Below are 72089 nucleotides of genomic sequence, written 5' to 3' on the forward strand. Positions count from 1 at the left end.
GCAAATACCAAGAAGCACAAGACATTTCAGGAAACTGACCCTTCTGGGGTGATTTCTGGCATATTCAGTATAAAAGAATGTTTAGAAAAATCACTACTACCTAAATTGTTACTTTGGTGGCAGATGGGGAGAGGATGCTGCTTTGGATGGTGCTTACGCTACAGCAGAACTGCCACACTAACGCAAGAGGCTGGAGATGTCCGTCAGGTCCCAGCAGCCTGCACTCCGTTGTGGTGAGCGACACCATTTCCAGGCCGAGAAGCGAAAGGACGCGTGTGGCGAGTTGGCCTCTTATGACCCTCAGTGTTTCCTTTAACTCTTTTGCGGGTGATGGGGGTTTATGTCACAAGGTACCGCAGCGTGTGAAGGTGGGTTTCGCAGTCAACGCAAACCGACAGGAGCTGATAACATCTGGACTTGGCTCCTGACATTGCCTTGGTGATTCTGAGGCTGCTCTGACACCACCAGGAAAGCTACAGATGCATTCGGTGGGGCAAGGGTGGTGTGTCACCTCCTGCAAGTCACCCCCATCCTCTCCCAGGGAAGAAGCACACTTTACCTAAAAAGCTTTTCAGAAGCTGACGCCAAAGACCATCCACCAAGTTCACTGAGCATCTTCAGTCCAGCTAAAGAGGAAAAACCCGTCAAGTGCGAGTCTTTTCACAGCTCTGCCTTGAAAGGGGAGACAAAATCCTTCCTCCTGAGCTGCTCAGCTCGGCCAGCTCCAGCTGTGAGCTCACAGCCGCGCTCTTCCCCGGGCAGAGTGAGATAGCGGTGCAGAAATCACCGCCCGTGGCTGATTACACAAGGCAGGTGTGATGCCAAGAACATCGTCACCCGCTTCGCTTGCCAAGTACCTGGATGCAGCACGAAGAATTGCATCCTGCAGATAGCTCCGTCAGCCGATGAGCACATTCCCCTCGGAGATAGGATGACTGAACATGCAAACTAATGTGCTTGTGAGCCTTTCATGTGCAGAGCTGTAACAGATGTTTAAAGATCATCCTCTGGCACTGGGAAAGTGTCTAGGAGGCCCTGGATAGGAGTTTTCTTGGCACACTTTTTTTTCAGATGAGCTGAAGGGGGAAAGTTCCTGTTAGTGATTATTTTCTGTCTGTGAGCAAAGGGCTTACGATGAATGTCCCAGATCATGTATCAGGGAGTGCCAACCAGATAAATGCAGCTTTCCTCTTCCCTGTGGGTCCCTATCTCTCAGCAAGCTTTACAAAGATCTGTAAGACATCCTTTTTGGTGACACCAGCAATTAAAAACCTGCAGCTGGCTGCATCTTGCACTTTCCCTGACAGTGCTCCACGCAAACGTGAATCACAGGTGATACCCACAAGAATCTCAGCCAACAATAATAGGGTTTTATGCAGAACTTATGTTGAAGCTGAGAAAAAATGCTGGTGTGAGTGTGCTCTCCAGGGCTGACTCTAGGCCCTAGACACTTTGAATTGCAATATTACAGACCCCGTTGCACATGGCGATCAGTCTCTTCAGTAAGATTTGTGCAGCTCGGCTGCTTCCTTCTCCTCAATAACCAAGGCAGAGTTATAGCAGACTTGTCTTCTGATGTCTTGATGCAAATTAAGTCGGCCCTTGTGATAACTAGGCCTTTGCCAACACCACATGAGCGTGAAGCTTTGCATCTCCCTGCAGAGCCCTGGGTTTGTTTTGGGATGCAGTGATGGTGGGCATGGGCACAGGCAGCTCATGGATGGCCTTTGGGACATGATCAGAGGATGCAACTCTTGTCTCAGTGCTCCATTCAATTGGACCTGTCCTAGGAGCTCATCAGGAGACCATGGCCCTGCCCTGATGTGTAAGTGAGGGCAGAGAGTGTGAACACAGCCATTATGTGATGCTGGTGGCCAGAGATGGCAACAGGAGGTCACCCAAGCTTTAGAAAACATGGCCACTTATTTGAGCACCTAAAGGGTGAACCCCACTGATGCTGGGCAATGACCATCTGGCCTGATGTTCCTCTGACTCTGCTCTCCATGTGCAGAGGGGGGATGCCACAGGTCCTTTCTTTAATCTTGTGCATCTCCTTGCATGCTCCCCAGTGTACGAGCTCTCCCCAGCTGCAGGTGGCTGAGACTTTAAACTTCCTATTTGCCATTTCCACTGAATAGTCAAATGCCTGGCACAAGCAATCAGGATCACATCTAACCGAAGCATGTATTCCTGCTATGAAATCCTATGGCAACAATTTAAGCAGTTCTACTGAGGACTGTCCATCCCACCACGGAATACTTCCTGCAGGGCACCACCACACGCTGCAAAACCTTCTGGGGCAAGTCCTGTTTAATCAATGAGGGGTTTTTTGTAGAGCAACTAAAATGTCTTCGACTCAGTGGGTTTGGCTAGCTTACTGTGAAGCTACATACCTTTAAAAAAGAGGAACATTTGTCCTCAGGGTCTGATCTAGAGCCACTGCAAAGCACTAGGACCCTTTTACCTGATTACACAAAGCTGGGAATAGACCCCTCTTGACTGCTGCAAAAATGTAGACCATGTTCATGCTTTTTTTGAATAGAGACAGAGAAGATGCAGACATAGATAAATGGGGCATAAAAGACATTTTTCTAGTATAGATTGGAACACCATGAAAAAAACCTCACCCACTCCCTCTTCTTCAGTTATCAGTGGCGTGTTTTGAACATCGGCTTTTGGTAAAGGGATACTTCACTACTAAGTCATAAGGAGAAACCTAGCATTGAATCAAAGTTAAAGGGAGTTTTGCCCCAGGTGTCAAAAGAAGGACAGAACCCCAAAATAGTCTTGTTACAACTACTAATAAAAACTGGAGGCACTTGCTCTCATTTTGTGTCGGTAAAACAAGATTTCTCTTCCACTCTTCTGGATTTTGTCTTTAGCAATGAGGCTATAACATTGTAGCTTTGTTTGCAGCCTCGTTGAACACGGAGTTTAATTCATTAGTGTTTATAAAGTGCTTTAAGATCTGCAGCTGGATAAGTGCTAAGTAGTCTTACTGCTGTAATACAGATGAATTTGCTTATCTCTCATGTAAATCAGCTTAAAACATTACCCTGAAATTAACAGCTCTGGGGTTAACAATAGGCTCAACCACACACTAAACTGCAGCACTTATCATATCACAACATTACCCTTATTAATTACATGCCACGCTGTGGTTTTTGGACCAAAATCAGCTACACTTCAGATACGGGCAGCCGGACAGCGCCGGGAGGAAAGCGTTTGTAACTGCACGACACATATGTTAATCATGAAATTAAACAGATGGCCCAGTCACTCATCAGTGAAAGTCCACCAGGGGCTGTAAGAGAGAAGGAGATTTCCTATGTAACATAACAATTTGGACATCAGAAGGTTTTGAGTTACAAGATTTTTCTTTATCCTCCACCTGAAACTTTTAAGGGGTAACATCAGGGAATTTCATCCGGAGTTCAGATACTAATCTAGTTTTATGCTGTTTTGATCTGTCTGTTGAGAGCTGGCAGCCAGCTCCACCGACTCCATGTAAGTGTACACCGTGCAGCAGATGGACCGGCCCTTTGCAGCCACGGAAATGTGTCTGGAGCTTGCAAATCCCCCCTGTCTCCAGAAACCCTCGCACGTGATGAGCTCATAAAAGAGCTAGACCCAGCACTCATTGCATCACGCACAGGCAGGATGGGTTTAGGGGCTGAGATGCTGGGGAGCGGGAGCAAATATTCACTTGTTGCTCGTCTGCCCATCTCCACTGAAGCCATGAGTGTCAGATTTAAAGATAAACCTGTTTTCAGGCCGCGTAACCACTAAGCGCACATTAAACTCACTCTGCTAGTTTTGCTTACTCTAAGTAGCGTGCACAAGAAATACCTACTGCGGTGTTGCCTGGCATGAAACTGCAAAAAAAGGGATAATGGGCACAATTAAGATTAAAGCTAATTTATGCCTGAATTCTGCATCCTTCTTCACTTATGGACATGAAAGGGATGATTATCAATATTTTCAAATGTTTTTCTGGCAATGGTTAGCAGTTCTAAGCAAAGTCAGGGCTCTGATGCACACACGCACGGTAGAGACAGCTTGTACACAGAATGATTTACAATCTAAGGGGACACCAAAGAAAGACTAGATGAAGGGAAGAGAGGGTTATTATCCTCAGAGCACCTACAGCCCCACTTTCAGTGGTATTTAAATGCCTACTGCTGTTTCCAAAACTTGACATCTAATTCTCTTTGAAAACCTGTTCCAGATTTACAGAAGTGGTCAGCTCTCCCAATCGGAGATACATTTTCAAAAGAGCTCAGATCCTAATTAGACAACGGGTGGGTTTTCAGAAGTGCCCAGTGTGGGGTTTTGAGATATTTTGGAAAAATGGGAATATGAATCAAAACATGCACTGAGGGTATGAAAAACCAGGTTTACATGACCTCTATCAGTTGCAGCTTGAGATTTTATGTTTGGACTTGTTTGGACTTTATCAAAAGCCTTTCTATGAAGAAATTATTCATTTTAACTTCAATTAAGCAAGTTTCTGCTATCTTCCTCTTCTGCAACACAGCCTTTTCTTCCCATCACATTGAGTTTCCTACAGAGAACAGTTTGGGGAAATGAGAGAATTTTTCTCTGTGTTTAATATTTACAGAAAGGGGATTTTTATTTTGTTATATTTCATTCCCAGGTCATCTTATTTTTTTCAGTTTCCTTCTGAATCCTGAAGCTTTTCAATTATCTATGTTCCTTTTAGAAATGTCTGAGATTTAATGGAAGCCTTAGAGTTTCTATTTCAAAAAATAACAATGAGTATGAAAAAAATGCTCATTTTACTTATATTTTCCATGTGCTATAAAATGATTTTACAATGAGCCCCAATTAGAGAGCGGTTTAGGAGAACAGAGCTGGGAAATGCAGAAAACAACATCTGTGTGAACTTTTTTCACATGCTCACTAAAGGTACAATATTGATTGGAATTTTTGCCATTTTTCTTTCAAGCAGAACAAAAAATTCTGGGTCTGCTATTGAAACATAACCCAGCTATTCTTCTGCCAAGAAAAGACCATGTAGTGGATTTGCCCAGTACTAATATCAGCTCAAAACCCATCATTGCCAGATCAATGTCTTGTATTGGGCTGTCTGGTTCCTACGTAGGTGCCCCAGTAAGTGGCCCAAGGTTTCCGATTGGAGCCCCATGGACCATGAAATCCCAGGGGAGAATATTTCAGCTTTCTTAAAGGTTAATCTCCATGGAGCTTTGAGCTTCGCTGGGTGCTGTTATGAGCTCTGCTAGGTAGAGCTAGGCAGAGCTCACAACCTCAGCAGGGAAATCTGGGGGTGGTGTGTCCATCACTACTTGGCTCCTGGCGAGCACAAAGCATTGGGGCCATATCAATGCTCAGCATCTGGCACTGGGAGCGCTCAGGGTGGTGGTACCCCATGCAGAGCAATGAAAGATGAGCTGAAGCTTGGTGAACTGGTTATGCATGATGCACTTTGTACTTGGGCCCGGGTACCTAGGAAACACCCCAAAAGCCATGTAGAGGTCTCTGTATGACTGGGACAAAGCTGTGTCTACATTCAAACATCTGCGAGGGGGAGCTCTGAAACCCCACTGCCTGCTCCATTGGGCAGCTGGGTGTGTGAGGATGGACTGCACTTACCTTTCGCAATGTTTTTGGCGGGGGGGTGGTGGGTGGTGGGTTTGTGTGTCAGGGATTGTTCCTCATGTGCAGAGTTATATCAGTTTCTGGGTCCGGCTTAACCTGTCAGAGAAATGAGGTATCCCTCTGCTGTCTCACCAAGGCAGGGGGCACAGGGCAGGATCACAGTAGCATAATCATACAAAGCCCAACTGCAATTGCCCAGAAAAAAAGCCAACCAATCCATCAACCATCGTCACCTTGGACATGTGGGAATGCACAACCACGACCAGTGCAGGTACCTTGCAAACACACATCTGGCACTGCCTCATAGCCAGATAGTCCAGAGCTCATGGGTAGGCTTTGCTCTGAGGGCCCATCTCCTTTTGGTAGTAGTATACTACAGGTGAGGAACAGACCTTCCTAATGCACAAAGAGAAATCAGATGCTCAACCCAAATTATTTACCAGGAGGATATGTGCCATAAGAAATCTCCCCTCTTCAGTTACACCAACACCTAACTTCCAACAGAGAGGGAATAGCAATGGGGCATGCATTGAATGAATGACACTGCAGTTCTTGTTAAACACTTTCTTTTATTTTCTTCTTCTCATTTGCCTCTCCTTCATTTTTTAGCTTGTAACACCAAAAGATGTTGGAACAGGGGCTCCCTGATGTTGTCACATTTCAGATGGTCAAGTAAGATGATTTCACAAGGTTCCTTCAACTCCTTTATCCTCCAATTCTGTGATATGATTCAATTTCCTGGGGATTAGTGACCAGGTGGGGTTAATGGTGCTCAGCTGCAAAGTAAGCCATCAGCTCCTCCCAGATGGTCAGTGCTTATCCCTGCATGTCAGTCATGACTGCTGCCCCCTGGTTCTAAGAGTCCTAAAAAATCCATTGTGTTTTTCCATAGCCATCTAGGCAAACCTCCCCCCCCCCCAAAAAAAAAAAAAAAGGGCTAGAAACAAAGCCCAGAAGTAATCACCCAGCTTTGAGAGGCGAGGCAAGCAGTCCTGCATATGGTACCTTTAAGTTTTGCCCTCCTAAGCAAACTTTTAATCAAAAGCTGAAGTGCTTTAGTCATGGGCACCTTGCGAATAACTTCTTGCTGATTAGAGAGGTCTTCCAGCACTATTTATTCCTGGGACGTGCTGAGGCAGCAGGTATCAAGCGGTCCTTTGTCAGCACTGAGAACTCTACCCAGCTTCTCACAATCTGCTGAAGGCAGGGCTTGGCTTTCTCTGCCTGCATGACAGCTGCTGTGACCTTCCCGTCAGCAGAGCCTGGTGCCAGGATGCTGGCAAAGTTTTGAAATATCTATGCCTGCAGATCGGTAGCTGGATGGGGACACAGGGGGTTGTTCTGGCAGAACTGGGATGCTGGGATGGGACACGTGGACAAAATGTCCAGGAAGCAGTGAGGATCCCATGACACAGGGGAAGACAGCACACCCCAGCTGTCATTAGTCCAATCTGGAGGAAAACTTCACTAGATCTAGCACCAGCCTGACCTGGAGCAAAACAGAAGGGCCTGACAGGACAAGGGGTAATGGTTTTAAATTAATAGATTCAGACTAAATGTAAGGAAGAAATTTTTTATGATGAGGGTGGTGAAATACTGGCACAGGTTGCCCAGAGAGGTGGTAGATGCCCCATCCCTGGAAACATTCAAGGTCAGGTTGGACGGGGCTCTGAGCAACCTGATCCAGTTGAACATGTCCCTGCTCATTGCAGGGGTGGTTGGACTAGATGACCCTTCCAACCCAAACTATTCTATGATTCTAAAATTTACTGTGCCCCATTATTTATTGGGGTCCAGGGTGCTGCCCATACCCATGGCAGCTGTATGCCTACATTGTTCATGCCCAACTCCAGATCTCCAAAGTGCACCCACCAGTGCTGAAAGATTTTCCAGCATCCCACCCACCTCCTGCTCTGGGAGCTGCTCCCAGCAGAAGAGAGGAGCTGAGCTGGGAAGGGGTTTTCTTGCAGTAATAGCAGGGCAGGGAAACCAAAGCAAAGCCTGTGCCAGCCCCCAGCTAGCCACAGGCACAATTTCTGACCTTCATGAAATCATCAACCCTCTGTCCTGGGAATACAGACTCCGAAAAACTGCCCAGAGGACCTGTTGTGCAAACAGCGGGGAGGGGGGAACTTCTTTCCCTTAATGGGCAAATTATGTACTTAATAAGAAAGATTATTTGCTTAAAGGGCTTTAGCCAGTTCAGATCCTGAGATCTGGAGCATCTGGGCCACAGAGCCCCATCACCCTGCATCCAGGCAGGGGGCATGGGCAGAGGCAACCCCCACCAGCTACCATGGCTCCTGCAAGGCAGGACAGCTGCGAATAAATGTGCAACTCATAAAGCTGAAGGAGCTCTGCAAGCTATTAGGTAATTAAGCAAAGTGAGGGCTCGGAGCGCCCGGCTGATGCTTCCAGCCCATGGCTGTGCTCTCTTTAGAGTCTGATTGGATAAAGGATTTTTATTAACTTCATATTTTTCCTTCTAATTTTCCTCTCTTTGCCTTTCATATTACAGGCCCTGAGCTCCTCTGGTCTTGTGGTGATGTTTATTGGCACTGGCAGGTTGCAACACCCCTGCAGGCTTCCCACAGACAAACCCCAGAGTGCAGACCACGAACCGAAGCAACTTCATACGCTGCCTTTGCTGTGAAATTGCTCAGGCACTTCCCTCCCGGTTTTCCTCTCGCCCTCCCCACCTTCCCAGCTGGAGCCTCCTCCCCCCCGCTGCGCCTCTCCTTTTCCAGCAGAAGAGGCAGCAGGCCCAGAAAAGCAGCTGGTTTGCAGGGCATCGCCAAATTCATCTTTTCGCTGCTCCTTGAGGCTGTGGTTCGAGGTAGGAAACAAGCCTCAGCGGGCTGCAGCAGCCGCCACTTCTGCACAGTGCAGGATGGACTCCAGACAAGGGGAGGGATGGAGGGAGGGTGGCTTTGAAGCAGCAGCAAAAGGCATGGGCATCTGCTTTTGGCTCCATCATAGACCTGCTTCATCTTCAAGGTCAGGTAAATCAAATCCATCCGACCTGGACACCTGGGAACTTGCACTTTGTCCCCTTAAATACACTCCTACTATCTTCAAAGTGGGTCCATAAAAGCTTAAAAATGCAAGGGTCTATTTTTGGTGCCATAGTGCCAGTGTTTGGGTATCTACTTTCTGCTCCAGAGAGCTCCCCAACATTTCGTTGTGGCAACGAGCACAGGGGAGTCCCAAACACCTTCCTGGAAGCTCTCCACAGCTTGCAGAAGTTGTGCCATGGGATTTATTTAACCTCCTGCAGCTGCTTGTTGTGGCTCATCGAACAGTGGACTCCAGTTTGCGAGCAGGCTGGATCAGCTAAATTGGCATATTCTTCGTGATGCTCACAGGCACATCTGTTAGCGACAGCTGGCTGCGAGCCCAGCCTCCCTTTTTTAATATCACTTTGGGGTTTTACTGGTAGTGTCTCTGGACAGTAGGAGGCAAAGAAAGAAGCGGCAAACCCCCAGAGTGCCACCAGTGAATCCAAATAAAAGGCGAACGGGAAAGCGCCTGTTTGACTAGCAGCGGTGCCTGGTTTTGGTGGCCCTCCAGCTGCTTGTTAGAATAGCAGGGGAGTGGCTGGGTCACTTGATTTATTTCAGCCCCTTGTCCTGGAAGAAAGCATAAAAGATGCTTTGTTTCCATGAACAGGAGATGGGGAGCACTCCAGCCTCCAAATCCTCCATTTGCCAATGGAGCCTGATGCACTCCCCATGTGGGATCCATTTGAGTCTGAAAACTTGACAAGGGATGTCATAGCAACACCAGGATGTTCCCCCATCCAGCACAGCAGCAGCAGCTTATTTGTTCAGCGCTCAGCTGCTGTGCGCAATCAATGCAACATGTAGCATGCAACGGGCTTTAAAGTTATACGGGTAACCTCTGGCTGTGTCGAAAAGATGCTCTGTCCACAGGGAGTGCTTTTTGAGCCGCACTCAGCATTGTTTAAGCTTCTAGGCATCTCGCCTGGCCCTTACAAGCCCTCATCCCTCCCAAGCACTTGTAAAACTTTCGAGCCGTGCCATTTCCACCCTTTTGGGACTGCTGCCATATTCAGCGTGAATGCCCCAACCCAGACTCAGCAGCCTGTTTAGGTTCCTACCTTCTTCACAAACTGGATTTAGGACCCAAAAAGCGATGTTGGATCTGGACCGACACATCTATGATTGTCTGCTGATTAATCTGATTTTGGGGTTGAGTCCCTACTCTTTATGGCTGCGAATAAAAGCTGAAGAGCTCACAGAGACGTAGCCGATGCCTTTGTGAGTATGTGAGCAGCCTGGAGTAGTAGTTCAGAGAAGCAGCATGTTAGAGGACCTGCACTGGCAGCAGTCTCTTTTGTTTTAAATAAATAAGTCTAAATCATTTAAATAATTTTAAAGGCATCAGCTTTAATGGAAGCAGCAGAGATATGTGTACCAAGATCTGACTGGTGTCCTGCTTCCAGTGTCACTGCTACGGTCCGAAGAGACATGGGGTATGGTGTGAGATGACTCTGAAATCTGAGATTACCCCAAGTAAGTAGTATATCATTATTTAAAAACATTTCTACACAGCCCTTTGCAATCTCTGAACAATGATAGCATTTTCTCTGATCTGCAAATTACTTAATGGAGGCATTTTCTGCAATTACTAAGGCTACCTGAAAAAGACCAGACAGGTCAAAAGACCTGCCCAGGTCATGTAGATGAAGAGTTCAGAGTTGAATTTCAGCTTCTGGACTTAGGTGGAAAATGGAAAATAAATAAATAAATACATACATACGTATTGAAAAACTCAGTGCTGTGATTAGCTGCATTTTTTTCCCCTGGCTATTCATCCACTTGTCTCTGCTATACTGAGAGTCACTGCAGTGAGTTGTTTCTCTTATCTGCTGGAAGAAGCTTTTCTCCTGGCAAAAGAGAAAAGACCTTTTCATGTCATATGGCGGCCCCTAAGGTAACAGTCCAGAGAATAGTTTGGCTAGCAAAAAGCTCTGCTCAGAAATTACTCAGGCCATGCTAATTAAGCAAACACTGAGCTTGAGTGACTTAACTTGGCCGTGTAATGCTCATTTGTCTTGGGATGTCATTTATCAGCCTGGCATGAGCCCAGAGACGTCCGAATCCTTTCTCCATCCTCAGCTGCAGGACAGTGACAGACACTGGTGAGAAGGACCATCCAAAAGGACTTCAACCTTTCAGGATTTTTCTTTCTAGTGGGAAAGAAGCAGCTGTATTTCCATAGTTTCAGGATCATCAGCCATTACAGGTGGTCCCAGCACCGCTGGTATCTCAAACACTTATAGAATCATAGACTGGTTTGGGTTGGAAAGGACCTCAAAGCCCATCTAGTTCCAACCCCCCTGCCATGGGCAGGGACACCCCCCACTAGACCAGGGTGCCCAAAGCCCCATCCAACCTGGCCTTGAACACTGCCAGGGATCCAGGGGCATCCACAGCTTCTCTGGGCAACCTGGTCCAGTGCCTCACCACCCTCACAGGGAAGAATTTCTTCCTAATATCTAATCTAAATCCACGCTCCTTCAGCTTAAGGCCATTACCCCTTGTCCTATCACTCCATGCCCTGATAAACAGTCCCTCTCCAGCTTTCCTGTAGGCCCCTTCAGGTACTGGAAGGTGCTATAAGGTCTCCCTGGAGCCTTCTCTTCTCTAGGCTGAACAATCCCAACTCTCTCAGCCTGTCTTCATAACAGAGGTGCTCCAGCCCTCTGACCAGCTTTGTGGCCTCCTCTGGACTCTCTCCAACAGCTCCATGTCCCTCTTGTACTGGGGCCCTCAGAGCTGGAGGCAGTACTGCAGGTGGGGTCTCACCAGAGCGGAGTAGAGGGGCAGAATCCTCTCCCTCGACCTGCTGGTCACACTTCTTTTGATGCAGCTCAGGACACGGTTGGCCTCAACACCTTCAACGTGACTTCCTCAGTTGCCATTCATTTCTTTTCTGATGACGTCCTTCTAGGTTTATAACCAAATCCTTGTTCATTTTGGCACTCACTACACCTGGAGAGGGTCAAGCCCAAGCTCCAACTGACCTCACCATGCCCACCTAGGTCACTCTGCAGCTCCCTTCGCAATGGATATTTCCAACTCTGAGAAACTGCCCATCACCATCTGACTAGTATTGACTCAAGTGAGCTTTAATGACAAAGAAAAAACCCCCAACTTTTAAAACCTCTTTTTATTTTTGCTGTTTCCTTTAGTGTTTGTGTGTTCTTAAACTACCAGCTCTTGCAGGCCAAGGATGCTGTGTGGCTGCCTGGAAAGTGCTTAGCTCTCTGGAAGCACTGCCATTAACAACTAATAAACGTCAAGATAAACTCCATAATCACTGATTGTTGCATCCAGACCTGAAAGCTCCCTGGATTGCTTTACCTTTAAGCAGAACCACCACCTTACTGGATTGACACATTTTTTATGGCCAGAAGGTGCTATTACATTTTGTAACTCAACCTCAAGGGACAGATTTCAGGCAGAGAGCATCTAATATCCACAAAAGGCTTGCTGAAAAGCAGCTGAGTGCAGGGCTCAAGCACGGGTACAGCAGTCCCAATGTGTTACTGTGAGCTGCCCATGTTCAGCCATGAGCTGATCACTGTCATAAGGTGACCTTGTAATCCTGGTCACCTGCTGGTCCAATTAAATTATGGACATCTGCAAAATATAAGCCAAGAGACTCCCCGTGTCCTTGCGGCGCACGAATTGTATTTTATAATGATTCCAAAACAGTTCCAAGTGAAAATAAACCACCCTGCACAAGAGCTAACACAGGCAGGGTGCAGACCTGAAAAAGAACTGGAAAAAATTAACTTCTGGTATATATTTCCTATGGTTCCTTTCAGTTAACTCACTGCAATGCTTAAAATACTTCCTTGCCATATGAATCTGCTGCGGTATATTTAACACATTACCGGTATGAAATGATTCAAGCACGAGCTTCTTTTATCAGCGAAGTCCAAACTACTTTTCCTCCCTCTGAACCAGTGATGGAGCTAAACCAAAGCCACAGATCTGATCACTCCCTGAACATTTGGGTAAGTTTGGATCTTCAACCTAGCATCATGTACAGTCCTAATTTGTTAATAGGCCCACACCTAAGTCCCAAATCCAAATGTTGTTGGATTTGGAGGTTGTTCCTTATAACAAAAGTGATCCAAAACTCCATTACGAGGAGACTTAGGCTTTGAGGAAGTTTGGTTCTGACAAAAAGCAACCACTCGTTAACTTTCTCTAAACAAAACAGAAAGGAGAAACTGAAATTTTACCCCTCTTGTATTTGGATAGAAGATTTCATTTTGTTCCAAAATTCTACTGGCAAACTCTATGGTGTGGGGCAAAACAGTGAAGTTTTACAGGGTGAGGAAATTATGGTTTTCAGGATTTGTCCTAAATGGATTTGGGATTTTTTTTTTTTTTTTTTGGGGGGGGGTGGGGGTTAAGGTAATTGTACCAGATCTTTTTTTCTGGCATGTACAACCATTTATTTACTAGTGTTTATATCAGGATAGTAAGAACCAATCGGTAGAGATGAGCAGTCACAGGACAGTTTGCTCTTTGACTTGGTCTCCTTGGGCAACTTGGACTAGTTCCTTGGGCAGACCTGGCTGATGGCATCTGCTGTCACATTGGCAGAGTGGACCTCTCCGGCTTGCCAGGTCTCTCCCAGGCTGCTCCCAGGGATGGTGCAGGAACAGGCACACTCCTGAGACCACTTCCAATAGATGGCTGGATGCGGTCACCCTGTTTTAGAGGCTAACAGAGTTTAATAGAGTGAATGTAACCAGACTTTTAGTCTCCAAGTCAAAGAATAATTCCTGGCAATGTTTGATTAATACAGATGTAGCCATTGAGGTCACTGCGACAAACTGGAGAGACAGACACATTTAAGTACTCTGAGGGATGAAGGCTGAAAGAAGATAAGAGTCTAGTCTATAAATCCTCTGCTTTTTCACTAGATAGGAATAACACAGGCAGCAGCACTTAATGCTATACCACTAACCCAAAATCACAGTTCTAAGCAAGATGTTGAGCTCTCCCTTTGAGACCATCTTCAGCCTTCCAGACCCAGTGGTTAGTTCTTTTTACCAATGCTGTCAATAAGACACATACGATGCTCTGGAAACCCCTAAACTCTGAAGTGAAGTCAAACAGATGCCATAGACTCTGCCAAAAAAGACACAGGTCCTTTCTGTGTCTACTGTGCCCTGTCATGGTAATCATCAGCAATAATTTTAAGATCCCATCCTCTGTCTTGTTGTGCGGTGTCATGAATGCTTTTCCAGCAGAAAGATCAAAGAGGAAACCCTAAAACCGCCCTGTCCTTTAAGTGCTCTTCAGAGAATGACATGGTCTGAATGACCCCATGCTCCAAATGCCCTTGGTCTTCCAGCATGCCTCTCACAGGACAGTACCTCCAAGGCGGCATCATCACACATCGAAATCACATTTCTGAGCCTCTTCACAGCTTCCTGGTCTGACCTTCTATACCACAGATGAATGCCATGCCAGACCTACTCAGTCTGGAGTATTATCTTAAATTGCTAATGAAAGTCAGTTTGCACTAACTCACCAATCTCTGAGCTGCCTGAGGAGGAGGACAGGCAGCTAAGAGAGCAATATTTTAAACCTCCTTGTACAGGTCCCCAGAACAGCCTTGTAAGAATCCCAAGTCTTTAAGTTTAAGATCAGAGAAACTACTTCACATCAGAAGACCTTCTGCATGTGATTGCTGTGCTCTGAACCACTGTGGGTTTCCAACAGGTTCCACAGAAGATCTAAAGAACAGCTTTTTTCCATGGCTGTTTAGTTTTGTGCATCTATTTAGCAGGAAGGACACAATCCTACCAGGAACCTAACTTGTGCTTGGAAATCATGATTTTGTAGACATTCTGGTTTCAAGTCTATGGGAGATACGTGCACCTACGGCCCATTGGGAAAGGCTGCTCAGCTGCTTGGTGGTGGATCAGGCTCTCTTTGGATGCTCTGGGCTAAAGCCAGACCTCAGATGGGTACCCTGACTCAGTTCCAGAGCTCCTTCTCATCTGTTCCATCTCAGATCTGCATGACTCAGGAAGAAGAGACACAAACAGGGAGGAGACTTTAAAAACAATCCTGAGTAGGACAGCACCTCTGTGTTTTAGGTTCCTCAGTGTGCTCCTTGGTTGCAAATTCCTCTGCGTGTAGAAGATGCCATCAGCCTCCGCAGGTCCCGTACAGAGTCATCTCAATACATGAAGGTCACCAAGGCATTGCTGCCAATATTTTTTGTTGGGTTTTTTTTGTTGTTCTTTTTTGATTCACTCCAAGTTTCCCTCTTGTTTTAGACTGCTTTCATCTCCCTCTGTCTCTTGCGCACTGTCTCATTGTGCATCTGTTTTCCCTTTGCATGTTCTCCCTTCCCCCCATGTTTATTTTTGTAAGCAGACTGTTGTTTTTATTCAATTCCCCTTGGCTTTCTTTGGGTTTTTCAGTTCTCTAATCTTCCCTGCAGCTCTCCCATTCTCTCCACTTACCTTCCATCCCCGAGTGCCACTGGGGCCCTGTTTCCAATTAGGTCTGTTTTGTCTTGTTTACTGGACTTTTCCTCTCCCCTATGTTGCACAGCAGCCACCTTTTATTCTTTTTCTTTTTTTTCCCCTTGCTGGTCAGAAGCCGGAAAGCTACTTCTTCACTGCTGTTGGTTTTATTCATTTACATACTTTCTTTCCTCAAGAAATAGAGTAGATGGCTGTTTAAACACTCTAATTGTAGCAACTGCTATGGAAATTAGTTTCATGCATATTAAATTGTAGTAAAAAAGTCAATCTTAACATCCTCTCTTTTTCTTTTTTACCTCAAAGCATCTCATCAAATGTAGACCCAATCCTGCTTGCTACCAAATTTCCTTATGGAAAGTCCTGCAGACCCTGGTCACTGAGCACCCAGGTCCTCATCAAGCCTTCTTAAAGACTGCTGCTGAGAAGAAGTCAGAAACACCCTTCTGAGCCTACAGAAAACAATACAAATTTCCAGTGCAACCTCTTGCTTAGGTCTCCTGAAAGGTTTGCCAAAACCACACCACCTCCAAGAAGCATTCAGATAGAAGCAAACCTGCCTTTCCTGGCAGAAAAATGATCTGAGGGGAGAATTTCTCACTGGATCTGGTTCATATTCAGTGTTACCTTGTCCTGTCATATCTGGGTAGTACAGCAGGGAAAAGTTAGCATCATAAGGGAAGGAAAATTTTATTAACCAGAAAAAAAGCTGAGAGCGCAACGTGGGTTTCATCTGCTCATTTCCTTTTTTTTTTTTTTTTTTTTTTTTTTTAAGAAAGAGGAAACAAAATAAAAGTTAGCTTCTTGGCAATCTTCTATCCCCTCAAAACTTACTCTTTTCAACCTCTGGAGGAAAAAGTGGGGCTGACCAAGATGTGTATGGGTAGCAAAATCAGATTCTACAGTAATAAAATTTGTGGGGAAAATTATCCACCAACTTTGAGAATTCCAGCAGTGCTCAAAGACCTAAATGTTTGGCAACACAAGGCATTCAAGAAATCTGAACGGGTGATGTTGGGTTTGGTTCTTTGAAAGCTTTCCTTCTCACTCCCCTTTGTTGATTGTTTGGGTTTTGGTTTTGGGTTTTTTTTTAATACTTGATTCTTATGAGCAGAAGTGGTTAACTCGGGAGTTTATGAAACAAGAACCTTGGCTTTCATTCCTGGCTCTTGCACTCACTTTCTGCCTGCTCTTGGAAAAGTCACTTAAAACTAGATCTATAAGCAGACTCAGGTTGTTCCAGGCATCAGGCACCCAGGATCTCTATAAGCAGATTAGATGAGTGAATAGGATCACCCAAAGACAGAAAGCAGATCTTAAAAATACCTGGGGCAACCTGTAGAAAATGGGAAGATGGGCAAGACCCAGGGCTTCTACATACCTGGTCCTGGATGAAGGAATACATGGCTGTCTGGGAGTCTCTAGCTGGGATTTTCAGCTCTGAATCTTTTTCTAGATTAGGTACCTAAGTCACATTAGCCCAATTTTAGGAAACCTGCAGGAAAATGCATTCTTTGACAATGAAAGAGGAAAGTGGGGAGTTATCTTCTCAAATATTCCCTACATTTGTCTGAGGCAGGAGCTTTAACCTTCGTCTTGAATTTTGGGGTAGGTTTTTGGGCATCTCCTTGGTGGGGTAGGCAAACTACCACGAGACCAGTCAAGTTCAGTCACTGGGCTGTGGAATACGATGGGACACACATGGCATCAGAAAGTTTCATTGCCACCTCTGGTTGGTGCAAAGCCAAATATAACAACTGTACTCAAAGAACAACATGCTGTGGAGCAGATCCTAGAGGAAGGACCATGGATCAAACAGGCAGTCTGAGAGCTCTGCTTTGCCTCTGATGTGACACAGGGGTCTGAGCAGGGTGACATTTTCAAAGCTGGTGTAATTTCTCTGCCAGAGACTCAATGCCCATGGGGCTTTGCCAGCAGTAATGTGAATGTGCATAGCCCTCAGCCACAGGAATTCGAAGGATCCCTGTAAAATCCCGTGTTGGAAGTAGCACTTAGGTCCATTTGTAGCTTTAGCTCAGAAGCCTGATTCTGTGATCTGTCTGCACCCATGAATTCTGGTTTCTTTGTGAAAGATGTGAATATTCATACAATCCAGTTGTGTTGAAGAGGTGAGCTGGAGTCAGCCAATTGTGTAGTGTGTGTGCGTTTAAATATTTCATTAGAAGTGTGTTTTGGAAAGACAAAAAAGAGCAGCACAATTTTAATAAATAATCCTATCAAATGTTTACGATGCCAAAGCCATAATATAAATCAATAGGTTTAGATTTCAGTATGATAAATCTACCTTAAAACAGATGATTTGAAAATAATTTCCTTATTCGCTTACCTGCCAATTTTTCTGTACAAAGGCCTTTGTTTCTCCAGCTACTCCTGATAACATCACCGCCACCTGAAACAGCTTTTGGACTGAACCTCAAAAGCAATCCAAAACTCATGAATCATGTAGACACGCATGCACAATGAGAAGAGGACCTTCTAAAAACACTGACTAGTAAAAATCATTGCTGTTTATAACAAGTTAGAGAACAGGAACATGTGTGTGCAGTCCACGGGTCGAGTGATGAGCACAAAATCTTGGCAACAAGCAGATTTTATTCTGCTTGATCCCCCTACAATGTGATGAGGATAAAAAGAATTGAAGAAGCATTTTCAAGTAATCAGTAAAAAAATTAAAGGCTTCAATCACAATAAAACGGTACTTTACCTCAACAGGAAGGACTAGGCATGACGCTTGGTGTTTGCTTTACCACTTTCTTAGATGCTTAGCTTTTGTTCCTGAGTACAGAATCATGACTATTTGGCATCCACAGCCAAAATTGCCCCCAAGGTCAACCCTGGATATGCTTGCATCTTCCTGGAGCCGTCTGGGCAGCAATGAGGATCCAGGAGAAGATACCAACTGCAGATCTCCATTTTGTGAGGAAACCTTCTATAATTGCATTTTTGGAGTCCACACCCAAATCCTGTCACATAATGCCAATGATAAGGTTTCTTCCAGTCATTCTTGTCATATGGTCTTTGATAGCTTGGACCAGAGAGCTGTTACTTCTTGTCTGAAAGCAGCCATCCCATTGCTAGACTGGAATGACTCTTACTTTTCCAGGATGAGAATCAGATGAGGTCTATGTCCTAAAGATATTATTACTTTTTTTTTGGTTTGTTTTAAAAATATCTGAAAAGCAGATATTTTGCTCACAGTATATTTTAGCTACTGGCAAATGTTTCTAGCCATGCTAGAGAGCTGATTATATCCCTCCCAAGCTTCCACTTGGAAAGAAAAAGGTCTTAGTAATAGTTGCTAGCAAAAACATTCTGGAATGGATTTGTTGATAGAAGAAGACTGCTGTGCTTTCAGAAGGAAAATTAAACTGAAGAACAAGTATATTTAAGCATAATTGCTTTAAAAACAGAACACATGCTATATTATAATCTGTAGTTCACTGGAAAATGGCATAATCATGACAGCTGAATTCAGTACAGTGCTCTAGAAAAGTCATGTTAATTTGCAATGAGTCCTGCTTGTAGCTTTCTATCTGACTACGTGTAGAATGCCTCAGTGCCACTGGAGAACAACTCAGCTTGGGTTCTGGTAGGACAGTGAAGTAAGCTTCAGAAGCAATTTTCAGGAATGTCATTGTGCAGATCAAGATGATCTTACTGAAAACTGTTTTTCAAACAGGATCCAGTTCCCTCTGGTGGCTGGGTAACCCCAATGCGACTGAGCCATAGGGTCCACACTGGCTGCGTAATGACCTTGTCCCTGGTATTACGTAGCATCTTCTCATTGGGCTCTGTTAACCATGACCCACTATTAGTGTGTTGAAATAAATGATTCTTCCCTGGTGAAGTTTTTAGTTTCCATCTGATAACAGATGAACTTTGAGTTTCTACCAATTATCTTAAATTCTGATACTCAAACAGAGATAATATTATCACCCGATTTTCATTTTGGAAAACTGGAGCTTCCCCAGTACATGAAATAGGGGCAGATTCAGACAAGTCCCTTTGTCCAGTGGGCCTGAACCCTGGAGGTCTGAATAGTGGCTCAGACATCCATTAGCCAGGATTTTATTTCAAACCTCCAAATGATCATTTATTGCATAGGTCAGAAATTAATTCTGGCAAGAAATAAATAAACCTTGTCAAACCACTCAACAGGTTTTTTTGCTTGCCTTTTCTACTTTATTTTACCCTTTCCTCTTTGTGTTCTACATCACATGCTTCTTGTGGAGAATGAGGCCACCTCACAGGAATGGACACTATAAGAGCTCTTCTAGTCAATGCTGTTGTAGGTCAAAATGAGCACTTCCTAAACAGCAAAAACAGATGTAAGGCATGACAGCAATAGCAAATCCCATTATACACCAGAGCGCTGGAGAAACCAGCAGGTAAATGGGCCTGTGTTGGTCAGACTTTGCTACACTGCAGTCTTACTATGTTAGGAGTAAGCTTTTTCAATGAAATGTCAAAAGATACCAAATCATGAGCAACACCAGCCTTCTTGTAGCTCTGAAGGAAGGAAATAATCCATCTCAAGATGCGTTGAGCCTATGTTAAGTTTCTTTGGAGCTTGTAAAGCAAGCAAGAATAATAAACAAGTGAAAGCTGAAAGGGGTTGGAAGGAGCCTGGTGTATATAACAGGAATTCAGCTTTGCTGCCACCAGGATTCCAGCAGGCCTTCCCATGACAGACTTACACTAGTCTCTTCTCAGTTCAGCAAAGTTTAATTAATCTTCCAAAATTCTTAAAGACCCGATTTTTGAAAGAAGTTTCAACACAACTTAGCACACACCCCTCTGATCCCACAAAGAACTGCTTTTTTTTTTTTTTTTTCCCCATCCATGAAAGTATCCTGAGCAAATGAAGGTGCTCCATCAAATCAGTGCACCAGTTCTCTCAGGCACGTCTCTCACTGAAGTTGAGACTGCTCGCTGGAGAAAGAGGAGGGGGCCAAGCTCTGCTTAGGGACAGAGTTGCTGAGTTGGCATTAGATGAGCTATGCTCCTTTGGGACCACAATGGCTGGGGGACAGCGCTGAGCCATACCCTGTGGACATGTTTGGTTCACAGCTTTCCCCAGTGTTAGATGTAGATGAGAGCCATGTATTCACATTGGCCAAAACTCCACCAGCATTTCATAAACACTTGGAAATTATTCTTCCAAGAGCGTAAGATGTTCATTATGGTTAGTAGCTGTGTTCTGATTGTCTGCTAAATGGTGTTCAAGACAAAGAAGAAATACAGGAGATGAAATGCTTAGACATGCATGAACACATTAATTAAACCCTTTCAATACAAACCTGGGAAGCTGTACTTGCTGTATATATTAGCATCACGTAAGAGTGATGGGTAAACTGAGGCACAGCACAATGACTTGGCTTGCTGGTGCCACTCAGAAGGTTGGACCTGCACGACAATCTGTTTTGCAGTTGATCATTTCTGTCTGGCTCCAGAAGCTATAGCAAGGAAGACACATTTTGCCAGCAGTAAATATCCCAAGAGTGATGAGATTATTAGTGTCAGAAGTCTCTTGCGCTCCCTGTGTATAGACCCACTGTCCGGTAACACCAAGGATTATTTTGATAAGCAGTTGGTCTCAGGCAATATTAGTTTGTGGGAAAGTTTCTTGGATGGAGCAAGTCTTCTCTGCAAGGCTCATTAAATTGCATTTTGCTACATTTACTGCACGTGGCCAGTTTCCCTTGTATGGATTGACTGTTTATGCTCATTTCTCAGCTGTGTTTATTGGTAAAGTTTCATAGCCTTAATCACAAATGTATAACAGCCCTAACCAATATAGAGCATCCACCATTTCTAATAACATATGGTCTGACCACTCAATAGTTTAGATGCCATGGTTCATTAATTCTCCACAGGAGTAATAAGCATTTGGTATTGTCTTATATTGTAAGCCAATTTATTATTCCAAAGGGATAAAAAAAAAAAGGACCTGCTATAATCTGAGTTTAAACAGTCCCTTGCGTAATTTTTCCAGAGCTATGCTGCTGTGTGACAACAAAATCAAAGCCACAGGACTTTTGTCTTGGTTAAATAAATGTCACTCCCAATTGATTGAGAGCCTTCAGATGCAAAGCTCTAGTTCATCTCTAAGGTCATTCTGGTGTGTTTCTTTCCCTCACTCTATTTTGGAGAACACCCGTCCTTAGCATGAGGACATGAGAAAGAAAGAACAAGTAAAGTAGACAAGTAAATTTAGAACAAATTAGTTGCTGCACCACACCAAAAGCCTGGGAAACTTCTACTGTTGGAAATCAGAAACTCAGAAGGGTTGAATCTGAAGTGAGCCTCACCAGACTCCTAGGGATATGGAAAGAAAGTTTCTAATGAAGAAGAGCACGGCATTTTTGCCTCAATTCTTTGCGGTGTTAATACCTGGATAATTCTATGGCTATTACCATAGGTCAATTGTATGAGGTTCAACAAGGCTCAGTGCCAGGTCCTGCACTTGGGTGACAACAACCCCATGCAATGCTACAGTCTTAGGGAAGAGTGGCTGGAAAGCTGCCGGGCAGAAAAGGACCTGGGGGTGTTGGTCAACAGTTGGCTGAACGTGAGCCAGCAGTGTGCCCAGGTGGCCAAGAAGGCCAACAGCATCCTGGCTTATATCAGGAATAGTGTGGCCAGGTGGACTTGGCAAATGATTGTCACCCTGTACTCGGCACTGGTGAAGCTGCACCTTGAGTGCTGTGTTCAGTTTTGGGCCCCTCAGTACAAGACAGACATGTAGTGATAACACAAAGGGTAATGGTTTTAAACTAAAAGAAAGTTAGATTTAAATTAGGTATTAGGAAGAAATTCTTTACTGTGAGGATGGTGAGTCACTGGACCAGGTTGCCCAGAGAAGCTGTGGATGCCCCATCCCTGGCAGTGTTCAAGGCCAGGTTCATGGGGCTTTGGGCAACCTGGGCTAGTGGAGGGTGTCCCTGCCCACAGCAGGGGGGTTGGAACTAGATGCTCTTTAAGATCCCTTCCAACCCAAACCACTCCGTGATTCTATGATTATATGAGGTGCTGAAGCATGTCCAAAGAAGGACAACGAAGCTGGTGAAGGGTCTAGGGCACAAGTCTGATGAGGAGCAACTGAGGGAACTGGAGAAAAGGAGATGGAGGGGAGACCTTATCACTCTCTACAACTACCTCAAAAAAGGTTGTGGCCAGATGGGTGTTGGTCTCTTCTTCCAAGTAACAAGCAATAGGACAAGAGGAAATGGCCTCAAGTTGTACCAGGCGATGTTTAGATTAGACATTAGGAAAAATTTCTTCATGAAATGGGTTGTCAATCACTGAAACAGGCTGCCCAGGGAAGTGGTGGAGTCACCATCCCTGGAGGTATTTAAAAGACGTGTAGATGTGGTACTTAGGGACATGGTTTACAGTGGACTTGGCAGTACTAGGTTAACAGTTGGACTTGGTGATCTTAAAGGTCTTTTCCAACCTAAATGATCCTATAATTCTATTATTCTATGATATCAGTGTTCTAATCAGGCTCCATCAAGGAATCAGTTGATTTTAGCAAGTTTGAGGAGGCATTACATGGCACAGCAATTATTGCGTAGCCAACAAGGTATAACAAGGAGGATTAAATTTTCCTCTGAAACTCAAACCACCACCTGAGAAACTGAATAGCCAACCTGATCAACTGGCAGTGGGATTGGTGCTGTCATCAGCCAGGTTGTTCAGTACTTTGGACCATTTGACTGGTTCATTGTTGACTTTCTGCAGTTGCTTCTCATCCTCCCGGGACACCTCCCACCATAAACCCAGCAGCACAGTCTCCTTTGAAAATGCTTTCATGTGGGGAAGTTGATTCAGTCACAGATCAAGAGGATGAGACATTATGTGGGCTGTGGACCATGCTTTCACATCAGCCCACAAGATACGTAGGACTGCAGCCAACTTATCCTTAAAGAGAGAATACTCTTTTTTGAGTTTTCTAAATTAATTCCTGAAATGTAAGGTGCCAATAGAAGTGTAGTGATAGAGAATGACATCCAGTGGCTCCAGTCCACTAGAGTCTTTAACTGACTCCAGTTTGTAGTGTTTCTGTGCCAGGTTTTGTTTGTTAAAATACCCACTTGTGCTACCACTGGTGGTTGTGGTGAGAGCTCTAGTATTCAAACAAGTTACTCATAACCATTACAATTTTTAGACCTGATGAGGGTAAGGTTAGCTAGGAAGGGAGCTACAGGGTGGTAGCTCAGACCTTTGTTGTTGTCCCCAGTGTAACTTGAATAGTTCTTTCAAGTCATTCGTAGCAATTGTTAGGGATAGGCAATGGCCAGGGCTGTTGACTGTAGATCTCCCATTTATGGAAGTGATCTTTCCCATTACAATTTTCAATTTTTTTTCCTTGAATTGTGAGAAAAGAGCTAGTAAAATTGAAGCCTATTTGGTCTTCAGCCTTCTATTGGCATTGCTGACCAGAATGCAAATCACCCAAATGACAGTAGATCAGAACTGAAAAGAATAAAAGGTGAGGAGTGTAATTTTGTTACTTCAAAGCCTGTTGTCCGGGCCTAGTTGATACTTCTGAATAAGTCATTTCTCTATATTGACAACTGTTAACAGCTCTTGGCTGAAACTCAACTTTGTTCACTTAATTTCTCCAAAGTTCTGTTCAATCTGGCCAGAAAAAGAGCTATTTTCTTCCCTTGAGAGGTGTGAATCAGATGAGATATTTGTGGCTGTGTCTATGCTGCAGGATTTGAGTGAGTGCCCTAGCCTCATCTGAACCCTTTATCTGCTAAGATCGCTCATCAGAGCAAGACCCCAAATCCTCTCATGTCAATGTTGCTCTAAGGAGAGATCCTGGGCACATGGCCAAAGGGCATGAGACACTGAGTCCAAGCCCTGAGACCATTGTGCCCCATTTCTCCTACTAAATGAGAAGGTGGGAATACCCCCTAGACCTGAAGGGCAACAGGCGTAGTATGACCTGCATGTAGCATGATCTCTCATTCTTCAGGATGGCTGGGTGCAACCTGCCTGTTGGGCATGGTGCCTGCAAGGTCCCATTTCCAAGCCATACAGGGACGCTGTTTGGACACTGTTAGTTGGCCCCAAACAAAAGCATGGCAGGGTGAGTTCTGGCTGTGCAATGGCAGAGATGATCGCACTCCGAGGTGCTGTCTAGCTGGCTGGTGCAAATGTACTCTTGGGGTACCAGGCTGTGCAGTCTGTGGAAGGATACATCCACCCTACGGTCTCGGTATTGCTCTGAGAGTGAATAAAAATCAAAGCAAATCACTTCCGTGGAAAATCCTATCTGAGGAAAAGGAGTTTTACAAAAGTGATGAGTTCCTTTTTAGTGCCCATTCATAGGAGCTCTGCTGGAGATAAAGCAGAGGAGGTAATTTTCAGGGGATGTATGCTCAGCGCTTGAAATTTGGATGCCTGTGAAATGGATGGGTTTTGGCCTCCATAAACTGAAACACTGAAGATCACGCTTGAAAACCCTAGCTACAGATGGTAGATAACAAAGCATGCCTCTGAACTTTCTGCAGTTTTCAAATACAAAATGAGTGGCTAGGCTAGTGATAATACAATTACATGATAATCTGTAACAGCCTAAGAAGGTATTCCATACAGAAAGAGAGAGAAAAATGGGGAAAATATTATTATTTTGTAACAAAATATTAAGGCAAGTGAGAAAAGTTAAGGTTAAAGCGCTGAGAAAATAGTCTGATACTTCAAATTCTTACACACATTGGCATAATTGTATGGTAATATCATTGTATCACTCTAGAACTACTTGATCCCTGAAATGTGTGTTTCCAGATATTAATGTACTTTGATTTGGCTTATGGTTCTTTTTTAATTGGTGCATAGTGAATCATAGTGTGGAAATTGTTACCTTTCTACCCCAAATCACTGATTTACATCCATAGATTTTACATGGTGGGCATATATTTTGAATCCTTATAATATCTGACCCATCTTCTTGGCCAGTGAGAAAAAGCACATAATGCATTTTGCTTGTTCACATAAGCATTCAAGCCTTTAAAAATATCTCTCTGACCTTCTTCAACTCTGCCTCAATGGTTTCCTGTGGCAGGGAATTCCTTAGGGTGATTATATGCTTTAAACAAAAGTATTTCCTTGCATCCATTTTAACTTTGTTGCCTGTGAAATCAACCCAGCAACCCCCTTTGGTTCTTGCTTTACGGGGTTGGATACAGAGAAACTTCCGGATGGTTTTTCTACAAACCAGTCATTATTTTGTATTCCAGCATTATTTTTATATATATATATATACACAAAAAAGAAACACATAACAACAACCCACTTATGTAAACAGGAAAAATCTAGAAGTTTTTCTGGAATCTTTAGTCACTTACATGCAAAAAAGAAAGAAAACTCAAGAAAATGACCTGGAAACGTTAGCTGCACCCAGTCTATACAGTAAATGGAAAAGAAGAAGATGTTTTTTCCCTCTTTTTTTTTGCCCTTTAGACTGAAAATATATTTGTCTGGGCACCCATCTCTTACACCAGGAGAACTGGCCCTCACGTCCCTCTTGCCTGCTGTGGGTCTCTCCCAGACCCTGCCACCATCAACAGTAAGGTTGCTGTTGGAGCAACAGGCTTAGGGACCAGCTACAGCCGCCCAGGTCTGCGCTGTGCCCTCTGCCCCTGCGGTGGGGGGACGCATGCCAGAAGGAAGGGTGACTTACCCAGAGCCATCCCTGGGGGGGACACAATGGTCGGTGCTGGAGGACACCAAGATCCACAGCTTCTTGATGATTCTGGGTAGCTTTTCCAGCCCAGCAGTATTCCTGATTCCATTTACTCCCACTACACTTACAGGTGGTTGAAAATGACAGACTTCAGGTCTTGGTATTTTCATGTCAAAACGGCCAAATAGGTTAATCAATTTGCTCAAGGTTATTGCGATCTCAGTAGTGAAGTCACAGACAGAGCTGAAGAACTCCACCTCTCAGTCTGCTTTGTAACCCTGGTTACTGATTGCCTGTGTGATGAATGTTATGTCTGCAGGTACTGTAGAAGTCTGTAAATGGGTGAGAGAGAGTGGGAAGAGTGGGAGATGGGTCAGGAGATGGATGGGAGAGGACCTGTGTGAAAAGAGTCCTTCTTTAGTTTAACTAAAGCTTTTAGCTTTGGTCTAGACCATAGGGTGTCCTTAAAGTAAATACTGGAATTTACTGAGGAAATAGAAATTATGAAGCAGGAACATCTGACTTCCTCATCAAGAAACATAAAATCACATCCCTCCATGGGGCGACTCTGGAAGATCCATGAAGTTATGCTGAAGAGGACTGGCCCGTTGTGCCAAACAGAAACAGTAAACACACATTTTTATAATTAGAATGGGCTTTTATGTTGCCTGGTTTTTTGTAAAGGACTTCTGTCTCCCAATTCACCTTTCTTGAAGAAAAATGTCTCTCATCCCAAATCATGAATCTCAAAATGCTTAGGAACTGGGAAGTCTTTCTTTGCAGTCTTTTCCAAGCTAGCCCCGAAGGTTTTGTGTTTGAAAACCAGAGCCTTTACAGAAAAAAAGTAGTATTTTTAGCCTCATTCAGTAGCTCAGCTGAACAAGAACCCATCGGTTTGTTGAAGACCTCAGAGATTCAGGATCAGCCTTGTGTCAGCCCTTGGGATGTGGAAGCTTCCCAAAGGCCACCATACCATACTTGCCATCAGCGTATATGTGTTTAATCAGGATCTTGACAGGTAAAGACTGTGAAAAGAGGACAGTTTGTTCTCCCAAGCTGTTCGCTCTCTAAGCCCCCTGTTTATTTTGGAAGTGAATGAATAACATTGTGCTGGGAAAGGAAATTAAAAAAGCAGGGTTGTAATTTACAGTAGAGAAAAGAACAGATTTAGTGACTTTTTTTTTTTAACCTTCCTTCTCCCTCCTCCTTCCCCCCTCTTTTCACTGCTCTGGTTCCAAACATCCAAACGTGCTACAGCTGAAAAAGAGGACCTCAAGCCTTCCTTACTGCTGGCAACAAGAAGTGAGTTACAATTGCCAGTCTCTGTATTCTTGCCAAGAGAACAAACTGCTTCAAGGCAAAAGAAAAAAAAAAAAAAAAAAAAAAAGGAGGTTTATCAAAACCAAATGCCACTGGAAATCCTAACGCTGCAGAGCCCAATTCAAGATGTACATTGAAACCTATCCCCAGCCATTTAAGGAAAAAGAAGAAAACGGATTCTTTAATAGAATATTTAAAATATAACAATTGCTTTGGAGTGAGGAATTCTACTCTCTCTGGTTCTTATAAAAGCTCTAATTTTTTTTTTCTTCATCTCTAAGTAAACTCCCAGCAGTTTTCTTTGAAAGTGGATCCTAGGCAGGCACCTCTTTTCCAAAGCGCTCAACATTGTTCTAATGAGATGTGATAGGTGGTTTGGAGTAGGAGCTGGTCCAAGCAGTGGAGGTATCGCTTTATTGTGTGTTTGTTTTTCTTTTAAAATTCAGTGATCTGGCTACTCTTCATTTTCACTTTAATGCTTCTTATTATTTTGCTTCTAACCTGTCCCCTGGATCCAAATCAGATCCAGCCTCCTTACTCCTTCCAAGCATTCACTGCAGAATGGAAAAGGGGGAAATTCAAGGCTTTTATTTCTAGAGTAGTCACAGTTCTGAAGGCCAGAGAGAATGAACTATTTGGACCATCTAGTTTGATTGTTGGACACCACAGACCATAGAATTTCATGCAGTGATTTGTGCATTTTGTGCAGGAGCTGGACACCACTTTCTGGGAAACCACCCAAGCATCAAGTCCTGCAGGAGCCATCACAACCCTGGGCGTACAGACCTAATGGGTAAGTGTCACCCCTACAAACTGTGCCAAGTTTTTGCCTACAACACTTGCAAATCCCGGTTCAAGACATTCAAGCTTGGAATAGCTTTAGAAGATACTCTATCATGTGCTGTCTTTGTCCCAAGCTGTACCTGCAGGCCATGGTTAGAGCTGTGGCTCCTAAGTTTCATCTAAGCAAACATCTGAGCTGACCTGCTAATTTAAGTGTCCACAGTCAAATGTCATCCGAGGGGCAAGTGGCATTGCCTCACAGTGATGTAGCAACCATTAGCAAATGCTACCTTTGAGCTGAGACCAGAGTCTGCAGCCAAACCAACTGACAGAAATATCCCAAAACAGTGGGCAGAGGGAGAAACTGCACAGTCAGACTCTAGCTTCAGACGAGAGATGGGGAAGTTTCTGGTGCCTGTCTACATGAAAATCTTTCCCACCTTACTCCTGCCTATAAGGAGGACTATGTAATCGCAATCCAGTGTCAGCCAACAAACCTTTTTTGCTGGGGTTTTTTGTTGCTTGCACCAGGGGAAGAATCACCATTTCACTGCTTCGCTTGACGTCCACCATCCATGTGACCTCTTTCTTCAATGCGTGACCATACTTGCTTTTCTGTTATCCTGTTGAGGTTAATCGAATATCAAATCATCTGTTTCAAAACCTCTTTGACTGGTGCTTAAGTCTTATTTACACCAACCCTTCAGCATACAAGCGTGCCTCTCCAGAGATACCTCTGTGTATGTTTAGCACTCCAAACTGCAACACAACGAAACTATTGCAATGTTTTCCTGCACCACCCAACCACACGGTTGTGATGAAAAGAATGCAGTTTAAACCTGGAGAGGAGAGTGCCAGAGGAAATAAAAGGTTCTGGATGCAATCTTGGGGCCTTGTAGGTTGACGTGAGTTCCAAGGTTTGTTTCCTCCAGTAAAGTGCCTCTGTAATTGTTACCCTGATATTTATATTTTCACTTATTAAATCTGTGTCACATAATAAAATGTGCCATAAATTAAAGGCAGACTAGGAGCTTTTTCATCCGTTCTCTGCTCCGTGTCAGCCTCAGGATGTTGCATTATGGAACCTTTCCTGGTTCATCAAGCCTCCTGCTCCATTATGTCAAAAAAGAAACCGGTGAAATATTCCCTTGTTATTAACTGTTAATGTCTGAGGTTTTTTACTTTTTTTTTTTTTTTTTTTTTTTTTACATACAATGCTCTGAAATTGAAATCAGAGCTGCAGCACATTAGCAGCTGTTAACACATCTCTGTTAGCTTGTCCACCAGCCATGGAACACAGATCCCTTCTGCTCCGCAGCTGAGCCGCCAAGCTCTGTTTCAAATGAAAGCACAGCTCAGCTTCAAAGTCTGCATCCAGAGCAAAGCTTCCTCAGCATCAAGGGTGTGGACAGGCCCTTACCAAGATGCACATCAGTATCGACATCCAGATCCCACGGAGGCTTTCCCAGGAGCTAATCAGGATTTGCATGAAAGCAAGAAATCAAGCCAAAGGCTTGCCAGGATTTAGACACTGGATTTGCACTCCGCATTATCTGCCAGCTAAGTACAGATTTCTACTCTCAGGTCCTGACTGATTTGCCCCAGATTTATGGAGATAAGTCACCAGCACAAACATTGCCTGTGCCTGTGGGTTCCCCTCTCTGCTTCTTTGCTTGCACATGAAGAGCGAGACGTGACTCATGTGGAGGTGCTATAGAATGGTGGTTGGCTTGGGCGGCACCTTGGGATTGGTGACTGTCTCCTCAACTTTTCACAGCTGCAGAGGCAGCATGTCCTTTCAGGAACCAGCACAAGGAAGGAAATTGTTGGTATTTGAGTGTTTCTGTATCACCACTAAAATCTCTACAGTGTTTAAACAGGGTGGCAACAGCAGAATTGCCAGAAATTTATCTAAAAGTTGAATAAAGAAGGTTCTCAGCCACCTGTAGGGAACTCAGGGGACCATGGAAGTAAATATTAAGATAACCTTGGTAATATCTCAATGAAGATTTCTTATATGCTCATACCATATGCCTAGCCTGGATCCAAATTCAGGTCTGAGCTCTGATCAGACTGTTGAAGTCCTAAGTCCATGCTGCAATAGCTCCCTATCCAGGTTGTGAAACCCTCAAGCCCTTGGGCCAGAGGTCAGTAGGGTAAATTGACTTGCTTCTTATTTTCAGTTTAAAGAGGAGGAGCAATACAGCTGAGAAGGTCTTGGGAAGTTGCTGTTAATAACTTCTTGGCTGCTGGCCCTCAGCTGATATCAAGATCCAGGAATGATGGGGAGAGAACAAGGAGGGGGTCGGAGAAAAGGAGATGATCGGAGGGCTGGAGCACCTCTCCTATGAGGACAGGCTGAGAGAGTTGGGGTTCAGCCTGGAGAAGAGAAGACTCCAGGGAGACCTTAGAGCACCTTCCAGTACCTGAAGGGGCTACAGGAAAGATGGAGAGGGACTGTTTACAAGGGCATGGAGTGACAGGACAAGGGGGAATTGCATGGCAAGGTTTTGGTAGCAGAGGTGGGGGGGTCTAAAGGAGTGGGAAGGACTCATGCTGGACAAGTTGGTGGAGGACTGTCTCCTGTGGGAGGGACCCAATGCTGGAGCAGGGGAAGAGTGCAAGGAGTCCTCCCTCTGAGGAGGAAGGAGCGGCAGAGACACCGTGTGATGAACTGACCAAAACCCCCATTCCCCGTCCCCCTCTGCCGCTGGTGGCGAGGAGGGAGGGAAATTGGGAGTGAAGTTGGGAAGGGGGTTTTAGATTTGTTCTTATTTCTCATTATCCTAGTCTGTTTGAATGGAAATAAACTAGATTTTTTTTTTGTCTGTTTTGCCTATGAAAGTAATTTGTGAACGATCTCTCCATACCCTTATCTCGACCCACAAGCCTTTCATTATATTTTCTCTCCCCTGTCCAGCAGAGGAGGGCAGTGATAGAGCAGCTTTGGTGGGCACCTGGCCTCCAGCCAGGGTCAACCCACCACAGAGGCCATGATCATCTTCGCCTTCTTTGGTATTTTCAGAGACCTAAGAGGACAATTTAGTCTTCAAAGGTATGGAAGAGTCCAAGCTGTACATCCAAGTGAGTAAAGTGGACCTGCGAATTTCACCCAGGGACCAACGTGAGAATTTTTTCAATGCAAAACCCAACAAATCTTTTCATAAAGAGACTCTTAAGCTCTCTGTATGTCATCTTTCATCTTTATTTTGAGAATAATAACACCTATATATCTCAGAAAGGCCAAAACCACATCACCTGAGATGTCTTGGTTACCATCATAAGGTAAAACTGGGAGGTATTAAGCAATGACGTAAGAGGGAACGAAGGAAGAAGCATCGATATGAGCAGGTGCTGTGCACAGCCTAAGTCCAGGTGACCTGCTAGTCCTTCTTGCTGCCCTGCCAGCTTATGATGCAGAGCTCAGATACTGCACTAAAACAGGGCAAAGGACTCCCTAAGGTAGACAGAATATAGTGGTGATCAGAGGGAGGAAATTTGTTTCAGCAGTATCATTTAGTGAGACCTAGCAGAGACACAGACTTTGCTGGTGGTTCTGATTATCTTGGAGAAAGAAAGATTTTCCTGTGGCAAAGGCAATAAATATGTGAAAGCAAGGTTCTAACAAAGAAGGATTTACACTCAGTGAAGGAATCCCAATCACCAAAGACCTTTGATAAGGTTACAGCGTTATAAACCATTGATGTTAAAAGTGGTACATGGGTGAAAATCAGTGTTTCTGTGATACCACTAACAGTGGGACATTTGATTCTGATCTGAGAAGCCATAGGCTTTAGCCATAGCAGCAATAGGGTCTCAGGACCATGTGTTCATTCAGTTGCAATCACCTATTACTATGCAGGATGAGGTTTTTCTTTTCCATCCCTGCAAATGTAGCCTCAGAACTGAGATGCAAAGGGTTGTCTCCTTTCCTGTGGCATTACTTTCAATGGGGATCCTATAGAATAAATGATACCCTTAGTTTCTATGTGCCTTCTGGCCACTGAATGAGATATTCAGGGATATGTGTCCAACTCATTAAACTCCAGAGGATTTGATTAGAAACAACTGAAGGGAAAATAAATAATTTTATTGATTGCACAGGGAGCAAGAGGCAGCTGACTCGGTCTTAGCTATGTCTGTTTTGCAAGCCTCGGAAGACTGAAAGCCAGTGGCTCTGAATGCATGCAGGAGTAGGCACGCAGGCTCAGAAAATGCCATTTCCCATTACCTTTCCAGTCTAAGAATCACAGAATGGAACAAAAATAGCTGCCTCTGAATCAGCAGAAAGAATGCAATTGTAGCTTCAAATGAACCTGAGCGAGGGGGTGCTGTGAATCCAGGATGCAAGATATGGAGGAAGAACAGGTTATACAGGAGTTTACATTAAATTCAGTTAAATGGACAATACCACAGCATCAGAGCTCTTCATCTTCCAGTTCCCCGATTCCAGTCAGTAATCAGGAATGCATGATACTGAATTTATGAAAGAAAATTCAGCAAGTACTCCTGTAATGAGTGTCTGATTTTAAGCATCCCTATATTTATGCACAGCAGAAGTGTGGTGTTTCCAGGTGAAGCTTAATAATACCTACAAGAATATGAGACAAAGCTGAGAAAAGTGAGGCAATTAGAGACATTAGCAAAGAAGGAGGGAAATTAAAGGCTTTTTTTCTGTTCCTTTTGGTGTATTATTCTTCAACCATAAAAAATAATAGGGAAATTCCTGCTCTCAGGGAATTTTTATGGAGAAATCTGAATGTGGTCTTGAAAGAAACTCCAAGTTTCCAAAAAAAAAAAAAAAATTATGGAGAAACCTGAGAAGTTCAAGTGCAGTAAATCAACAGGAGTTGATGATCTTCACCCAAGGGTATGGAAGGAAATTAAGTGTGAAATAGCAGAGATCTGAGTTTATGCAATAGGGGACCATTCCAAGAGCCACTGAAATCAATGGAAAGACTCTCCATACTTCCCTGAAAGCTGGATCAGACCTTCCCAAATTAATTCAGAAAAAACAATGAGTACTCACAGGAAGGTGTTCATCATCCTTTCAGGTCAGATGTGGGAAGAACAGTGGGGTGAGGAGGGCTGTATCAGTAGGATCAGCCAGATCAGGAGCAACCCAGACCGTATGGAAAGCTCTCTGTAATTACAAAGTTCCGTCTCGGCCAGTGCATTGCAGCTCTGCGGGAGTTGGCCCTGTAATATTGGGAATGGCATGTGACACTATGAGCATCAAGCCAAATCCTGCCACCCACACGAGGTGGTAAATGCTCTCAGGATCTGGCCCATCTCAGTGGCACCACTGTGTTTGCATGGCTACAGGCTCTTGCAGCTCAGCTTAGCTCCCTGGCTTGCTAGATGTAGTACATCTGAAGGCTGCTCTTTCTTCCCCAGAATCACTGCTGGCAATCATTTGTCACAGCTAAGGACAACATCTCCTGCTGCTTGGCGATAGGGCTTCTGCACAGACGATGCCTTATGGAAAACTTCAAGTTTCCAAAACAGCATGAGTGCAGAGCACAGGCCAGGCTTCCCTTTTCAGACACTGAGAAGCAAACACACCCAGCTGCCAAGGATTTTACTTTATTGTCATTTAAGTTGGCTCCTTCTGCACAAGTCGCTGGCGGTCTCACAGTAGCAGGAGTTGAGTAATAATAGTATTTCCAGTATGCTCACCTCCAAGCAACGCTTTAGAGGAGAGACTGCTGGGAGAACAGGATGAGGATGGTTTGTATTGGCTGTTCCTTCTCTCTTTCTCATCAGACTGTGATTCAAACTAGCATCAAACTACAAACTCCATCACTCACGTCCCCCCTGCAGATTTTCCATGTTGGCTCCTCAGCAAGTGGGACTGGACTACCATTCATCAGTCCTTGGAGGTGCTGAGAGGGTCCTCTCATCTTGGAAATTCTGAACCAAAGTCATCCACCAGCTTTTCAACAGTGCCATGGCTTTACTACACAGGGGCCCTGGGGCTGATATATTTTTCCCTGAGAAGATTTCTCCAGGAAGTTTGCAAAACCTAGACTCACCAGGCTTCACCCAGCTTAATGCAGGACACTCCCTCCTTCTGAAACTTTCCTCATACTCAGAGAAATGCAAAACCAATCAAGGAAAGTGTCTGGAAGCAGACCCTAATGTCATAAGGCTCCAAAATCACCCCAAAGTCATGAACACACCATCTAAAATGACCTCTAAATGCAATGTTAATATAGTCCCTGACTGCAGAGATCCAGTGCTCCTCTCCATTTGCTTCTTTGAGAATGCAAGGAGATCCTCCTCTACCCCCATCCTCTTCCTTAACACTGGCCTCCACATTTCTGAAATAGTCCTTTTTCTAACTTAGAGGCAAAGTCACGCTGTTGTGGAGCAGGAACACCTCTGCTTTGTCAGTCTGAGACAGCAGAGGCTGCAAAATGTGATATTTAAGAGTCCTTTGAAAGCAGATCCCCACTTGTGGTGCTTACCTGGCCTTGCTTACTTAGATTCAAAGGAGCACCATGGTTTCTTGCCTGCTCTGTGATCGATCCCGGCAAAAAGACTCACCAACTGGCTCCATCTGCAATGTGATGCAAGGCAACAGAACAAGAAAGGAGCAGCTGAGTACATGCATACAAGAAATAAATCCACAGGGAAAGGAAAGCAAGGGCAGGAGGTAAACTGTGTTAATATATTGCTCTCTGAAGGAAATAAAGATACCATCCCACCTGGAAGTAACGGGTGTTGTGTGGATTACCAGGGGATGTCTGAGAGAGACCATGATTTGTGAAGGGCTGATCTCAGCTATTCAAAGCTGTAATGCTGCATTCAGTGATGCAATCTGAGAGCTGACAGTGATTTAGGGTTTCCACTTTCTGACTTTCCTGGGAGCTGCGAGACTCTACTTAGAATTAATGCAGGTTGTCTTGCATTTAATTGCCTACACTGTTCTAAAAAGTAAAAAGAAAAGGAGGTATTTCTTATGGTAAATAATACTTGAGTCAATACCTAGATAGCACTGACTAGGCTTTGACACTCATAACTTGTTGAAGAGAACTCGGAGAGAAGGAAGGACTTGTCATGATTACTGCCCCAATTTTTTCTTTTGTGGTTGAAAATAGTTTTATGTGACAGTGAAATGAAAGATTGTCTATTCCTTTGATAGTTTTCTACCTCATAAAGAAAAAGGGCAATGAAAATTTACGCCAATAGACACAGCCTTACATTTTCCAGGCTTTTTGGACAAAATTGATAGGCCTGTGTGATGAGAGAGAACCAGAAACTTTGTGAAGTCTATTGGGCATTAGGCTATCATCTTCTCTGTTTTCCACACAAAAAACTTGATCTGAGATCCACTATTCAAAATTCTTCCCTGTGTGGTGAAGCACTGGAACAGGTTGCCCAGAGAAGCTGTGGATGCCCCATCCCTGGAAGTGTTCAAGGCCAGGCTGGATGAGGCTTTGGGCAACCTGGTCTAGTGGAGGGTGTCCCTGCCCATGGCAGGGGGATTGGAACTAGATGGGCTTTGAGGTCCCTTCCAATGCAAACCATTCTGTGATGCTATGATTCCCAGCAGTGCCACAGCCACACTTCTTAGGAACCCAGTCTTGGAATGGGACTTAACAAAACAGTCAGGTGTTTACATGCCTTTCCAGGAAGCAGACAATCAACCAGGCTGGAATAGGAGGCACATAGCTGAGTTGTGGAGCGGTGCCTATCCATCAGTACAAAACACTGAAAGATGACATGATGTGAAATGATGTCTCTGAAGACTGGGCTCTCAACAAACTCCAGAGTTAAGAACTTCTTTGATGCTGAGGATGAATTCTCCATTTGCCTCCCTGCCTGTACTTGAGGACACCTTATCTAGTATATGTCCTGTTTTTCTGCCCAGAAGCTCTGTCTGGGAGGGTGGAGGATTGTGTACCCCTCTGCAGTGTGTTTCTGAATCTGCAGCAAGACGGCACCAGCCTTAATCGCTGGATCATAACAGAGAGGGGGGTGCAGTATTGCAGCTGGTAGTTTGATGCTTCCCACCTGGGAAGTGACATGCCTGGATTCATCTACCACCTCAGTCTTTACAGCTTCAAACTCACCCATCTCACTGCCCAGAACAAAGCCCCAGTCAACAGGCTATCATCTAAACCATGCAACAGAGATGGGCCAGTCAGAGCATGAGGGGTAGACCTGTCCTCTGTGCTCCCCTACAAGAGACAGCCCAAGATTTCATGCACTAGCTCTTCTTGCACTAAAGAGCTATTCAAATTCATATGGAGAGCTTTCCAGGTGGGACAGCCCCCAGATAGACCCACCAAGATCAAATACATATAGACAGCTTTCCAGGCGGGACGCCCCTGGATAGACCTACCAAGAAGATTTCCCCAAAGCCAAGGTCTTCAGGATTACAGGGTGTGTAGCTGTAGGGCAGGGAGTGATGCCAAAACTTCCAGACAGTCTCTCCTGGAGCCAAGAGCCTGGAAGAGTAGATATAATCTGGGCTCAGCTCCCAGGTCCACAGCAGGGAGTCTGGAAGCTTGGAGAAGCCCGGCTAGAGCCAGAGCTCTCCAAGCACGCTGGTACCCTGCTGCAAGGCTGAGACGCAGAGCCTGGGCAAGGGGCACAGTCTCTAAAGGTGGGAAAACCAAGCCCAAATGCAAACTGTCCTCTTCTGGACCTATCTGGACCAGTGCATGAATTAGGGAACGGTATGTCAGCAGGATGATGACTGTAGTAGCAGGGCTTCAAGTGGTCTCTTCTCCTAGCACTTGCTGGAACAAGGAAAATGTTTGTGTCAAAAGAACCCATTTCTTGTCAGAGCTATCATGTTTTGGGTATCTTGCAAGCAGAAATTTATTAGAAATTCAAAATGCTTTTTGGTTTATATCCAGCATAGATGGAAATAAAATTTAAAAGATAAAGAAATAAAAGACAGAATTGGAAAACAGAAAAAAATAATCCCTAAAATTTTGAAACATTACCTTTTGCCAGAACAGTATCTGCTCAAGGCACGGATGGAAGGAATTGACTAATTTGAACAAACCACTTTTTTTTCCCTATATTTCTAAATGAACTGATACAGTACTCCAAAGACAGAAATGTGGGCTACGTTCCTTACCGGTGCGTGTGAGCGCAGCTTCGCTGACTTCTGGCAGGATTTCCCCAAAGCAAGTTATTAAAAAACGAGTGCAAAACCCATCAGCTAAATTATTCACCACTACAGTCCCTGCTTTATTAGACTGTTTTAAAAAAAATAAAGAATAATTTATTTTAACTAATCACAAATTCAAATCACTTCACTGGAAAATGATATGCAAACAGCTCTAGTCAGCCTTAATAAGGTTTGGGAGGAAAGCCAGGCATTGATTTGGCCTCTTGGAGCTCTGATATCATGCTGGCCGCTGTGCAATGGTTATAGGAGTCAGAGATGCAGCATGCTGGTTTGTTCAGAAATCTCTGCCAGCGGAGGAGACAGATGCCTTTCGGACTAACAGCACTGAACTCTAACACACACGCACACACAGAGGAGTGTTTATTCACTTGTCCGTGGCTCTCTTGCTAAGTGGATGTGTTGACACTCTCTCCGCTTGTTTTATTAAGTCTGACATATTGTTGTGCAGACGCAGTGCTCCGCATGCTGCAAAAAGTGGCTTTCAGATAAGGTGAGTTCTTCCTGCTGAGGTCTGTGTAAATTTGGTAACTCTTCCACTCGCTCAGCATGGAGGGATTAATAATAGTGACTAATGCAAGACGCAGTGGTCTTCCCTTCGTGTTTTTCTGTTTAGAAATTTTTCCTTCCCATTCTTTGACAGGTCTCGACTGCAATGAACAATTACACCTTTAATTGAAACACAGGCTCTGCTAGCAGAAAAGAAAAGAGATCTTGTGGGACAAGCACAATACTAGGACGCAGGAGATGTTTGTTCAGGTTCTGGCTCTCCTACAGCCTGCCTGTATGATCCCTAACAATTCATCTGATACCTCTGTGCTTCTGTTCTCCTGGTAAATGAGAAAAACAAATTGCAGACTTCCTTCCTCTCTTGAATTCGTTCAGCCTGCAAGACTCTTTGGAGCAGCCAGTGTCTCCTATTACACGTAGATACAGGACCTTCCCCAACAGGTTGCAAACTCAGAGAAGATTCCTAAGTGCTACCGTAATAATGAGTCATTTATCCCCAAACTCCCTTAACAGGTTATTGTAGATAATAAATAAGAGCAAGGCTGACCTTTACTGAAAGCTGAAAACTTTTTGAAGATTTAAAAATCAGAGCATGCCAGGACAAGAATGTCAATTCAGCTCCCTACAGAAAGAAAGGCAATTATCTCCACTTTAGAGATTGAACACTGAACAGGAAGAATAAGTGATAGTTTCCCAGTTCCCAATTCCCTGTGGAGTTTCTGGGAATTAAACATAAATCTCTGTTACAGAACTCTTATTGACTGGTTTCTTCTTTGTGTTTCAAAATAAAAAAAAGCCAAACATTCCCCTCAAGCTCCCAGCAAAGTCAGAATGAGAGACCGAAGTGGTTTTTTTCCAGTCCTTCAATTATTTGTTGTTGAGAAATATTTATAAATTCCAAATTCAGTCAATCCCAGGTCATTTTTGGTTAAGAAAACGCTTATGTATCAACCACAGGGCTACTCTTCTCCTATTACTAAATGAGATTGCAAATAAAAGGAATGTAGTTTTAAATCTCTTACCTCATAGAATATGTGTATATTTCAATGCATGTGTATACATATACTGATATATATATATATTCTCTAACTTTGAACTGCAAATATTTATCAAGCATGCTAAATATTGTAAATGAGTATAGCTCTAGCACTCTTTCCAAAGACATGAATAACCCTTACAGAATAATATACATGAATCTTGCCTGTGTGTTTAGACTTCTCCTGTATATTAATTTCCTGAATAGGGCATCATCTCTGTCAGAGTCACAAAGCATCTTTTACACTGCTGGGTTCCACCACGCGCATTACTATAATGTGGTCAGGAACTATGAATTTTTTAGGTACCATTGAGGGGGCATTTTATATGCATATTTCATGAGAGGAGGGGGTGGGAATAATATTTTTGGCAGACACTTGCCAGGATATGGATGGGATTCAGGAGAAGATGGCTTTTCATATAAGTAGTCAACTCCACTCAATTTAAACCATGGCTCTTGGGAAGCATTTAAAACACAGAGCTTAAATGGAGCTGCACTGTAAGCAATACAGAGCAAACTGTCCAGTGTGTGTGTGTGTGTGTGTGTGTATGTATTTATAGATAGCCAGATGCTCAAGGTCAAACACACAGAGCTAGCCGTTTGGGGACTGAAACTATGAAGCAGTTTGCTGAGACGACTCACTGTTCAGAGTTGCTTACCCCAGAGAGACTGCTCGATACAAGAAGTTGTCATTAGGGTGAACTACGGGATCTAAGTCACTGCAATGGTGCCAGTGACAAGGCACATCTGCAGAGCCCAGACAGCAGATGCAGAGAAAATAATAGTGCGAGTTGCTTGGGGATTAAAGTGTAAAGCCAGTTATACTTGTACAGCTGCTTGGGACCTATCACACTGAGACATCTTCCTTCCCAACGAACTACAAAGCTCTGACCCTTACAATTGGTGCACACACAGCTACGTGCTCAGGCACAAGTGCAATGATCCACCTGTGTCTAGAGTCAGCACCTCGCGAGCTAAATTGTGGGGGGAAAAGCTTCACGAAATCGGCTCCATGCTCATCACTAGCACTTAGGAATACCTGGTGCATGGGATCAGGTAGTCAGGGCTTGGGGATGGCACTGAGTACACCAAACCAGAAAGCAAACTAGTCTTCTGAAGGTAGTCAGTGGAAACCAGATAGATGGAGAGGCACACACATTACTCAGAAACAGTCACAAGAATGGAGGGAATGACGCCACAGGACACTACAAGGCTACAGGAATCCTCGTAATCAGATCCACGTGAGCTCCATCAGAGTCCTGTCCAGACAGCTTCCTATCATGCCCTAGGCACTTGGCTTTTGGCCTGGCCCTAAGTAGACTCATCCTTGCTGTTTAGACCATTTACTACACAGGCAAAAGATGGAAAGAAATGAAAAAGCTTGCCAATCTGAATACATTACTAACAGATTTTGGAAATAAGTAATCCGAATATGGTTCCAGAGCCCATATTCATCCTGCCTAACTTTAGGCACACAGTGGAGCCACAGAAATTAGTAGCATAATTGCCTTCAGGTCCTCTATAATCAGAGTAAAGACACAAGCACTTACAGAGGCAATATGTATCTTAACTGGACTGGATTTTTTCTTTCTCTTCCTTAAGGTTAGTGGAACATTTCTGTCTTTCTGTGATCATTGCTGATTTCGGCCTTCTTGAACTTCCCCAGTCGTGCTAGAAAGTCCATCTTGGATGCTCTGGGCTATTTCTCTTGAGGTCATGTCTCTCAAACACTTGGATTTATTTTCACCTTTTCTCCAGTCATCATCTTTACTACTTCACTAATGGTCTGGATCCAACCGAACCCTTTCCTAATTCCATTTGTCCAAATCCAGTTTAACCCCTGTTATTATATTCAACTGTAATTTCTGTGTGGGACAGTTATGGTTTAGCAAATCTACTTTATCTGGTTGATTTTCCAGAAAGAACTGGGAATTTAAAATTCTCTATTAGTATGAGGTTAAACAAACTTCAGGTCAGCCACATACTCTTACTTTGTGGGGCAGTTTTTCACAAATTCACTTTCTAAAGATGGTGAAAGCAAGTTCGTAAGCAGAGAACAGCTAAGTGTACTGTTAAAATAGGTTGCTAAGATTAGTCCCGTACCACTTCAGCTTGCTGGTGAGCCCTCCCGACAGCCCCTTCTGGGAGCAGTCAGAAACCAGAAAGCATCTGCCTTGGGACCAGTCAGTCATGCCTGCATCCGATCCTGGCGCCTGTCCTGCTGAGAAAGGGGGCTTGTCTTCACTAATTTCATGATGTCACCATTAGAAGAGTGGGAAGCAATATTTCCATGAATAATAATATACCATGAAGGGCAATCAGTGCTCAAGAACAGTGTCCTTGATCATCGGCCAGCCAACCAACCTAAAGGGCTCGCCTCCTCGTTGCATAGGGAAACGAGTTATTGATTTGCACATTGTTACAGAGGGCAGTTCTTAATCATAATTAGGCCACTGTGAAAAGTCAAAGCATTTCAAATCATGTGAGGGCTTTCACCATTGCAATCTGGCATCCATATGTTCAATGGCAACTCAAGCAGACTGCTTTAATTTTTCTGTAGTTTTTTTCTCTGAAGACTCAATATCATTTACCCCTTTAAATATGTCAGTTCTGTGTTTTTGGATATGCAGCCCCATATTGTCTTTCAGAAGGCTAAGTTAAAACACAGCACTCTATTCTGATGCACTATACAATAAGAAATCCTCTCTTTAAGAAAAATAAGACATGACAATCAGCATTGTATTGTGACATATTCCCACAAACTTGCATGTTTCTATCTGAATCTAAGTTTCTTCAGAACCTGACCAAGTTTCTTAAGTAAATTCCGAATAAAAGTTAAGAGTAGCCAAAAAATACTTTTAGCTGATTGCTAATCTAAGGCACTGAATACATCCTTCAGATATTTCCAGACATCACTCAAATATTTCTAGCTGAAAGGTTTAGTGTTTATGTTCATCTTGGGTTCGGTTAAGAAAATTTGAAAAAAACTAACTAAAGTCTCCTCCTGAAAGGAGTCTAAAAGCAGTTGGCTTTCGGTAGTGGAGGTCGGTGCTTATTCCCTCTCACCAAGGAAAAGGAGCTTTATGGCCTGGAGTATATTTACTCTAAAAATCAGAGGTAGTTTTCAAATTTTCAGATGGCCAAGGTCTGAAACCATCTTACAGTGAGAAAGGTAGCAAAATACCTTGGCGGTTTTAAGGGGAAAGATAATAATTTTATGAAAGGGTTGAGAGTCTTCCTGACAGCAAGGACAGGATTCCTTAAACCCTGCCACACAGGTGGTGGCTGCCTCCCTTTGTAGGCCATGGGAATGGAGGGACCCCTCCAGGGCACTGGTCCTCTCAGCCTAAGCTAATGTCTAAAACAGGCTTCAGAAATCACTTCCTAGACATACCAGTTTCTTTCTGCTGTCTGTAAAGTGAGCCTAGTGTGACTAGGTTAGATGGACAGAGCTCCACCATAGGTGTTAGATGATACGAATGCCATCAATGGGACAATACTTAATTTCTTTCTATCAGACATATCAACTTTTAATCTAAATCTAAGGTTTGAAAAAATAACAAGTTTTGTCTGAGATCCGGAGTACAAAGTAGAACTGAAGATGACATCATATAGTACAGGAGAAAATGTATCTTAGCTTGTCTGAAAATCACTGGAATACATCAAATTCATCAGTTCTGCTTTGGGCCTTTCTGCCCTGAGTTCCTTCACCTTCCAAATACCTCCCCAGGTGTCCTGCAGTGCACATACCCAAAATTCCTTGCTTGCAGTGCTAGCCAGCTTTTCCTCAGCAGCACATCGCTCAGTGGATCCAGTAAGAAGCAGGAAAACAAACGTTATTTTTTGCATACACTTGTGAATCACATCTCAGTGAGGATCTTCTATTGCCTTTATGAGCTATACGAGCAAGGCTGAGATACGGTCATTGAAAGGATAAGAAAACAGAGATTATTAATTTATGCCAGCCTAAAAGCCCTAGCAATTTTATTATGTAAAAATGCTAAAATGGGATGAGATCAGGGATATATACTTCCACTGCAAGAGATTTTTTTAGTGATCCAAAGCCTTAATTAACAATAAAGGGTAGAGACTTTAAGTATTTTATTTGAATGAGGAAAATATTAAAAACTTGCCACGCTTACCATCAGTTCCTTAGAAACTAAGAGCGGGAAGTTTCAGCAAAGTGAGGACTACGGAAGGATTGAAGAGCCCTGAACTAGTCTTAAAACTGAGTTCTTCCGGACGGGCTCCTGGCAGAGTCTGTTTAGAGAGTTGTGCTACATAATGTCTCACTAGTACGTCTCCAACTCTTCATGTTGATGAACTTCATGACATGACAACCCTCTCTTCCTGCCCCTGAAAAAAGATAGTACTTAACACAACCATACAAATTTTTATATTTATGGTGATACCAGCTTGGCTTAGATGATGTCTTCACAGCTCTTCAGCAGTTGACAGATCATGTGTTTTACCACAAGAGGCCCTTCACAGCAGAGGTTTTTTTTAATACAAATTAGAAGTGTCACATCTTTCATAAGGCCTCAGTCTTGCAAATACTGAAAAGACAAAGCTGAAAATGCCTTCTTCTCCTGAAATCTCTAAGCATATAACATTATGCTGTACTCCAGCATGAATAACCAACTTGCATTCCTGATTTCCTCATGTGAATCCCAAGCAACACATGGAAAAAGAAGAGCCTGCTCCTGTGTTATTATAATGAATTACATTTGTTAAGCCTGCTTTAGCAAATTAATTGATTTGATATGATTTAGAAGGACAAAATTTTCCACTTTCTTTTGGCATTTTACTTCAACGCTGCCACATCCAAAAGACCCACAGAGAGCAGAGGAGTTAAAATGAGGGACAGTGGAACTTACTTCTCTGGCTGCCCACCCCCTGCAAAACCAAGAACCATTCTGCATGGCAGCATCCCTCTCCTACCCCCAGCCCAAAATACTATGAATAAGGACCACAGTTCTCTGTTCACTGAGGAATGCCAGATATGAAACCACAATCAAGCTTCGATCTCTTCAGCACAGCATGCTCCACATGCCAATCTACATGTTTGTTGAAAAAAATGATTCTGCTGGAATAAGTTTCTATTATAAGCTCTCACTGTATACATTTTTTGGAGTTAGTATATAATTCCTGCACCAGAACCCAATATCTTTTCTGTTTTACAACTGCACATAAATACAACTGCCTTCCATCTAAAAAAAATAAATATTCACAATGTCTGTTCAGTTTGCCTTCTCGCAGCATCACTCTCCCTCTGCCCAAGTATAATCACACTTTCTAACCCCAATCACTCATGGAGGGGGGGGGAAAGCCAGACAAATCTCACATTCATAAACTCAGATGACAGCCACCCTGAGCCATAGGAATAGCATTGAATTTATTGGAGCCGTTAGCACAGTACAAAGCAACTGGAGTAAACAGTGACTTCCAAAAGAGGCAAAGTTATTTGGAGTGGCTCCAGCATGCAAATGGCAGAGATATTGATAGCTGTAGCAATTATTATTTCCTTTCCCCACACCCTTTTCCTTTTTGCAGTTTGGCCAAATGAATTTCTCTGCACATGCTGGAGGCACTGGAATTTGCTGAAAATTGCAGTGATTTCTATGGCTACCCTCAGGTTTTCAGTACAAGAATGAAAAAATTTCTAGCTTACCCATCACCATGAATTCATGGTGGGACTAGTGTCTGACCTAATACCATGTTCACTGGGTCTTGGTTTCTTCTTGGAACTGGTGAAGCAGGTTGTCTGACCAAGTGATTTGTGAGCTAATCATTGTCTGTGTGAATCAAATAGGAAAAGGGCCAATTTTTGTCTGGAATTTTTTTTAAAATAACTAAGCTCCCACAAATATGAACTGAGCCCAGAAAAATTACTTCAAGGTTAAAGCACAAAATTGGAAAATAGGATAATTATTACTATTGGTAGTATTGTTACTGTTCTTAGCAGCCTCACACCCAAACCAGAAAACCGTTAGGACAAGAGTTGTGCAAATACTGAACAGAAAAGTAGTCCTTGCCCCAAATAACACACACTCTTATGCAAGAGACAGAGAGACGAACAGGGAAAGTGCAGCGAGCAGTTGGTAGCCTGAAGGATACAAAATGAGAAGGACTCTGGAGTCACCTACTTTTTCCATCTGTCTGGTTTCTTTACACTAGCAGTCCTTTAGGTCAGGGTGTCTCTCTTTCTATGCATTTATACAGCTTCAAGCATCGTCTCTGGTCTGACAAAAAAATTTAGGGAAGCTTTCAGCAAGTTTCTAAGTGAAAGGTATGCAAATGGATTAGACAGTCAGCCTGGCCTTGTTTGTGATCTTTATTCTTGTGTTAAATCCATATGTACATGGGATTGTGCCATATGTTTCCAGTCAGCCCTCAGACATGGGATTTTATATGGGCAGGGAAGACATTATACTGAGAGGAACAGGAGGTTTCAACAGCAAAGGGTGCCGCAGCTGATGCTTTTGGCTTAACTGCTGAAATTGTTAGGTTTCTTTTGTGCTAGGAAGAGGAGGAAAGCTGGTCTGATGCTTTGGACACAAATCTGAGTGTGAAACAGTGGGCTGAGCACTTAATCGAGACCTACTTGTTACTGTTTAAGTTTCTAGCTCTTGTTGATATCTTTGAAGAGATTTGACACTACGCATGCACATTCCCATGGTGTTTTGCCCTCCCTGGTACTTCTGCCTATCACTGCACTCTGTGGTCTTGCTGCAACCAAAACAGCCCTAACCCAAGATCTGTTGCACAGTTAGATCCTTTCAAAGATTTCAAGACCAGATACAATCGCTTCATGGATCAAAAAACTAACATGCATTTATTATCCCCCTTGTAATGCATTATTGACATCCTAAAAATCATCCATAGCACGTCAAAATGTTGCACACAACAGCAATATAAACTTCTAATTCCTAAAACTGTCATGGAACGTATATGACACCACACACTCCTATAACACAGTAGCTTAATGCGGTGTTAACTCACAGAGTACCTTAATGGAGCACATTGTGGACATAATTAGCAACACCACAGCATGCTTCAGTACCAACTGAGGTCTCACATCAAAGATTTATAAAGAACAGCCTGTTAACTTGTTCCAGGACAAAGGCCAACATTGTGTAATCCAGTACCTGGAGAGGTGATGCAGTTGTTGGAGGCAGAATAGAAGTTTTCTACATCAAAAGGGTTGTCAGCACCTGAGCAAGTGTCATCCACTCAGCTTGTTCTATACTTTTACCAGACTCAAATTTTACATGGCTTATCTGTCAGCAGGAGGCATTTCAACAGCAAAATCAAACTGATGTCTCCTGAAGAGGTCAGCTCAGAATCCAGTTCAGCTCATGATCACACAGTGGCTTTATTCTCATTTTAAACCAGGTTTTAAACATATTCTGGCAGGATTTGTGACTTTGAGGATCTTCTTTCAATGTAGGAAGCTGCTGTCTGTAATTCTCAAAGCTATTTATCAACTAGATACAAGCCAGAAATTTTGACCACGCAGTATCATCTGGAGATGTTGCCATCGGCGTGTTGGCAGTCTTCTGGCACGGTCCTCATCGGCTGCAGGAACAGTTGATAGTGAGTTCCACAAAAGTTTGCCACCTAAAAAGGAGAAAGACTCATGGTGGCTGGTGACTAACTTCAGATAAGACAGGCCTTTCAGGCACCTATTTTCTCTCCCAGGGCTATAATGGGAACTAGGCTCAGATGCTGACATTTACATGGTAGAGTTATACATTCAGATGAAATGAATTCCAGGTTCAGGGTCAGGCTGCCTCGCTGTTTGCTGCGAGTAACCCTGAGAGGCCTCTGAAGGCTGAGAATTATCAACCATGACATTATGGACTCATACTTGCAACTATGACATTCTCAGATGGATGCATGGGCCTCAACATCCTAAGCGCACTCAGCAGACCTGTACCCTCCGTGGCACACCCAAGCCTGCCCTTTTCTCATCCCTGATTACTTGTCCCATATATTTGCTCTGGGCAGTCGCAGTCTCCACTCTCAACAGTTTTTGTCACAGTGTCAGGCCATTCCTGTCTCCCTCTCAAGGCTCTTGGCCCCAGTCTCCTGGCAGTCCTCACAGTTGTAGTCCCACATGTCCTGTTTCCCATGACCCTTAAATCTTCTCAAGCAATGAGGCTCAGAATTTCCTCTCTCAGCTCCTTCACCTGTATGTCTTTTTAAATTTTCCTCCTAAATTATCCATTCCTACTCTGTCTCCACCCCAGACCACCACTGGATTGCAAATTCAGTGTTTTTCCATATCTAAGGTTTTTTTACTAATCTGTTCATCTTTTCATTGGGTTCCAGATTATGTTCTCTTTTCAGTTTAATATGGTAGCCTCTTTGCTAAGCCCAAATTTCACATGCGGAAAGCAGCAGTTCCCCCCTCTCCTTCATCCGCTTCTCAATTTTCCCAGCCTCAGCTTTTCTCTAAGAAATACTAGAACTATTTTTGTCTAAAGCTTAAAAAAAGAGATTCCAAGATTCCAGTTCCCACAGGTGAAGTATGATAGGATTATAAGCACCAGAAAGCAAGGCCATAAATGTCAGTCAACTTAGTGGTATGTATCCTAACTAATGCATCCATAAGCATTGCAAGTACACACACATAGACAGAGCCTGGTTTCTAAACATACTTAGGAAGGGTGGCTGAAAACAACCTGACTGGCTCTAGACCTGCAGGTGTTCAGGCACTGGTTTAAAGTCACCTTTTACATACTTGCAAGAGGAACTGTTTTAATCAAACCAATACTGCAAGAAATAAACACGTCCTTTAACCACTAAAAGGTGCCTGTGCAGTTTGTAAAAATCACCAGCACCTTGAAACCATTTGAAATTCTGCCCTCATCATGTTTCCCCTTCAGCAAAGTAGTTGCTGAGTTAATGGCCAAGATTGCAGTCAGTCTGGGCTAGCGTGGTAGGAAAAATGAGAAGCTACTTGATCAACAGTAGGCAGGTCTTCGAACTATATCTCAGGTGAGATTTCCACTGAAAATTCCACTCTCCATATTCATAATGCCCATGTGCTGTCACTCCATTTGCAAGTATTAAATTCTTCACTCATATTTAAAAAAAAAAAATAACCTTCAGAAACAGCAACATTTTAAACATAACTATGCACTGGAGAGTATAGTTTTTATTGCCTAGGTTCTGTTGCTAACATCCATATATCTTAGAAACCATTAAAATCTGCAAAATATATCAATTCATCCTCACTTCAAGGAAAAACTATTGCAAGCAGGAGTAGAAAGGATGAGCAGCACTTGTTCCCAGGTTCATCTTTACACTGGACTGCTGTTAAGAAACTTTGTTCTGCTGACAACAGACTCTGTCATTCCCTCTTCATTTCTCATTTCCAGAAGCCCAACGATAAATGACTCCCAACCACAAATGTTTGGCTTAGTGCAGGAATAACCAAGCAAAGTCCTTAAGATCCCTTTATACCAGAAGGTATATCATTTACATTGAGCTGTTCTTCAGGATTTCCACAGGGAAGACGATGTCGAACAAGTATCTTCCCATCCTTCAGCTTCAATGTATATTTAAAGCCAAACTCTCATGAAACAATAAATTCCTTATCCAAACTTTCCTTTAGATTGATTCCATGGGAAAAAAAATAAATAAATAAAAGGAAAAACTTTACAAGATTTCACGCTGCAGCAGCCTACTCTGCTGTCACAGAGTACTATAGGTTGGAAGAGACCCTTGCTGGAAGGGTACAGCCTGAACTCAACTGCAACTTGTTGTCCAGCCTATCAAGATACTACTGAATGGCATCCCTGCCTTCCATAATACCAATCACTTTCCCTAATTTCATTTTATCCATGATCTTGCTGAGGTGCTCTCTGGTCCATCTTCAAAGTCATTAATGACTGTAGCAGTCCCACAACTGACCACTGAAGAAAACTGCTAGCAACTGGTCACTAATTAGACTTCTTGATGATGACCATTGTTCCGTGAGCCCAGTGGTTGTGTTAGTTTTCCACCTACCTTGCAGTCCATCCATCCAGTCTGTAGCTCTCTGAATTTACAATCATCTCATGATAGTGTCACTGCTTCCTTTTGTTCCCCATCTCTCTGTCCACCTGTCATCTCTTCTTCGGTATTTAGATAAGCTTTCTGCAGAAGGCTCTGTCGCTCTGTTCCATGTTTGCACAGTGCTTAGCACAGTGATATACTAGCATGAAAGTATAGCTCCTGAAGAGCAGAACAAACACACAAAAAAAATCATAACAAAATTGTTGAGTTTGGGCTTTTTTGTAGTACTGGAAAATGGAGCTTTGAGGTAATACAAACTAGAGCAGCAACAGCTGGTTCAGCTTATATCCAGACTTCTGAAGCATTAGAAGTTATCAGATACCCACCTTCTCTGTTGCAAAGATCCTGGGCATCCTAGGAAGTCAGGAGATGGCTTTAAATGACTTTGGATGTCTTTACCTCTAGAGTTCTAGAGTTTTCTGTTATGAGTTCATATGTGCATCTGATAAGCATTAGCATGTCTTCATACCTGTCAGTCTCAAGGCCTGACACTGACTTGTACCAGAAGAAAGTTTGTTCATGCACTTTTTCAGTCCAGTGAGGGGAAATTCCTGAAAGGCTGAGAAGTTGCTTGCTCAGTTACTAGCATCTCACGATAGGCAAGTGAGAGTTCTGGGTAGCATTGAAGGAAGAAGTCATCCAAGGAGTCTTTTGGCCAGATCAGATGATGGTCATCTGATGCTCCAGGTCCAAGATGCAGTTTGGGACAACATCCTTTACTTAGTCAAGTCCACAGTTCAAAATCTACGAGATTTCCCTATCATTCTGCAATAGCGAAAGCCTTGATCCACTTTATGTCCTGCCCAACTAGCAGCACTAAGGGTACATCTATGTAACCTAAATACTGCCAGGGCACACTCTCTGGCCCTGAGATTACCTGGCACACTCTGGTCATGTCCATTTTATTAAATTCCCTTACCTACAAAACAAGGTGGTTGCATCTTCTTGCCTCTAGGAAATGGATCACAGATACCAATATGTCATGAGTCAAGAGCAGTAAAAAGGCATACATCCTACTTTTTGACATGGTATGTATGTATGTACATATTATATAGGTATAAAAACACCGAAATCAAGAGTCAAGGCTTTGGCTGCACTCAGCATTGCTGATGATGCAGCTGACTTCAGCAGGGGCCATTAACTTAACGCTGAGCACTTTTGCCTCAAATAAAACAGTTCGATACAACTATTTTGGGAGAAAATGCAAACGTAGGACTCAGGCACTTTGAAAGCCTATTCAAGGCTTCATCTCTCTTCCTGTGAGAAGGAACAAATCAGATCACTATTTGATGATACTACTTTTCTACTTAGCAAGCACTATTAGGATAATAATCTAAAATATATAAAGAACATGACAAGCAGAAAGTACCGGGAATGTTACCTGTTGTTGTTATTATTATTTTATTATATAGGTATTAATTTTGGATTTGGTCCCCAGGAAATGAAATTTAGAAGCACAGTTATAATAGGCAAGACAATTTGTCCAGTACATTCCAGAAATTTCAAAAGTAGCAAAGTGTGAGACAACAGCTATTAGGTATTATCTCCAATAACTCCTGAAACATAGGCGAGATTACAGACAACCAGATCAAATTCAGTGCCTGTCTTTGAAAAAAGAGGGGGAAAGAAGACTTTGACACTTGTGTATCACTTGGTTCAACATCAATTCCCAGGACAACTCCTAGAATCTTAAATATTTTTTTCTTCATTAAAATGAAGCCTAAAAATATTTGTATCTCAATTTGTAAAATCACAGACATTTGTAAAATATATCTGAGATAAATTTGCAAGAATAAATCAAGCCAAACCAATGAAATATCCATTTATAATAGACTATAAATCTGTACATCATATCTAGACTTTAATAAGGTTTTTGACATTGTCTTATACGAGCTTTTCATGAACAACCTAAAAAACCAGGATATAGATAGAACTACAGTAAGGTGGGTATGCTCCTGTTCATACTCTCAAAGCAGTTAGTAATAGTCACAGTCAAAGTGGAAAAATATATCCAGTAGTTCATAGAATCATAGAATTACAGAATCATAGAATGGTTTGATGTGGAAGGAACCTCAAAGATCATTTAGTTCCAACCCCCTGCCATGGGCAGGGACACCCTCCACTAGACCAGGGTGCCCAAAGCCCCATCCAACCTGGCCTTGAACACTGCCAGGGATGGGGCATCCACAACTTCTCTGGGCAACCTGTTCCAGTGCCTCACCACCCTCACAGGGAAGAATTTCTTCCTAATGTCTACTCTAAATCTACCCTCTTTTCATTTAAACCCATAACCCCTTGTCCTGTCACTACAGTCCCTGTTAAAGAGTCCATCACCATCTTTCCTGTAGGCCCCTTCAGGTACTGGAAGGCCACAACTAGATCTCCCCGGAGCCTTCTCTTCCCCAGGCTGAACAACCCCAACTGTCTCAGCCTGTCCTCATAGGAGAGGTGCTCCAGCCCTCTGATCAGCTTCGTGGCCTCCTCTGGACTTGCTCCAACAGCTCCATGTCTCTCCTGTACTGGGGCCCCCAGAGCTGGATGCAGTACTGTAGGTGGGGTGTCACAAGAGCAGACTAGAGGGGCAGGATCACCTCCCTCGACCTGCTGGTCACGCTGCTTTTGATGCAGCCCAGGACACGGTTGGCTTTCTGGGCTGCAAGCGCACACTGCCGGCTCATGTTGAGCTTCTCATCAATCAACACCCCCAAGTCCTTCTCCTCGGGGCTGCTTTCAATCCATTCTCCACCCAGCCTGTATTTGTGCTTGGGATGGCACTGACCCACGTGCAGGACCTTGCACTTGGCCTTGCTGAACTTCATGAGGTTCGCACAGGCCCATCTCTCCAGCCTGTCCAGGTCCCTCTGGATGGCATCCCTTCCCTCCAGCGTGTCGACCACACCACACAGCTTGGTGTCGTCGGCAAACTTGCTGAGGGTGCACTCGATCCCACTGTCCATGTCACCAACAAAGATGTTTTCCTCAAGTATCTGATCTGGCTCTGTACAATATACTCATCAATGACCTGAATCATGAAACAGGTTTGCAATAGCTAGAAAGTTTGTAGTTAATCCTGGTTTGAGTTTGGGAATGGACAGATGACCGGCTTGCTAATTGCCATTATCCATGTCTTTTGTTTCCTTTACTGTAATTCAACCCAGATGATTATGGCAAGGAAAGTAAAGTAAAGTAAAATAAAGTAAATAAAATAATAAAATAATGTATTTTAAAGAGAATATGCAATGTTACCCATACACAGGTTTTTGGGCTTATACAGCAAAGTATTTGTACTGTCCATTCATTATATCCTGAATAAACACAACTGGCTTTCTATGCTGCAATATTTTTCCCCTGAGATTCCCAAAGCACTCTTCAAACATAGCTAACCAATTTTGCAAACCCTTCATAGATTTTTAAAGCTGAAGGGAACCATTTTAATCATGTAGCCTTATCTCCAGCCTAATGTATGAAATATATGAATACATGAAAACAGGTTCAAGACATCTTAAATATTTTAAAAAGAGCAGTAATTATCTGGGATTGATGTATTCATCTTCCTCTCAGGCCACCACCCTAGAATCTTCTTCTGCCATTTCCAATTTACTGAGCTGGGCATGGATTTAAGCCGTTGCTGACCCTGGAAGAAAACCACAGCTACGCTACAGACTGGTTTAGATTTAGGCCAGTGAGTACAGGCTCCAACTTGAAATGCAGAGGTCAAACTTCAGTAACCAGAAATAATCTTCAGAGCTTTAAAATGGCAGGCATCCAAAGATCCAGCTTTCTCCTCAGTTTGATAAATGCTGCCCAGAAGTAAATCCTGGAGGATTTGTGTGTTTTTCATATATCTGGAGGCATGCAACGTCTTTGTCAGCTCTGCAATGCATAACATTTCTAGCAAAAGCAAGCCCTCCCCGGCACTGAGGACCTGAGCTGCCAAGTTGGGGCATCTTTGAAGATGTGGAGATGGGAGCTAGTGCAATGTAGCTGTGATGGGCAGATTCAGGAGGTACCAGGGCCCCGTTACTCTGTTTGATCGCCACAAGAGATTGTAAGACAGCTATCACCCATCACGCTTTGCGCGTGCTGGAAAGTGGGAGGTCCAATGGCTTTCAGCTCTCACTACCATTTATATTCTCATAATCACAACTGAGAAGATAACACAGAAGCTGCCAGAGTATTTTATCTTTAGAGCAAGTTTTGAGTATGAGGGTGAGGAGCAATATTTTTGGGACATCTGTAAAAAGGGAAAAAAACCTTCCTGCTGAATCCTGGTAAAGGGCAGCCTACAGTAACAGAAATCTCTATTCCATTCCTTGTCATCCCTACTGCCTTCCCCACAAATTTCCACCTGGTTAAAGTGCTCATTGCAAGCAGGACCTCAGATTTACATCTCCTCTGAGCTGTGGCTCTTCCAAACACGATAATGCTCAGTTAACATGATACCATAACACTAGATCAGGTATCACCTGAGGAGGAAAACGTGCCACCTCTGGAGGCACAAATATAACTTCCTCAGCACCTGAGTGTTCTTGGAGAGCTCTTACTTACTAATTTGGTTTTTAATATATACAGCTATTCAACAATGGCAGAGGGGGGCCACTGGATGTTAGATGAAAATAAGAAACCTTAGCTGAGCAGAGACATGGCTTCAAAATGGCTATTGAGTAGCATGTCACACAAGACTCAGAAAACTCAAAAGCCTGCTGGGATTTGTTTTCCTCACTGAGTAAATAATGTGACATGGAAGGAGAGGTCTGCTGGAAATCTAAGCAGGGGATTCAAACTTCAAGTCAAGGTGACAGCATGGAAAAAGAAACCCAGGTATGAGAAACCTCCTCGGTTTTCACCTCTAGGTTTGAAGATCACTTGGGTCTCCCCAGCTATTATCATCGCCTCTGACACAAATTGGTTTGGTTTTCTTGCTTCCTGCGAAGCTTGATACGCAAAGCCCACGTGAGAGACAGTGCCTCTATCCCAAAGTACACAGGCAAGCTCTGCTCCATGTTATTCTTACCTCTCAAATCCCCTTGCTATATGTCCGTATGCACTGCAGAACAGCAAATCCACTACCGTAACTCCAGAGTACCTTCTGGGAAGATATTGACTTTTCCCCGCTATCCATTTCCTTTCCAGACTCAAACAAGGAAGTGAAAAACCAAGGAAAATATAAAAATCAGTCAGCCTTGCTGTGGATACACACTTGGGACTCCTATAGTCTTAAGTGGGATATGTGTTTGTGCATATCTGAAGTCATAATATGATCTTTCAGTTATTGTGAGATGAGCTTGGACTGCAGAGCTTTAATCCAGAGTCAAATTTGGATGTAAACTCTCAAATTATGCAAATCCCAGAGTTTTGTTTTGGCTTATTACACAGCTAGAAAGCTCTACAAGGTTTCCAAAGTGTGAAGGTGTTTGAGGCAAGGTGCTGCTTACTTCAGTACTGGTGATGTGGGAGAAGGGAGAGCCTTGCTTTTGAATGTCTCTGTACTTCACATTTCACCTGTGACTGGAAGCAGAAATGTTGTGCCGCACCGCAAAAACAATCTTCATGTTTAATTCCATCCCAAGATGGGATATAGCATGCCCCCAGAACACAGAGGAAAACTCATCCAAACGTCTTTAACCCTCTAAAGACTTTCAGGTTCAGTTCAAGGCTTTGACAAAGACTTTGGGTCACTTCTGTTTTTATCCAACTCTATTTGCCCAGCCCTAATTGCAACAGCACATCTGGAAATGCTACAACTAAGTCCCTGCCAGCACTTTCATTATACACCCTCCTCTTTTCAGGGTTTTGTAACTTTTCCTGAAAAAAAAAAAAAAAAAAGAAGATAAAAATGCAACAGCAGAAAGGCTGAAACTTGATATAAAAAGTTCTCAGCTGGGGAGCAATTTTTTTGTGTGTGTTGCAATATTTCAAGGAAATCAAATCAAACCATTTTGAAAATGAGAAAAGAATTTGTAGAAAAGGGTGGGAAGGTAGAAGAGCACTTTCTTGAGTTTGCTTTTTTCTTTATTTGAAGCACACAGGGAAAAATATTGCAGCTATAAACCATTTCTCAACTCTGACCTGTGGCTTGACATGGATTAAAGGCTTTGGATGACTCTTTCAAAGGACGGCAAGGATAGCAAAGAAAAAGAACATTTGCTCACAGCACCTGCTTGGAAATGGCTCTGAGGGGCAAGAATCATCATTATGTCCCTATGCTTTGGTGGAAGGCAATGAGAGATGTGGGCTTGCTTGGAAGTACTGCTTGACAGAGGAATCCCTAGAGTAAACTCCCTCCAGATATGGAGAAGCACAGAGGTCTCTCCCCAGACAATCCTTCCTGGGTTTTATTCTAAAGCCCCTGGCTGACTGTAGGTCTCAGTCCCTCACATAAAAGCAGAGCAAGGCCTGCTTGTGATAAACACTCAGTATATCCACAGGGTGAGAATAATTCTGAGGTTAAGGTAAATACAAACAGCTATGAGTAGGTCTCTAAGATCACATTATAGGTAATGGAGATCCGTTTCACAGTGTGAAATGCCTTGGCTAGCCAAGAGAAACACAAAGGGCTGCTAAACAGGACATAGGTCCTGCTGGACCAGAAGCTGAGATACTTTAAGATGGCATTGAGATACTTTAGGATACCTCAGGTGGCACTAGGCAGCTGGATCACGTAATACATATATATTTACTGTGAGCTGAAGCACTTACTGGACTTCATTGGTTACACTGACCACATCAACTTTGCATCTTCTAACTAGTGTGAGAACTCAGACACCTACATGTAGATACCTAGAAGTTTCCAGAGTCTCCATCCAGCACACTGCATCAGTAACCCCATAGTCAAAGAGCACTTTTCATCACTCGGTCTCAAAAAGCAGCAGCAAAGAGCACAGTATTTTGCCTGTAGCCACTACCTAGACACAGCACGTGTTAAAAATACTTGAAAATGTTATTACTGCATCTGACCCTTGATCCATATATCAGGTTCAGCTCCACCAAAACCATGTGAACATATATCTGAATTATTACATTGTACCGAGTTATGGGGCAGATTCTAACACAAATGTTTGAAGATAAGTGGTATAAGATGTTATCTGCAAGCGACCCTCTCTCTCTATTGACTACCAAGACAGCCCACCTGACTAGTAGACGAGGTTCCAGATGAATACGTTGTTTACTCCATCTCTTCACAATTGACCAGACACACATTGACTGTACCAGAAGCTTGGATACATATGAGCACTAAATTTGGGTGTCTTAGTCTGGAGCTTATTAAAGTTAGTCATCTTGTGGAGATGACTTCCAATCCTCATCCGCAGCGTGCAACAGCTTACGCAGCATAACTTCAACCTCTTTCACTGCGAGCTAAACTGTGTTGCATTATATCACATTTGCAAGAAATACAGTCAACTGTGGCAGCTCAGCTGGCACATGGTAGCTTGCAAAAGCATGGTAACTTGTTTGTGTCCCTGAGCCGTAACTCTTAAACAGTTCAGATGCAAACATGCAATTTGCACACTAGCCAAATCAAAGACACTTAAATCCTAATGTAGATTGATGAGAACTTGATGGAAGAGGATAGTTTTTATTACAGATTTTTAAGCCTGTCTCTCATTTAGATGGAGCTGAAAGCACTATGGAAACATACTGGGAATTGTTTTCATTACACAAACCAGCCTGGCTAAAATCAGAATCTCTCTGACATGTCTTCACTTGGTTGAACCAAATTGGAAACTGTAGGCTTGGTGACTACAAATGTACAGGTGCAAAGCTATTCATTTCTGGAATAGTGGTCACAACTCAGGTCACCTGTGATAAAGAAAGATGAAATAAGGATGGTGCAGAGAAGAGCATTGGGATCATCTAAGGAACATGGAACTTCATGCATGAGAGGAGAGGCTTGTTTTAAGTATCAGAACAGAAGCTGAAAGACGATATGACTGTTTAAACTACAGCATGATTTTGGCATAAGGACAAATGGGTATTAACTGGTCATCAATAAATTTCAGATGGACATTAGAAGATAGTTTCAAACTGTCAGAAGAGTGAGGTTTTGAAGCAGTCTTCCCATAGGAGTAGTTATGGCAAGAAACCTAACCACTTTTATGAAGGAGCACACTAAATTTATGAACAGATTATGTTGCAGGGGAGGCTGAAGTAGCACGTGGCTGGATTTGATGATCCACAAGACTCCTTTCAGGCTACTGCAGAGAAAATTTTAGAAATTAATTTTCAAATGCCCTTTATACTTTCTGTATGTAGTGCTGAGTGTAGAAATACTCTCACTTTGCAGCTAAGCCTTCTTTTGTGTAATCTCCACCTTGAACAAATAAAGGAAGTAATCAGAAAACCACAGGAAAAGCTGATTTTGTGACATTACAGGCACTAAAATGAACAGATAAGGTAAAAGAAACCAGAAACCAGTCCATGTGCCTCCATGGGCTGATTAACATCCTTTGCAAGATTTTAGTGTTAGATACTCAGGAACATCTATGTTTATTTTGTCTTACTAGAACCTGACCAATGTATGCCAGACTCACATGCTATATACAGAGAATGAGCATAAGAATCAATGACAATTTAAAACATGTCAGTGGTATGCAAAGCAGCACAGAGAAGAGATATCTGGGAAAGAATCAAATGAGCTAGTTCCAGAAGTGAAGGTATTATAGATGTATTAATCCAGGGTTGAGCCCAGGACAGCTGGCTAGCTGAGAGGCAGAGCTAGGCATCCTGGAATGAAATCCAGTTCACTTAAATCCCATTTTTGTCACAGGCAGCAAACCGGTCCATATATTTTTCTGGACTGCTCATTATACAGGTCCATTAGTTCATTAAATGCACCTTTATTTCATCAGAAAATTTTCTGGACTCTTAAATGTATCATTCAAACTCTGCTGTGATCAAAGTTCCAGAGTTCTAGCCTTTCCTAATCCTACACCACCTTGTCTCAACCTAAGTTTTCTAGAGAGGGCCTTAAAGTCAGAGGTGGTCAGCACAATGATGTGGCAGTATCTGCCTTCCTCGTAAGAGTCTAAAAGCTATAGAAGCTGGAAGATATTGTCTCCAGGGAAAGTGAACTCACATTTTCCACAACATTTTGACCAGGACACCACAAACAATTTTTTTTTCTGCTCAATTGTGGAGCAGGAGACAGACAAAAAAACCCCAAAAAACCCCAAAAAAAACAAAACCAAAAAACCGAACAAACAAAAAAAAAAAAAGAAGAAACAAGTGTCTAGTGGTTAGAGAAAGAGCAGGGATGTCAGGTCTTGCTCCTTGTAATATGATGCAACTGATGTATTCCAGGACAGTAGTTTAGATTCAGGGAGAAAAGGGAGACCGCACTATGCCTAGCCTTGCATTTGTGATTAGGGAACCCTTGAGGGCAATGGGGACTCAAACATCCTTGAGGCTGTGTAGAGCCCAGGACCAGGATCTTGAGGGGACTGTCAGAGCTGGTGTCATTATTACATAAAATCTGGGCACATGGGTCCTCTTCATTTTGCCTTTGTCATGAGAACATAGTGAATGCACTGGATCCCACAGAGATGTCATCACCTATAGTTTACTTCCACTTCTTTACACTCTCAGGAGAAGAGATACACATTTAAGCAAAATGGGTTGTCCTCTGTAGGTTTTTAGAAATAGTTATCTCTCTCCATTAGTTATGCAGTAATTACAGATGGTTATTTTATGTACACCTCTTGGAGGGAGGTACCTGATTTTTTCATCAGGCACTACACAGACTGAATTTTGGGCTCCATACCAGCCACGTCCTAAAGGATCCCGGATCTGAGCTATTGTCTCTACATAGCTAAGCAGCTCTTTCTCCACAACTAAGCAGCTAGCTGCTGTCTGTGGTGTAAACAGACCCTCTGAGTAACTACGAAAAAAACAGCTTTCAGGCTACTTGGAGACCTCAACTCAAAGCAACAGACTGTCCCAGGCCTGCAAAACAAGAATGTTTATACCTGTTAGAAATGTAAAGGAAAGGGCAACTAGCTAATTCAAAAGCATGAATGTACAAAATAGAATGGAAAAGATCAATGATTTGGTCTCTGCTAATTGCTCCCTAGTTTTAGTCTGTTAGCCTTGCTACCTGAGCATTATTCAGGAGCAAGATCCAGGAAGCAGCATACTCAAACTAAGTTGTTCCATAAACAACTCTTTTTTACTAATCTGTTACTTTTGTGGTTTTGGTCTACTTTTGATCACTGTGTAAGACTTCTATTTATTTAGTGAAGATGTGCACCACCATTCAACACATATAGTTATATCCACTGGCTGGCAAAGTGCTAAGGGCCTTTGTGAAATGCAAGGCACTTACAACTCAACATGTCACTTCTCATCTGCCCTCCGTTTTGCCTCCAGAAATTCCACCAGGTTTGTCAGACATAGTTTTCTGTTCCAGAAACTATCCCAATTCCTTTATATCAGCTCGTATTTTTCCAGATGTTTTGTGATCTCATCCTGTACTAATGTCTCCAAGACCTTGCCTACTGTCAAAATCAAATTTTATTGCAAACTTGTAACTCCTTGATTTCACCTTAGTCCTCTTCGTATGGAATGGGTTTGCATTTGCATTGTTTTGGTCCCTTAGTACTCCTTCCTGTTACAATAAACTGGTAAGTATTCTTTAGTTGACCAGTATCCTCTTCCATCATCTCTTTCATGAGATTCAGGTGTGACCAGCTGAGCCCTACAGCTGTCTCCTCTTTCCACTGACTTTTTTTAAAAGATTGATCCTCAAATTGCTTTGGTTTTCAGAATCTTTTGTTTTAATTTCTGGCACTCTATTTTGTTTCTTCCTGGAGACCTACTTGTCACTGATGGTAGAGGACTAAGGCTGAAGTAATGGTGATACATTAGCTAAGACAATCCACACACTGACTATTGTTTATAGAGCTTTTTATGCCCAGGCAAGACTGGTAGTGATAAAAAAAAAAATGAACATCAGGTGTCTTCTTACTGCTTTACATGCCAGTGCAAAACTGTTCAACTTTTAGTAAAATTTCTATCTGGAATATCAGATGTTGCAAATTGTTCAGAAGTTCAGTGGTCATAGTGTGATGGAGGAATATGTTCAAATGGATGAGATTGTCACAACTGAGGGATTCAGTTGCTGTAAATCAGCTAATTTGACCACCATGACCCAGACCCACAAGGAAACATAGCATAACAGTTTTAAGTTGGGACGTTCCCTCTTTTCATCCCCAAGATGAGAAGCCTTGGGCCAGTCCTGGGGCTAGAGGGGTAATTTGAGTCCAGGCATCTTGCAGTTCTCTAGCATCCCCAAAAGATGCCACTTACTTTGGAAACATCTTGCAAAAATTAGTAATAACTAAACCCATTGGGACTACATAATTGCTTCAAAAACCTCTTAGCATTCAACAAATTGTAAGGCCCATTTGTAATCCATCCTGTCAAATTTTGTGGACAAGGTATAATTCCATCTTAAGGGTATGTGCAGTATTAAGATGCATAGCTGTAGATATATAAAACTTACACATGCTCTTTTTCCATAGAGAAGAAAATACAATTTTAAAGCCAAAAGCTGACAGTTTACTTGCTGGGAGCCGGCCAGACCGAGGTCTTGCACAAAGCTCTTGTTTGCTCTGTCCTTTTTCTTTGACTAACCATGGGGTTTAGTTCTTCATGGTCTCAGTTCAGTGTCTTTCATGTGGTTCCAAAGAGGAGTAAGCTAAAGGTGGGGAGATTGCCTTACAATGAGGGACCATAAATGTTTCTAATATTTAGATGCTCAATTTACTTCACAAAACATTAATTCCTCCCTCCAAGCCCTTCATGTTATTACTGTCTTTGTCATTGCTTTGTTCTCTCAGAAGAAGAGGTATTGGGGTCACATAGAGTCTGATAATGCAGATTCAAGTCTACTTGGCCACAGACTCGAACAATTCACTTGGATGGACATCTTGCACCAGGGGATTTAGGGATCACAGCTGTTAGAGATGTAGGGCTATTCTCAATTGATTGCTGCTCTGTTTTGTAGGAAATTTCCACAAGGACTTGCACAAGGGTTTTGTTTGTTTGTTTATATTCCCCTTCTCTCCACCCAACCAGCATGAGGTTCCTAATATAGCTTTGAGGTTCCTAAGATACTTTTGGCTCTCTCTGCTTAATATTCCACCTGAGAAATGAGGATAATAGCACTGTCCTTCTTTATAGGTGTGATTAAAAAAAAAAAATGCACTGAGGGCTGTAAGCTGCCACTTAAGATAATGGGGGATGGTGGCAATTTGGTACCAATAGATAACCAGCAGATGAGACCCCACAGACTTTAAGTTTTTAGTAAATTATTTGGACAGTTTAGATTATTCTACCACTCAAATCAGTGACAAAGCTTCCTTGGTTGCCAGTAGGATAAGAATTGTGCTACAGATAAGTGCTTTTGAATAAGACCCCCATATATCTCCCAGCATTAGATGTTTTTAGCACGTAAGCTATACAGAGAGCTGAAACTAGCGATAACTCGCTTTCTTGCTGAGTTTGTGCAAACATTTCCTGAAGCTTTCAATTTTACCACAATAGAAGCATTTTAAAGCTTAAATAGGGATAACTTGAATTATTAGCATCGGTCCCCTAGCCCAACCACAAGCATGTCTGAAGCAGCCCTTGCTGATAACACACTGCAACAACTACATTTCCCTCACACATATCTACAGAACAAGCTGCTACTATGATTACCACCGAGTAGGAAGTCGCTGAGTTGCTGGGACTACTGCCCCAAGTAAACTTTCAGTTTCTTTCCTGTGTTTTTTTGCCTGATCATTTCAACATACAACTCGAAGAATTTTTCAGTGAAACCACAGGTCAGACACTTCGTTAGCAGATATTGATGGCACCCTACTGAAGTCAGCGGCTTTCTGCAATAACTAATAGCAGCAAGTTTGCGACTGAACTTCCTATGTGAGAGTTTCCTCACTTACACTCCTGCCATGCAAGATGGGTTTTGGAAGCCAACCCATTGGTTCCACCCTCACCTTCAACACTGCGCAGCCAAAGGGACCACACAAGTACACAAGCACAGATTATAAAACAAAAACCTTATTTCCTTCCATATGTAAGCAGAGCAGTACACCGTTCCAGCTGAAGCCCAGCACCATATTTATAACTCAGTGAACTTTATATTTCCTTCCCTGCTACGGGCAACAGTTTCAAAATACTTCTTTAGATCACATCTCCCCTCTATGCTACAACAGAGAGGAGCTGTAGTTGATGGTCCTCAGTCAGCCCATGAATGACTGATAGTATTGGTCTTACTTTCTCCTTCCTTCTCCAGTGGAAAGTCTGCAGCTTCCAGCAGAGCTCATGTTAGCAGATGGTCTTGTATTTTGTACTGTCACCTATTTTCTGCTGATTTTTGGTTAATATCTGCCTCTGCGCTGATGATTCTTCTTCAGTTTCTATCAGCTGTGGCATTCTCCTCCCTTCTGTATACAGACCATCAGGAAATGTTTACTAGTCCTTTAGGTACCTCACTGCAGAACCCCCTCCTGGCCCAACAGTTCCATTTTTGGTACTCAGTTATCTCCCCTTGACTTTTCCCGTCCAAATTTCCATCTTCTCCACCTGAGCTTGCATCTGTTCACATGACATGAAACGAAAGATGCCAATGAAGTCTTGGCAGATTTCTTAATCTAGACTTCACCCAAGCACAAATGTCTGGTCAAGGAGCCAGCCCTGATTCTGTGAAGGCCACTGTAGATTTGTGTGCACCTCTATGTCCAGGCAGCTGAGGACATCAGAGCCATGTTGTAGCCACATACGGCACCCATGATTAGTCATTCCTTTTCCATAGAGGTTTCCACATATTGTCCTAGATTGCTACAAGTTGGACACCAACATCCTGCAATGTACAGCTCAGACCTTGTTAGTCCCACATTTTATCAGCCTCTTCCTTTAACTGTATAGTCAACAAAGCAGCAGTCCTTCAACTCTCACCCATTAGATCTCACTACAGTTTTTATATTTGCAACTGTCTACCTCCAGTGGCTTTATAATGCATAGGTGAATGTGTGGTAGGGATGGCCTTTCCATGATGAATGATGAGGAATGAAGGACTGAGCATCCACAGTGAAATATCTGTGCTTTAGCTATACAAGCTCAAAGCTAAGAAAGTCCCAACTCTGTACTTAGTGGATTAGCTGCCACCTCCCACTAAACATTTTTTCATCTCCCAAACCTTTATTTTCTCTGGAGGTTACTTCTTTTGCACGTTCATTTTGCATCACATAATTTCCTTAATGCTTTGCTGCTATGTTGTGCCCATGCAGCTTTTCATTTAAAGGGGGAAGACTTATAAACAATTTAGGCTAACATTTCCAGGAGATCTTAGAGAGAAGTTTTCTCCCCTGGGGTTAAATGAAGCTGGTAAGTGTGATTATTTAACATGCTTAACCGAGCTCAGCTCTTGCTGTGGCAATTAGGTCACCATGCTAAACCTTTTGCGGTCGTATGCAAAGGGTAGCTAAAACGCACTGTGGTAAACTAGCTCGTTTCAGCCAGATCTAGCCTCATTAAACAATTAATTGCTGCTCCTGGGGATTCTTAATTAGCCATTTACATCTTCTTCTAAAGCTTTGTAGGGGTTTGGGATTTTGATAAGCTACTGTATATTTATAAAAATGTCTTACGGAAGGCTGTGCTTTGTCATTTCCAAACTGCGTGAGTGGTCCTAACATCCCAAATTCCTGACGTGCTTCAGGAGAGCTAAGTGGCACTGACTTTTGGTGGTTTTAGGACATAATTCAAGTCTTGATAACTAGGTTTTCAAAGGCAAAATAAATGATCCCGTTGTAAAGTCTTATTCTATTCATGTGCTAGGGAATGGGAAAGCTGTCTTTCATTTCAACGGAGGAAAATAAGAGAGAGTTTTCATATTTGAATATTTTGCTTTTTTTTCCTTATTCTTCTCCAAAGAAAGAAAAAAAAGTATTTTTCAAAAAATTAATTTATTTTTAAAAATACTTGCTTTTTTTTTTTTTCCAAATAGACCCTCTAATAATCATCTCTATTATGAGCACTTCCTTTCTGTCCTATACAATGATAAATAATGTTGCATTTAAAAAAATTCTGGAGAACTGTTACAAAAAACAGTGGGGTTAACAGGAAGGACTGAATAGATTTGTTTAAGTCTCAGCAGGACACAGCATCCATGATGCAAAAAACCAAGGAAAATAATAATTTAATATTTAACTTTAAGAATGGAAGCACTTGAAAATGAGGAGGTCAGGGTTTTTTAAGAAATAGAAAGACACAGCTAAAAGGATCAAATGACTGTAGTTGCTATGGAGACTTTTAAAGATGAGATACTATGATGATTTATAATATTGATCAACTAAAATTCTCCCTAAAATTTCCCTTGATTTTATACCCTTTTAAAAGATCAGAAGTTTTTTATAAAGGAAGGAAAAAGAGAGGAGCCTACTGCGTTAGGTTAAATATGAAACATTAGTAAAGCAGGTAAAGAAATAATTTGAGGAGCTCCATGCCAAAACCATTAAAAAATACCTTAATAAAAAATTTTCAAATACTTTTCTTTGAAACCCAGCCTTGCAGAGACCCCAAAGAAGTAACCGTCGATTCAAAGAAAAGCCAGTTCTTAGGCAAGATAAGACCACAGCAGAAAAGCTAAATATATTTTTTTGAGAAGCGGTGAGAGGTTCTTGTGACAGAACTTTCCTCTGTGGTGGATTAAGCTCAAGAACTGTGTCAAAATGAAGTGTTATTAGCAGAAATTTTAGAACAAGCCAATAAAATGTAACAGTAAGAAACAGCCAAGATCAGATGTCATTCACTCACAAATTCTGAAGAAACTCACCCACAAAGCAGCAAACCTACTAATTGTGGTATGGGACCTATCACTTATATAGGACCTTGTACTAGATGAGAAGATGGCAACTATAAAGTAATCTTTTTCTTAAAGCTCCAAGCATCATCTTGGGAATGCCGGATAATATTCTAACTTCTCTTTAATGCACATTGGTAGACGTTGTACTAAATAGTAGAATTAGTAGACAGAGATAGATCTGATATAAGGAAGACAGTGTCACATTTCTTAAAAGTCAGGAGTCATAAATTTATTAGAAACCTTTGAAGGACTAAAAGGGGATGTAGAGTATGGGAATCCAATTGGACTACTTGGACTTTTCAAAAGCTGTCAACAAAATCCCACAGCAAAGTATTTTTGAGAAATTAACCTTTCATGATGTAAAAGGAAGTATCTTGACATGGATTAATGGTTGAAAGGTTGGAAACAAGCTAAGGACTGAAATAAATGGCTGGCTTTAATAATGATGCCCAACAGAGAGATGAGTTAAGACTTGTGCTGTTCAACTTATTTGCAGATGATCTAGGAAAAGACTGAGGTGATCAAGTAATGGTTTGTCCAAGGTCATCAGAACGGAAATGTATTCATAAAGTGACAAATGAAATGCAAAGCCCATAAAAAAAGATTGGGCACATATAGAAAAATATTATCTGAGTTATATCCAATAATGGAGTATAAATTAACTTTTACCACCTAGGAATGGCATCTGAGTCATCGTGGTTAGTTCTCTGTAAGTCATGTCTATGCTACATCATGTAGATATCATGCCAGATAAAATGCATATTAGGAATTCTTAGGAAAAGAAATTACAAAAAAGCAGAAGGATGTTTACACAATTGTATATATCTATGTTCGGCAACATCCTGAATAGAGTGATATCGATTTAGATTCTTCATTTGCATTTTCTTTTTGAGGGAGATGAGTGGTGATAAATTTTGTTTCATTTGGGGCACAGGAGACTGATGTCTGACAGGCACAAAATAGCAATGCTGACCTTTCCCATGTGGACCTCTCTTACTTTGTCAAACCAAGGAATGTACCAGCTTAGGAGGTGCTCCTTTGTCATCCTGCCTGGACTCCCAGGTATGAATGCAGTCATTATCATTATTTTATGGGGAAGGAATTTTGTCACGTGGTTAAAAGAAGAAGCCATCTGAATCTTGTTCCTTGTTTCGCCACTCCCTTGACCTCAGATGTTTTTTAAAATTTCTCTGTGCCTTAGTTTCAGGGTACAAAATGAAAAGAACATTTCTTCCCTTTTCCATGGGGCTCCTGGGATGCTTATCTAATTGCTCTTTGCAAAACTGTTGGAAACCTGAATATTGAAAGTGCAAAGAATTAGAAGTCATTAATATTAGCTAATGCTGCCCTTGCCCCACATAACAATTTAACTTTGGAAAGTCAAGTCTCCATAAAAGAGAAAACCCTCTTTGTACTTGGTGGGGATGGATTATGATCATTCTAGGACTCTAGTTATGTTTGTTGGCATAAACTTAGAGAATTTTCAAACAGCCAAAGTAAAAATAAATCTTATTATTGTACATTTATACTAAGCAGGGTTCACAGTTTCCTCTTTATTTTTTTTAGATTGCTATTTTGATTTTTTTCCCCTGAAAAACAAATACTGGAATATAATGTTATTTTAACTTTGAAATTTATGGTCTTCCTGACAACAGGTAGTCACAGTTGCATTCTTGCAAAAGAAAACAAAATTAAAAATATAGACACAGGAAATAAAATTAATTTTAAAATATATGAAAACATTTATTCTGTGCATCAGCCCAAGTGAACAGACAAGTCTCTGACTGATACCCACCACAGACTGCAGTTTCTTGAATTGATTGATTAATAGGACAGAAATGAGGAGGTGTGAATTTATTTTGGACTTCAACAGGGTTGAAAAAGGTTTGGCACAGTTCATCTGGGCTTAATCTGCATTTTAAAGTCTATGAACAGTGACCACCTACTGGCACCCTTCAATGTGTTAGGTCCCATAGAAAGGAAACATTTTGCACTAGACTTCATTTCAGCTAATGTTCCTGGATTTATAAAGGTACTAAAAAGGCAACAGCAATCTGATTTCAAACTAACAAAATACCCCTTTTCCCCTAGCGGGATCGAAACTGAACAGAAGAGTCAAGGAAGGAGGAGGAGGAGGGTAGGTGGGATCGGAGAAACAATTTCTCATTGTTTGGAGGTAGATTGTTCATGAGGGCGACGTTACCCTTAAAATAAAATTAAATTCCTTTGGGGTGTTTTCACCATTAAGCGTCAAGATTTTCATTTAACTGCGTGAAAGGTAGTAAAGAAGTAATAAATAACAGTTGAAATGGGAAAAAGCTGCAGAGGAGAAAAAAAAAATGCTGAAATGCCGAGAATTTTATCTGAGCCTAAAAAAATGGAAGCAGAAAGATCTCACTGTATTCTGCAGCAAGGATAATTAAAAACAAAGCCGTCTTTTAAGACAGAGCAAACATTCCCCACCATCTCCTTTTGCTGGCGAAGCCAGGAAACACCCTCTGAAGTAAAATAACCATAACAAGAAAAGACATCTTCTTGAAGAAATTTTGACTCATAGTTTACTGCTTTATAAGCAGTTCAATAGAAAGATGTTCCACGCCAAGGCAACAAGTCAAGAATCCACATTTTTAATGCTAGTTTAGTCTCCTATGTGATTATTTTTACAACATCTGCAATTAAAGACAGATTTTTCAGCTCCCTGATTGTGACCGGATATAAAAGGGTTTGATGTGCACACACACACACAGAGGGAAGGAAAACGCCACCTCTCCCTGTAATGGTCTTCATTAAAAACAGCTTTGCCCAGCTTCTGTTTTATTTCATTTTGATGATTGAAATTTTCCTCGTCTAGTAGTAGGTGGGGTTTTTTTGTTTTCCTTACACTTCACTGGTCCAAAGGAAAAATCTGATAGTCCAAACTCCAGCATTTTCAATCATTTGGTCAGAAAAGGGTTGTCACGTTCTCAGAGGAAGGATGGGGCTGGGATGGAAAGGAAAAAGGGAAAACTCATAAAAACCTCGGAAATCACTGTTCAAGCCCCAGGTCATTAACACTCACACGGCTGTTGGGGGAGTTTAATGCAGCTCCCAGTAGCACCCACAGACTTGGGGTGGTAAAACCAGTCACCCCTTTGCACCCTATTGCACCTGCTCAAGGTATGAGTTTGCCTTTCAGGCTCACTTAGCTGGCCACAAGCTTTTTTTTACACTGATCTGCAAATTTTGTCTGTGTATTTTTCTTAGCTGTCCAGCATGATTTTAAAATAAAAACATGTCACTGACCATGAAACTGCCTACTGTGCCCTTTGTTGCTTCGGCACTTGAGTTACCAGGAGTTGCATCTGCATTTGCAAACAAAACTTGCCCTTGTACAAGAAAAACAGCAGAAAAAAAAAATCCAGGAATTATTTTGTCAAGTCGTTATAGTGTTTTTACAGGCATTGACTTGGTTCCAGGTAAAATATGACCTTACAAGAAATTATCATTACTATTAAACTATGCTCCAAGTCGAACTTTCTTTGAATCCATCTCTTTCAAGGGAGACTCTGGAGATAAATTCATTTCCCTATGATCTAAAAGAGAGGGACGCATAAAAATTATATAGCATTGAAGGTAAATGTTCCTTCTGTTTCCCTTTCTGGACAAATCTGACTCTATTCAAGGGATGTGTTTATCCCAGTGCTGAACTGGCGTGGACAGGAATCCGGCTTCGATTCTGTTGGAACCATGCATGGCATTTCAAGGTGATTCAAGGTGGGCAGCTATGGTGTGGGGGGGCGGCATTTGGGGCTGCCATCCTGTCTGCTTGCTGGGATGGGAATACCCCAGAGGTTTGGCAGCGTGTCAGGTGGGAATGAGGATTTTGGGGCTGTGCTGGGTTAGGTGGGGTGGGCACAGGCAGAAAACCTCCAGTTTCGGGCCCCAACATCCCCTGATGCCACCAAAGAGGAGCTTATCAGGGCACTGCATTTTTATCAGCTGGCTCAGGATCCCCCGGTGCCTTTAACTTACTGGGGTGGCCCAAACCTCAGCGTTCAACAGTTTAGTCGTTTTGGGTTTGTTTTTCTTTTAATAAACCCAAAACACCAGTTTTCCCCTTGTTCCTTTGATGCTGAAGCCTCAGAGCCGTGGGCAGCATGAAGCAGGAATGCCACGCTGCCCAAACCTTCTTCCTTGGGATGGGTTTGGTTTTATAACTTGCTAAGCAATGTCCCGGCGGGGAGGTGGGAGGCTCCGCGCTGAAGCCGTGCACATTCGTGTGTGTGTGTGTGTGTGCGTGCACGTACGCTGAGAAGTGCTGGAGCTCGTAGGGCTCTCCAGGACTCTTCGGAGGGAAATACAGACCTGGAGACAAAAAAGAAGGTAGCATTCATGCCCAAGCATACAGTGGGGTAAACATATTTTGTAAATGGAAGTTTGTTATTCACATTGTAAGACGGGAGTTGCTGTTTACCCACCGCCGGTCGGATGCCGACGTTGCCAGAGGGTGAACGATTCAGCGGCGATCGCTTATAAATAGTGCTGACCAGAAACAGGAACAGTGAAGAGTTTTCATTAAAAAAAAAAAAAACCAACCACCACCCTTGAATATTTTTTCTTTTTATTTTAAGGGAAGAGTTAAAACTTTACATGCTTCTATTGATGCTTCCTTTTTTTCTTCTCTCCTCTCTACACTCTTGTATCCCTCTTAAGTCTTGGGGTTTAATTTTAATTTTTTCTTATTTTCATGTTTTTTATTTTATTTTATCTTAATATTTTATTTTCTGTTTTATTTTACTTTGTTTCAACACTGCAAATGGTAGCAAGGACAGGAGAAAACAGAAGAAAAAAAGAAATAATGAAATGCAGGGAAATCCTAGCATTTGGGCATATGTTGAAATCCCAAACACCCTTTTTTTTTAATTAATACAGGTTTTAAATGAAAAGTTCCATTTTGTCAGAGACAAATTCTGGTTATTTAAAAAAAAAAATGCTTTGCGAATCCCTGATAATAATAATTTATCAGTGTTTAGGGCCCACTGGTAGATATAAAATCTAATGCCCTGGTGAGATGGAGGAGCTCAGGAAAGCTAAAACTTACCAGAAAAAAGGTAGGATAATCTCCCCATGCCATGAACCTTTTCTGAACCCTTGAATTCCCCACTCTGCAGGTTAACTCTGGCTACCATTAAGAGAAAGAAAGAGGGAAAACTTGTCAGGAGTCTGGATTTTGCTCTTCGGCCAGCGTGCATGATACAGCAGCCGTGCCTGGTGATACCCGTTTGCATCCTCCTGCCGAATGCAGTCAAATCTCTCCGTCATGTAGTTCCAAGCTGAAACTAAATACTGCAAATTCCAGGTCAGGCACTCACTCTTTTTGAAAGCTAAAGTGATCGTTTCCCTGTGCCCAGTTTTGATTTCCTGAGCATAAAAGTAATGTGTGTTCTCCCAAACGTTGGCCCACACAAGCTGGGCACGTACCCTCAGGTTTTGAAGGTTTCTTTTATGAATCTTACAGAGAAGTGTGGCTTCAGAAACCAGACAAAAGTCTGCCCTAAGTCAGTGGGAGCTTTGCTTGTGCAAAGACTGCAGGACTAAAGCGCGTAAAAGCTAGGTGATCTTTCTTTTTTGCTTTTTACAGGACAATAATCCATAGAGTTTTACAAAAACAATGGGGTTTACTTGCAAGATGATGGGCGAATCACCAGTCCCTCAGAAAGAAAGGAGAAAATATACAATGGGTGCAGGGGATGGGAAATAAAAAGGAGGAAATCAAAGACGTTATACTTAATTTGGGGAACGAGCAGTGGAGGAATGCACACTCTGATAACGGCTTCTTCCCTGCACATCCTCAGCCCCTGGGCTGATGCTGCGAAAGGGTCCCCTCCCTCCCAACGCACAGACTTTTCTTTCTAATTTGGCACAAAGTACATGGAGTGAAATGTAATAATTTCTTTTTTTTTTTTTTTTCTTAAATGAACAGGGTTGATGCCTGTTCCACAAGGTGGCAACATCGCTTCAGAGCTCGCAGCACCCTGCAAGGCGCAGAGACAGAAACTTCCTATGTTTTAAGTTATTTCAAACACGCTCTTTCGGATGATTTAAAATTAAGGGGAAAAAAAGCCATTGTTCCCATTTTCACCATTTTTATGTTTTCTAAACATGTGATTTAAAATTATATCTACCATCTTTTGTACATTTTATTGTGTGCACTACCTGTACAATCCATTTGCTGCAGCTCTTTCTATACAGCTCAGCACAGGGGAAGGCCGGTTTAATAGCCAACAGTTTTTCACTGAGTGGATGCTCATACCTAAACTCAGAGTTGCCAAAATAAGAAATGGAACCAAAGCTTAGTCTTGCTCTTCAGGGTTGATCGGAAAGCAGATTTTTATTTAGCATTTTTAGCCAGAGCTTAACTTTGTTTTTAAGTAACTTTTTAGAAGCCAAACTCTCTGCCTCACAGACTGTCCTTTCATACCTTTCTCCTCTAGGTTCCTAACTCCTATTTCTTTCCCTAAACAATTATGCAGTCATTCTGCTCTCTTAAACAACACCTCTGCTTTTCACTAATGGCTGCATGGCTATTTCTTCCATGGAAGTTGAAAGGAAATTAAAGAACTCCACCTTCCTAAAAATCTCAACTCAGCCACTCTGCTTGGCCTGCGCAGTAACAAGGACATGAAAGTATGACAGATACTAAAAATAAACCACTTCAGAAAAGAATACGGATGTTGTGAAGTTAATGGCAAGTGCAAGGCCCTTCCTTTCCCACTCAGGATCATGCAGGCTCTGATAGTGTAAAGGGTGTAAATAATTTGGCATGGGTACCTAACATCCTATTAGCCTCCCTAGATCAGAACGGAAATGTTTCATGGCCATTCTGGGCAACATCAGTGGGCAAAGAGCAGGACAATCAGCCCAAGGATCCTACCAGCATGAAAGACTTTGCCAGGTTGTATCTACTTGAGCTGTGAATCCAAGCGATGCTCCTATAACATTACAGCAACTCACATCGCCTACTCCGTCAGCAGCCTTGTCTTCTACGAGCTCTTTGGTCTCATCAGGTATGTCTGCATTAGAGCAAGGGATGTCCCAAGGCCTTGTTACCCTGCTGTGGGTACTCCATTCCTGCATGGCCAGCTTTGGGATGTCTGTAGAGCTAAGTGAATGTGTTTTTCAATCTTTGTGCAAGCTGCGTTTCTCCCAGCTGCCCTTGCAATGATGGTATCAGGCAGACTTATGAACAGTTTTACCCCAAAATGACACAATGTTTTCTGTTACAAAGGCAAATGGGATCAACGTGCAAGCAAAACTCAAGTTGCCTTCAGGCTGCCCATGAGGGCAACATGGTGCGTGGTACTGGCTCTCCAGAGCAATGTGGCAGATGTATGCACAATGCATTGGGAGATGAGGTTTATTATGGATACAGGCATCATGTCTGGGAACAACCCTTCCAAAGTACACAGCCAGGCATGT

Source organism: Grus americana, chromosome 3 (assembly GCF_028858705.1).
Source record: "Grus americana isolate bGruAme1 chromosome 3, bGruAme1.mat, whole genome shotgun sequence".
Taxonomy (NCBI): domain Eukaryota; kingdom Metazoa; phylum Chordata; class Aves; order Gruiformes; family Gruidae; genus Grus; species Grus americana.